Below are 61,873 nucleotides of genomic sequence, written 5' to 3' on the forward strand. Positions count from 1 at the left end.
CTAAATTGCCTGTCATGCTTCTTGGATGTACATATTTGTAGCCTGACCAAATATAGTAAATGCAGCTGTTGGGTCTTTTTAATAGTCATTAGCATTATGAAGATGGTCGACAGCTTGAGAAAAGTCGTACTGTAGACCAGAAGGAGGAAAATGTTTAAGGCAAGTTTTTTAGATACCTCCACCTTCAGTACAAAAAATGCTTCCAAAAACTATTTCTGCTTTTGGTAACATCAAACATTTGGTGCAGTAGAAGTTCCACTACACACCGTGTCATTTCCGTAATCAAAAAGATAGATCCAGAGTTGACCTTTGCTGTTTTGCCATGTATTCTTTAGCTCTTTAGAACCTTGGCTATTTGGCTTTTTCTGGACTGTTCTGGTGCTAAGAAACGTAGAATAATCATGCCCCACTCTTCTCTAGAATAAGAAATAATTTAAAAATGCACAATGCTTTTTTAGTATTTTTTTTCTTTCTTAAAAGAACAGGCCTCGCTGAGATAAAAGACATTTTTCATTTGTGTTTACTATTACATCTTTGAAATAATAGCACTGTTGCACGTAAAGAAAAAGTCATCACATATTCAGTGTTTATTGGGTTAACACGGAAACGTCAGAGAACTTCTTTATCACTTTTGTTGTAGTATTTGTGAAGTCCAAGTGCATAATCATGTGACAGAAAATAATAGGCCTACCTGGAAGGATAAGAAATAGAAAAATGATGTGCAGGATGAGAGAGGTGAGTATTCTTGTCGCTGTGGTGCAGGTTGTATCAGTACAGTGAATGTACTATTCTCTTCTAGCATTTTCAGTAATATGCTCTAGGAACAACAAAGTGAGCTAAACCTCATTAGATTAGGTCAAACAAGCACAATCTCCACAAGGAGATTAAGGTGGCGGAACGGACATCAAATTATTTTTTCATTTTTCCTTAGGACTTTCTATTGCATGTCTGTGATGAAGGGTCTCATCTCTGCCTTCTATTACATAGCTTTTTAACTGTATGTGTGATCTGACTTGGACTGATTCCAGCTTTGTTATTGAAAATCTCTTTCAAATGCAAAAATAAAAACACCAAAGTAATGGCTATTACTTTTTGTGCTACAAAAGCATTAAATGAATGCCATTATTAGATTATTTCATTTTATTATTTTAAAATATTTTACTCTATATCCAGCACAAAATTCCTCACTACCACCACTTAGTCACATTACTATAGTCTGTCCCACACGTGTATTTCATTCAGTGATCTTCTTTGCTTTGAAGGAAGTAAAGGGAATTGAGATTGAAAAATGCTCCTGTCATTGTTGCCTGGAGAGGAGAAATGCCTTCACTTCCCAATTATGGTACTCCAGTTTCCCAATCAGGTAATGAAGTATTGACAGCTCTCATCTACTTACGCGCTGCAAATCAACACATCCAAAAAAATAAACTGGGATATTATGGTAGCCTCCCCACCACATAAAACAGGTCACCACTTCTCTTTAGTCATTGCCTTACCCTTCTGCTTTAGTAGAAATAGGAAATAAAGACAGCTATGCTGGGGGAAGTAACAATAATAGACTGCATTCTAGTTTGAAGGGGCTGGTGAGCACTGATGATCTCTGTCCCCACACCTGCCCGCTTTCTCCAGTTTTGATCATGTGATATAACTTGGGGGGGAACAGTGATCCAGGAGCTGCAGTGATCAGCACTGGGCAGAACTGAAGATGGACTGAGAGCTCTGCACTGCACTGTGCCGTGTTCCTTTATCAAAAAGGGATGTGTTACTTAAGACATATATTGGCTCTTTGGACAAACTAAGAGTGCCATCCAACCACTTTCACCAGAGCAAGTTCCTATCTGCTGTGGTTTCTGCATCTGGCTCTGGGCTCTGCTCTGCCCCTTTTGGAAAAGCAGCCCATGCAGAGGAGAAAGGATGCATAACAGGCCCCTGTCTTCCATCTGTGAGGCACTGAGAGCAAAAGGTAGAAAAGCTCAGCTGCTGTGGAGAGGAGAAAGGTTGCAGGGGAATGAACCCTGAGGCTGAATAAAAGAGGTTAAGCAGAAATGAGCAATTTAGCCAAAGCACAGAGGCAAAAGGGGGAAGAGAAAGAATTGCACTTCCAGAGAGGATGGGGCCATGAGTTTTGCTGATGATGGTTAAAAACAAGTGCTTGAGTTTCAATGTCACATAGAGCGAAACTGAGCAATGGTGTAATGTGAAGTATCCCCAAAGCTCACACAAAAAGGTCCAAAGTAACCAAGAAATAACCTTCAAATGGTGGGAGGGAAGGAAATTTAATCTAAATATTCCTTGACTATAGTTTGTAAAACCTTTGAAAAAGGCAGAAGATACCAGTGAATAGTATCCCGGTAGGTGTTGTATTGCTGGAACAAATTGCAATTTACTGAGAAGATGCAAGTGAAGCAAGAACTGGCTGAACATGAAATCCTTCCCCAGAATTTCAAAGATAACTGTGTCATTAATGACATGCCAGTGAATATAAAAATGGCCTTCCAAACCAAGAGGTGCTGTCAGATGATGTGCCTCAACAACCAGAGAATCAGTTCATTACGAGCTGTAGAAAATGAACATGTTTTTTCCTCTCCAGCTCAACACCCAGGACAGACATAATTCAACTGGCAATTTTTGTGCTCAGGAGGTTTGAACACAAAGGCAGCTATTTCACTGACACCACCGATGAAGAAGAGTGTGAGATGAACAGGTATCTTTAATGAGTTCAAGAAGTAGGTCATTAACAAGAAAGTAACTATGATAGAATTGGTTTCTGCAACAACAGATGGAAGCACAGGTATAACTGGATCCAAAGCTTCATTGCTCCTAATCATCACTGAGCACTCTGTTGAAACGTGCATGACTTTGAACATTACGGAGCGATGGAAAAAAAAATTCTCTTAACTCTATTTGAGTCAGAGGCCTTTGTGTTTCAAAGACTGCCAGATTAGGCTGCTGCAGCTTGTAATGATCTAATTTTGCACACTGAGATGAATGAGATGTATGAGCAAATGTATGGTTTTGCTGGGCTTTTTCAGCTATTTAAGATCAGAAGTCTTCAAATCAGGAAATGAGAACTGTCTTATGATCCTTCTGAAAGGCTGAGTTTACTCTTCACTTCTCGTTTCTGAGTGACTTAGCTACAGGGCAAATGAATGTAAAAGTTGCTTGAAAATGGGGGAATATTACTGTGCGGTGAGTTCAGTCAAAGCTGGCTGAGGGAATAACTTAGAAAACATTACAACATACCACGGCTAGGAGAGGAACCCTGGAGAACTGTGAAGGCAAAAGTAAATGGAAGCACCAAGAGGAATCACTCATTTTCCAGGGATGTGCTGAGTTTCGCCTGGTGTCCTGGCCACCACAAACTATGTAACCATCTAACTTACCCTATTCAAGGGAGGTAGGGGCTTGTGTGTGCGACCCATCTCTGCAGTTTCAGACAGCTGAGCCTAGGCTTTTGTGTTCTGCGCATTCCATTGCTGAGACACTTGAGACATTTCCCTGCATGAGCTTGGCCTGGGAGCAAGGACCTTCAGTGCTGTAGGAGACACACTATTGACACCAGTGCTAGAACCTTCCTGAGGCCCATGAGCATGCAAGAAATACTACTGTCATCACTGTGAGGTCTCTGAGTAATTGCAATAATTAATTTCACCTCCAAGAACAAGTGAAGCTTTGCCAGGACCAGTTCAGAAGATCGTTCAGAGGCCAAAGATAACTAGGTGATCAACTCTGGTGGCTCACAGTGCAATGTTATCACCTGAGGTTTTGGGAGGTTTTAAGCTTCTACTCCATGGAAAGTTAAGCCAGAATACTCTGATTTGTGTTTAATAGAAAAGCTGGGGTAGATACTTAAGAAGGGTGTTCCAAGTGTCATTATGGTGCAGAGAAGAGACCTGTAAATCTCGGTGTCTTCTTGTGTTTTGCTTTCCTGTGCACTCCCAGTTAGAGCGGTGGAAGCTTTCAGGACCAAAAACCTTTGGTCATTTTGCCTGACAGCTTTGCTGCAAACAAGTCTTCTCACCTTCACAGCGTGGTAATCTGTTGCAGGTGGAGGCACAGCAACAAGCCCCTCCTGCTTCAGCACTGCTTGCCGTGCTGACTTCCTGACTCCTGCTTTGTCCTCCTGTGCTGGAGGGCTGACTTTCTCTCCAGGAAACCCTTCTGGGGAATAACTCAGCATATTTCAGCCACATCGAGGTTACTCATTTTGCTTTGCTGCCGTTCTACTGTAAATACCTTTTCAACTGCACCACTTTTCATTTTCTTCCTTCCAGGAGATAGTGAATTCTTAAAATATGGATGCTATCTGTGGAAGTAATGTTTGAAGCAGTCTGTAAAATAGCTCTAAAATGAATTAGAATTGTAGATGTTAAAATATTTTTTTCTGGGAAAGCCCTGCACCATTTAAAAGAACCTTTCCTATATCTGCTGCCTTCACATGTTGTATTGCATGCAGTGGTCTACTATCTCCCAGAAGAAAAGCTTCATTTGTCCACACCTAGAAACCCATATGTAGAGAAGAAAAGTGGGATAAGTTCCTCTCTGTGTTGTGTTGAAAACCAGAAAACTACAGAATTACTGTAACAAAACGTAATCTAACAAGCAAACCAGCCATTTTTAATTTGATGAAAGCATTTACATCTGCTAATGTGCCATTTAACATGCTGTATAACACAATTCTCCATTCCTAATTGAAGCAAACTTTACTGGCGCTTTCTCAAATGTCTCACTGGTTGCATTTCAAATGTCTCCCTGAGTCTTTAATTATATTCCTGTGCCAGTATAAAAGAAAAAGAAATTAGAACTAATTCCTATTAACTTGTCTAAAGTGAAATAACCATGACTGTAGGCAAGATCTGAAATCTCTGGAACTTGAAAGAAAAACTCCTGCTGAGTTCAGTGGGCATTGGCTCAGATCTCGTGTAAACACAGTTGCAACCGTACCTGCGCTCAACAAGCATTGTAAAAACAGGTGGAGGGAGTCCAACCTATTTTGGAATGCATTGGACTGAAGGCAATATTACAAATGCCACAAACATCTGATATTCCCTTCATGGATGTCCCTGGCTTCATGACAAATGAACTCAGCCTTTGAGCAAGCAGGGAGAAAAAACATAGACAGCATGCTTGCAAAATATATTAAACCTATTTAGATGAAAAACTCAAGTAACTGAGCTGTTCATAGCTGTGAGCAAGATGATTAGATACTGTCAGTTTTAGCAGGAATTTTTTCTCACCATTTTCTAGCATGCAGCATTCACAGTGAAGCTGCTTTCAAGCAGTAGGACTTTTGGAAGGCTTCTGCTGAATGCAGCGTGTTGCATTTTGACTTTGAAACAAGTTGTATTAGTTCATATAGATTTGCATTTGGTGCATTGAGATGCTCCAGTTGTCAGCAAAAGTGAGTAGGAATTCTTTATCTGTTCTCTGGTGGCAGATTACATTTGTGCTGTACCTTGCAAGTACCTCTGATGATGGATATCAAAATAGTGCCTAAGACATTATGTGAATTAGTAAAGCGTAGATCAGCTTATCTGTATTAAGAAGCATCCAAATAGAGAAGGAAAGCTTATGGAGGCATTTATTTCTCCATAAAGAAAGGGCCATGCTCAAGTCAGTCTTAATTTCATTCAGCACATCCACTTGCAGGAATTCTAACCATAAAGGGGAGCTCCTGTCCTCGTGGGCAGTTTGCTGAAACAGAAATCCTGCACTGTAGACCCTTCTCTTCTTTTGACCTTCTGTGGCAGGAAATTTGTCAGCTGTAGGAGCGCTTATTTATCTTCAACAATGGTGATTTTAAAGCAGTTGTTTTCCCAAACAATTCTGAATCCCAGCTTCTACATACTGCGAAAATAAATGCATCGTGACAGCAGCAACATGAAAGACTTTGTACATGGTCTTGATACATTCTTGGGTAAAAAAAGGGAGTCCCAGTCTTCTGCTGAAGAATGAGTCTCATTGTCCATAAACAAGAACCCGTTCCAAGGAAGGAACGGAAACTAACAGTGGTTAAATTGAGGGAGAAGCTGTAACCTTCACAGAGGCTTTCTTTCCCGCTGTGTTCAAAGACACTGTAATGACATCAGAGAACTGCACTGACTCATTTCAGATGATGACTACATAACTGTTCATTTACACTTAATGAGTTTATTCCACCAGGTACAGGACAAATTCTAAACAACTAATGCCACTGAATCATACGCGTCAATAAATTTGAGCACTAACCTGATTCTGGATAACAAAAATAATGATAAAGAGAGAGGAAGAAAAGCTGCCTCCAATTAATGAAAATGCCCTTTGTATTTTCTAATAGCTCAAACATTAATTTGAAAATGGCTTTCTCTGCAGTAATTTACAGACAAGCACTTCATAATGGGGAAACAATTCAAATTTATGTGCACTGGAACGATGATGATCTGATTAACTTATTAAATTCTTGTTGATTCTAAAGTCCAGGTGAAGTGTACCATTCTTCATGAGTTTCATACCTTGCAGTTTTAAGCTTTCACATTATCAGACTTCAGGCTTCAGTTGCTACCAAAGGTCTTTTCTCTGGGATGTCCTCCAGTACAGAGTAGTCAGAACCAAGATCCCAGGGATTGATTTCATTTGTCTCTTTCCATTAGTTCTGAAGATACATTCTCTTCCATCTTGGAGGAGCACTTGATTAAATTTAGCACTAGAATTCACATAGACCTCGGCTGCTGTGGAGTGTAATTGAAACTGTGAAATATTAGAGAGACACAATTCAAGTTAAAGCTGATTCAGTCAGAGGATAGCCCTGCTGGATTTAAGTTCAAGAAGCTTAGCTTTTCAAGCTTACTGCCCTTCAAAAGGAGAGAGGTGGCCTTCGAAGGAAGAGGAGATAAAAGTTATCCATGGGAAAAGACAAAAGAACACAGTCAAATCAGTCTGCCAAACAATAAATAGCTATCCCAACTTATCTGTGACATATTTGTCAGCTAGCACTACCTCAGCTTTCATCACAATCCCCTTGTAGTTTTTGCGCACTCTAGATAATTTCCAGGGACAGTAAGAAAGTATTTAAATCCTCAGATGCTGTGCAGAAGAGGCTGCTGAGATACCTCGCAGTAGCATAAATTGCTATACTTGTAAATGTAGTTGTCTCCAGCATCCCTCCCACAAGAGAGAAGTTCCCTATGGTTATACAGTGTGTCACGTTACACAGTACAACCTGATACCATCGGTATTGAGTAAGCATGAACCATAAACCAATGAGCCCTTCATTTACTGCTTTGCTTCACGACTTACTTGATCACTCACACTTTTCTCCTATTTTGAGCTTCCACCTCTCCAGCCTGTTTGGGTCGGGTCAGCCAAGTCCACCCTTGTGGAAATAAATCTTTCTCTTTTTTGAATACTTTCTTTCTAAGTGCATCATTCCAGCTTTTAAAATTGATTTTATTTAACAGGTAGCACCCCAATATTTATATCCATCATCTAATTTCCTACTTCTAATCATTCCTATAGCCACTGATCAAGAGATTCCAGGAATCCTTGCCCCAGAAACCCACTCATTCTGGAGACCAGAATCTGAAGTCAGGACCAATCCTCCCTTAAAACTCAGTGGAAATTTTGCCTCGGTATAAAGTCTGAGTCTCTACCCAAGTATGGTTGAAAAATGTATCAGTTTGTGGTGGAAATACCATCAGAGATCCAGAGTAACTTATAAGAGAAGAGTCGCTAGCTATCTTCCCCAGGGCTCATCTGCACGGGGACACCCAGAGGAGGTTTTGTGCATGAACTGAATTTGTAAAGTCAGCACTTATATGCTGAATCACTTCTAGAATTAAGCCACGGCAAGTTAAGGGCTGAGTGAAAGCAGCCACATGGTGGTTTAATGTGCTGCAGTTTACGTATGTATGTTGACTTCACACCTTCCTGTGATCCACTTTCCTGACTATTTGTCTCTTGTCAGCTTGCCCACATTTCCTTGAAAAATAGGGCCTTTGTGAATGAGCCAGAAGAGGATTTCGGCTTTCTTCAGTACCACTCTTGCCATAGCAAAAGTAAAAAGCCTGCCTGAGTCATTCCAAGATTTACTACACACTTCAGGCAGGGCGATTTGTCTAGGTGCACCCTGCAAAGTACAGCTAGAGGCTGTTTGCATGACAGAATGAAGCAAAGCCATGTCAGGTGTCATGGACACAGACAACATTGATGGCTCACAAAACCTACAAAAGACCATGATCCTGGCTATTTAAACATCACCACCACAAATTCCTTCGACCTGGGCATGGTGGCTCAGCTTTTACTTCCGTGCACAATGTCATCCACATGGCCCCAGCTGCTGGGAAGCCTGGGGATGCAAAGCAAAGCACCAACATTTCATATGGATTGCATTGCTTCACACTAGGATCCTCCTTCTGTATAGATCTCATTTCAGAGCTGGAATAGGGATTTTAGCTTCATGTGTCTGCCTTTTCTCACTTCTCAACAAGCTTGTTGTTATTGAAAGGTGGGTTTTTACGTGTTTTCCTGGCTGTAAAGAAAGGCAGACATCTTACTTCAGTGAATGCATGCATGCTCCCTGCATTGTTGTGAACTCTTGATCAGAGCTAGTCCAGCAAAATTGTTCCCTGTCAGAAGAACATGTTTGTGTTTTGCATATGTAGAATTAAAAAAAAACAACAACACAACTACTATTTGGGATATGGAGGCTTAATTTGATCAAATGAGTCTGAGTTCTTGGCTTAAATCTTGTAATACAGGTTGCAGCCCAAAGCACATTTTTATGGCCACATTACAGTGCTGAAAAAGATCCCATGGCCTCTGGAAAATGCAGTAGGTATGGCAGAAGTGCAGTTGTAGTCTTAACTAAAGCAGTATAAATGCATAAATAGAAGGGACAAGGTAGAGGCCTTCAGGGCATTCCCCTAAAATTGTAACAGGTCTCTAATGAGGTATTTAAAGGGATTTTTTCCCTATTGGGAAACCATATCAGCAAAACTAGTTCTCATTCCAGCCATGAGACAAAAAGGCAATATCACATCACCAGCTGAATGAAAGTATCCCAGTTTTTGTGCTTTTAAACCAGATTGCAAGCATAAATCTCCGTTTTCTCAGAAAACTTTCCATGTGCCTCTGTTCACTTCTTTCCTTGGTAGTTCCTGCTGATTTTTATTTCTAATGCTCAGCACAGGCACATACCATACTTCCCCTGAGCTCAGCACAGCAGCCACAAGGACAGACATCAGCAGTCAATAAAGCAATATAACACTCTGGCATGGCTAAGTGCAGACCACTAATCTTGTCCCAGTAACTGTAACAGTTAATTATTAGAAGAATAGCTGTAAATACGATATAAAAAATTAGACAGTGCTACAGGTCCCTAATTATCATTACTGCACTCCACTATTGCATTAATTCTAATGCTCTGATCGGGATTTGATTAGGTAGATTGCTCAGCCTCCATTACGCAGCAGTGCTGAGGGCTGTGAAACTGCCTCTCACACAAGGCAGTGTCACCTGCACACAGCCTGGGCGTCAGCAGGAGCTAACGTTGTGTCTGCAGGGCATAAATTAACGTTTGCAGCAGCCTGAACCACTTATTTAGTACTTCAGGAGCCATATGTCAACGTACATCAAAATAGCAATATATCAACAACTGTCTGAGGCGAAGGACATGAGATAAAAAAGAAAATGGGATCATTTTTTACAAAAATAAGGTGGCTATCAGGTTGCTGATGAGCAGCTTGAGAGGCTGTTTGTGAGCCAACATTCGCTACCATCAGCCCTGGTTGATGGGTGTGCGGTGGGAGGTGGGCAAGGGCACCGGACCTGGGTGCAGTACCATCACACTGTGCCACCCCTCAGCCGTGTCACTGGGAGGTGCTTAGGTCAGCGTCAATGGAAATGTGCTCGTTGGACCAAATGCGATGCATTCCTCACCAAAACAAGGGGGATTTACATCAGCCTTGTGTTTGTATTGAGGTTAACTCTGGCTGTAGTGGGAACTCTGTATGTACACCTGCCCCCAAAAAGGTTCGCTCTGTCATGTACTGCCTGGTAAACAGGGGAATGGGATTTTGATACTGCATGAAAAGAAGAAAGAGGGAAAAGAGAGGAGAAATGTCACTTGATGGACACTGATACGTATTTATTCACCATGACCTAATTCACTGCTTGTTTTTGGAGCCCAGGGCAATGAATAACATATTAAGTGATATTAATGTGAAATATGGTTTCTGCTCCAACAGCAATCTTAGGAAATAAACTACCATTATATGTAAAAAACATCCGCAACCCTTCCTTTTTTTTTCCCAGAACCCTTTCCTCAGTTGCAGGTGGTAGCAATATGTTTAGTTACATTAATTCTAATGCTATTACCAACCCCAAAGCTCAGGACTTTTCTGGTTATCCTGCCAAGCAGCTCTAATTCCATTTCCTTCTGTTCCTGAGAACCCCTCAGCCCCTTTTTGATGTATGAATGAAATAGGAACACAGCTCACATTTTTGTATCTCTCAGCACTTTTAAATATATTAACCAAAGCTGTTCATCCCCTCTCTTTGTAGCACACCAAAAGCTTGGGAGCGTCTCTTTGTTTCCTAAAATCCAGGAAAGAGGAATGCATATTCACAGGTGTATTTGATGTAACATTCTGCATCAATAAGTTCATTTTTTTCATGAGGAAAGCAGTAGGCATATGAAACTGGTAAGCACAAGGAAGAGCCCACAGAAAAATATGCATAAAATCTGATACGAAATTGCAGTAATAGTATTTATGTTCTTTTATGTACGTACCCATAAAGCATAAATCAAAATAAGGCTGAGATTATACTCCTGCTCCTCTTTAGTGGGGGAAGAAATGCAAATGTTCTGTGCATTAAAATTCATTTCTGGGCACTCTTGGAAACATCTGCATCATACAGAGAATATTTTTATTAATGATATAACTGACTTTTATCTTGTAGCAGAAAATAAAAATATTTGTACTAAAATATAGGAAACTGTGTGCATTAACAAAGGAAAACTTGATGTGTGCAAACAAATAAATTACCACACATGGTTTAATGCCTGTTAAGTAAGAAGGCAGCATTCACTGTAGTGTTTTGCTAAGTGCAAGACAAAATCTGTTCTTGAGCTGTCAAAAGGCTGCAAAACACCTGATTTTAAGTAAAATCTCACTATGTTTCTTAATGAATGTTTGGGGTTTTTTGACAAGCTTTGTTAACCCAGCAGGCTGAGTTCAACTTGGTTGTATCCTGTACCTGCCCCACCAAAGGGCAGCGTGCAGATAAAGGTTGTTTGAATTCATCCCACCTGACTGCTGAGTTTTAGGATAGGACCCAAAGGTCATTGAACCGTCAGTGGAAAGAAAGAAGCTCTTCTCAAGGGTAATCAGGTTCTACCCACCAGCTGCAAGGTCTGTGCTAGGATGCTGGCCCCTTGCCCGCACAGCAGGGGCAGCTCCCCAGAGGCAGCTACAAGGGGGCCCGGATGGAGGAGTGAGGCCTCTCCTAGGGCCTGCCTTCCTCTGGAGGACATCTTGGCTTCTGGGGGAGGAAGAGAGCTACACTGTGCTCCCATAGAGACTGCGTGAATTGTGGGGTGCACCACAAAGCTTGGCGGATGTTTTGGTGGTGGGATGTAGTTCATAGAAATCAGCGTAATGGTTCCTAAGACCCTTTTTAGCTCCAGACCCATCTACCAGCATCTGCAATTGCAAAGCGTGTTCCTGCTGAGCACCAGAGAATCCTTGGGACAAGGAGCTATGAGCATCTCACACTGATGCCTGCCCAGGAGAGGGATCCCACTGCTGGTCAGGAAAAATGCAGTGGTGGTGACATTTGTCCTTTGCACAGTGACTTACTGAGTAGAAAGAAAAACATAGATGTCAACCTAGACATAAGGACATTGGATATGGCCATGATGTCATTCTGACCCAGGCTAGATAATCATGCCCAAAAGTGTGAGATATGGGCAAAGGTAACTGAAATGCTACCTAAAGTCAATACTACATATCAATGAGAATACATAAAAGGTTTACTTTTGAGGCTTGAAAATAGAAAATGCTAGAAGCGAACCAATTTAGAATAGCATTTTTTTACATCGATAGAAAATACAAAGAAGTTTTTGCAAATAATTAAGCACATTATCTTTACTGCATGAAGAGAAAGGTTAGGCATCACCAAAGCTTTGGAAGATTGTTCTGTCATTATGTCACAATTGATTAATATTTAATTGTTTTGCTTGAGGATTTTTTGCCTCCTCTCTACATGATGATATCCTTTTGGCACGCAAATCAAAACTATTTATCAGGAAAAGTTACTAATTTCTCTCAAAGAGATTCCTTCAGAGTTTTCATGCTGAGCCACTGGTCTTGATTAACTTTCTTCTGTAATCTATAGAGCTTCCGATGGCTGATTTAAGCATTAAATTTATCCAGCTTAAGTCCTGATTACTGCAGACTAAAAGCTTCATCCATATCAAAGGCTTATACCGCCACCCCCCACCACCTCACAAAATAAATTTAAAAGCACTTTAAAATGCCCTTCCTTATTCCAAGGAAGTTACCGAGGTAACTCAGTGCTAAGAATACATGACGTCTCTGTTTAGCTAAAATCTGAAAGCCGAAACTGAGATAGATGCCCCTAGATAGTTCTAAAAATCTTCAACTTGATATTCAGGTTTGGAATCAGCTGCAATCCAAATGCCACCACAGCCTGGGGCACTGACGTTCATCATTCTAGTTCTAATGAGCACAAAGGGAGAAGGGAGTCATCTGTATTGGATCTTAATCCAAATTCTCCTGACGTGTCTTTGAATTTTTGGGGGAGATGGGATAGAAAGGATAGTGATAAAGTGGTAGTGAAGTGGCAAGTAGACACAAGTAAGTAAAAGACTAAGATACCAAGGTATAGTGACAACAGTAAAGCTGGAGGTATGGAAATAATAGTTTTCATTTTTGGTACTTTCCCTGTAAAATGACTTTTTCTAGTTTACTATCACATTTTCTATGTTTTCATTGTTAACATGTATCATCTGGCTACAGAAGTACATAAAGTGATTGGAACTACTGGATTTATTTTATGTATGTGACAGGACCAAAAATGCCCATGAGGCTCTCCAAGGAGGTTTAGAAGCCCTCACAACAACAAAAGCCTTTCTGAAGACTGCAGCAGAACTGGAGGGCCTTCTGCCACGCTGCATCAAGTGTAGTGGAGAGTACTGTACTTCCAGCCACTGAGGTTGGACTTAGAAGTCTAAAGCTCCAGGTTACCAGCCAGGTGAAAAGATAGTTAAGTACATAATACCACAGAGGGACCCTCACTGCACTCTAAGTTGTTCAAGTTTCCAGCTCTGGTATGGGAGATGTTTTGAGAAAAGGATTGTATTTGAAACAACAAATCTTGGAGCGGAGGGAGGCTCGGCTGTGCAACTGTTTTCATCTGGCCATACAGCAAAGTATGTGTTCAGAAAAAAAAAAATCATAAACTAAAAAAAAAAAAAAAAAAAAATACAAAACATGCTTCTCAAAGATAGATATCTGGCTCAAAGGGTAATGAAACAGAGCTTTGAAAATAGTTTCAAAATGCTAAAACAGCAAAGAGCATATCTTCATAGCTTTCTCGGAGTGTATAGCTTTCTCGGAGTTAGGATTCCGAAACATGTAAATATCAATAGCTTTTCCTGTATTTGAGTACTTTCACTAAAGTCTGTGTGTGCATGTAGTATGTATAATGTATGCTTTAATTTACATTTTCCTTAAAATGCGTCACTGCACATCAGAATTTGATGCAAAATACGAGACCATACAGAAACCTCTATACTTGCTTGAGAAGAAATAGAGTTACCTTTGTTTTCTTGCATTTCATTTTCTTCCATTGCTTCATGCTTCTTAGGATAACACAAACCCAGAATTTCTCCTGTGCTTGCCAGCTGATAGCCAGCCACGAGAGCTGATGTAAGTAGTTAGCAAAGTCCCCAGACTGATATCTGGACTTCGAGTGTATGTCCTGCACATTAGAACAGCTGAGCCTCCAGCTGAGACCATCACAGCATTTCCACCAGGTGAGCCAAAATACTCAGCCAGTAGGAGCTTTACTAAGCTTGTCTCAGCTGGAAGCTAGTTTCTGCAATATTTATCAGAATTATTAAATTAGTTCATTCATAGATTCAGATGCTATTTTAGAACAGTTTAACTGTTCACTAATTTATCAAGTATTCCTGATTTGGCATCACACCTTTGTTTTCCTCACTCAGATTTTGTGTTGTTCCCTGAAAGTATGACTCCCAGGGACTGTAGCACCTATATTTATAAGTTAAAGGTTTTTGAAGGATGCAGCACTTTTTTTTTTTTCCATAAATTATCTTATTGCTGGCTCTGAAATATTTTCCCTGTCTGAAGAGGGATGCTGATAGTATCTATCATAAATGCATGAAATGTCCATTTGGATCACCAGACTAGCTCCAACCTCTTCTCTTTACTCTCAGTGCAGCCTATATTCAGACACTTATATTACATGTTGGACTAATTCCTCCCACCTGATTTTAGAAAGAAAAGAAGCTTTAGAGTCTTATTTAAAAATATTGTCAGTGGGACTGGTTAAGCCCTCCTCATTTAAGCTTGAGCTTTCTTTGTTAACTCCTGCCAAAAGCTTCTGAACCCACTGCTAGTTTTAAGCCAAATCAAGGGACAGTTACATACCTGAGGGATTCGAGTTGATGGCTGTGGTGAGGAAAGGAATTCTCTAAGCCAACCACTGAGGGGAGGCAGTGAGATTTCACCCCTAGATGGTTGTAGTTGGTCTACCTAGCAGCCAAAAGGCTGCCAGCTATCCATACACGAGGCCAGCCACAGCCTGGACCAGGGCGTGGTGCTTTCCAGTCTCTGCCTCACCATCAGGAAAGCGCATTTGGTAGGAGACATGGGAGATCTCAGCCTCTGCTGGCAGGTTCAAGACATGGATTTGGGGTTAGGAGTACTCCGAGCTGAAGCCACACTGTGTTCAGCACTGGGGGACATATTGGGGTCACAGATGAAGCTAGATATTGAATGGTTAATTCCACTTAAAAACAAGAAAATTTTTCACTATGACAGTGGTCAAACACTGGCATGTATCTTTCAGAGTGGCTGTGGGGTCTCCACACCTGGAGATTTTCAAAACTCATATGGGGTTTTGACATGGCCCTGAGCAGCCTGCATGGGCAGGGAGATTGGACCAGGGACATCCAGAAGTCCTTCTGATCTCAACTATTCTCTGACTCTGTGAAGCAGAGGGGATGTGGGACTGAGAAGGACTCATTCAAGTGAGGATGCCAGGAATGTGGTACTTACTGGAGGGTACCACTGAAGAGTGCAAGTGACATGGAATTTAGCTGGGTAGATGTTGGTGAGTATTATCAGGGTGCTGTTACTGTACTGTGGGGATGTAAGAGGAGAGGAAGGACAATAAAAATACCAAGTGACTGCAGTGCGGACAGGACTTGAAATACAGCAAAGGGAATGTAACAGATGTTGGCACTAGGATTCATAATAATCTGAGGAACTAGATTTATTACTGGGAAAGATAAGGAATATAAAGAATCCCTAGGAAACCTGGCTTGATTAGTTCAACAGCTCATGGGAGGGTTGCTATGCTTCATCATATTTTCAGTTCTTCAGATGTTTTCAGCTCTTTTATGCAGAATCTTGGCTGCTGTTTTGTTTTCCACTTTTTTTTCCCTCTATAATTTTTACTTTAATGTCATGCATCTCAGTGAGAATATTTTTCACTTTCTTAACTGTAGGCAAGAGGTGGAACCTGCTTTCCATGTGTTACTTTATTATGTATTCTTTCTTTCTGTGTGCTACTCTTTGATACGAATTACTTTGTTGGGCTCTTTATTGTGGTTACAGGGTGCTAATGCACTTCTAGCATGCCATAGGAGTCGCTCATATCAGAAGAGTCTAGCTTTGATCATGTTTTCCCTGTTATCCTTGTTGATTACTGCTATTTGCATATTACTTGATTCCCCAGGTTTGTGATCTCTCATTTGGTCTGCTTCCATCTTCTCACGTCTCTCCAGGTTCCTTGTTTGCTTTGCTTTCCTGCTTTGCTCTTCTTGGTATAGGAGATGTTTTGAAACTTGTTAGTTTCAAAGGCAAAGGTTTGTTTTACACATAGCCTTTTTTAACTTTTGGCAGTTTTAATTCATTTCGTTACAAATGAGACTTTGGTATTCACTGAAGATCATGTGGTGGATTGTTTACTATTAAATGCCTGGCAGAAATAATGAGTATAACAAAATGTCAGTGCTTTAAAGAGTCAGTCCTGAGAAAATAAGCACATTGGTTACTCTAGCAACAAGATTTGGACAGGGCCAAGTATGTTTCCACATGCTTTTTCTAGACAGAGGTCTGTATGAAAGTTTGCAGTCAGCTTTCTGCAATTGTGTAGAGAGAATGGCCTAGAATGAATGTCATTTCAGCAAGCTGTCTGTATCTCCTGTGTAAAGACTTACACTCACTGAACTGTTTTATAATTTCTGTGATGTTATTCATTTTAATAAATGCACATTGTGTAAATGAGAGGTCCATATATGGAAGGTAAAGACATTCAAAGATGAACTAAAATGTAGTCTTTGTTTCTGGTTGCTGTCTTTCTTCAGTCTATTTCTTACTGCAGAGTTGGATGGATATTAAAGATCGTTAACAATTCTCAGATTTACTTCTCACTCTGCTGCCATCTACATGGCCTCAGACTCATATCTCCCTCTCTTTGATGTTTCATCTTCGGTTGGCTGCAATCATAACCCCCAAATCAAACTCAGTATCTCCAGAACTGAGTTTCCAAGGCTGTCCCTGAAGCTCTCTGCTTCTCTCACCTCCAGCATCATCAGTGACATCACTTTCTCTCGCTTGTGGGAGGTGACTTGTCAGGCTCACTGATGTCTCTTCTTCCAGGGTCTCTTCCTTGGGTCCCGAAAATATATTGAATTCAAAATCCTTTGAGTTTCTACATAAAGTTTCCACATCTATATTTGCACAGAAATACCTCTCACCATTTCCTCCTTCTAAGATTCATTCTCAGTATAATTGATGTATAAGTGATTCTGCTTAGAGGCATGGATGGATTAGGTATCCCACTCCAACTCAGATCATCCATGTTATGATTAGGTGAAGCCAGAAACATAGATTCTCTCTATAACTGTGAAGTATGTTCAGGCTCTCCCCTTCCAGAAAGTCATGGACTGATGTCTGTACAACCATTATAGATTTGCTTACAGTCTGTGCAGGTGGTAAGTCACATCTCCCTCAATATTTTCCTCCACAAGATTCACTGTTGTGTGATCTTTGCAGAATTGCTGTCTCAGACCTTCACATTCATCCTACTTAGGATTTATCTAAAAGTTTATATCCAAAGCAAAAAATACTGAGGGCATGCATGGTGCTTTAATTTTGAACGCATTTAAGCTGCTGTACTACTAGCTGACTTAAACTCAATAATTCTGTAGTGCACGTTGTCCCTCTCCCACCTTGCAAATCTTCCTGTGTTCTGTGAGTGATGCAGATCTCCATGTTCTTCCCAAGCTGTTAGCATGTAGGTGCCTATCATTTCTACTTATGGTTGATCAAGAGATTTTACACAATGGTCCCATGTTATTAAACATCTTGAATCACTCTCCACAAGTGTCAGACCATAGATACTACTGCCTTCTCTATATCAGTGATTGAGATAGTGAAGGCTGCAATTTGCCATATTCCCTTTGTGTGTGCATAAAGTCTCCCCCTTTTTGTGACTGATCAGCATTTTACATATCATGTTGTTTGTGATGGCTGGATTTAAGCATAGCTTTCTAGCTCCTTATGGCTAAATAAAAAAAAAAGAAAGAACGAGAGAGAGAGAGAATAGTGATGCATTCCACAAAACTAGGGCTGGGAAAAATGTGTATTTACATATATATATATATGAAAACATTCGCATATTTAAATGTATGCACATACACAGACACACACTCAAACACACAAGCCAAGAATTTATGCAAGAGTTTATGCAAGAATCCTCTATTGTGGATGCAAAATGGCTCTTTGAGGCACAAAATGCCAGTGTATATGTTCAGGAATAAAGCATGCAGATGTAAATATTATTCAAGAGTTTTGCTCTGCCTTTTTATTTCTGTAATTTTTGAGGCTTTTTTCAGAGAGAGAAGAATATCATTCAGTGATGGAACAATATCTTTCCTCAAGCATGAAATACATTACGTTCACTTTTGCAACTGGAATCAGGTAGAATAAGGTACCCAGTGTGTTTCTCTTTAGAAAATGCTCACAGTGCACACAGCGAAGCTCAGCATTTTTGGAAGCAATGAGAAATCCTTCAAGTAATCTATGCGGGCATTATCTTTCCTGGTGTGAAAGTTTGACTTTTTCTGGGAAGGAAAAACAGTCTTTCTCTGGAGTGAGAGACTAGGCCTGAAAGTGCAATCTCAGCACCAAGCAGATCTGAACAAGTGATTTACAACTTTTGGCTCACTTATATTACTAACACTTGAATAAAACATGCCTAATTACATCTGGAATGGAAGACATCTATGCACATTTTTCACAGCTTGGATAACTTCTACACATCATCAAATATTTCAAAAAATCAAAATAGGATTTCTTTATACGTAGGTTGCTCCAAAAGTAATGCATTCTGTTTATTTCCATATAAACTACAACAGATAAAAAAGAGCACAATAACACTATTTGATAGAGCAAATTCTCATTTATGTTCTCATTATTTTTCAACATGGTCACCACTATTAGCCAATTTGCACTGATGAGCTGATCAAGACACTCTTCATTTTGTGGTTTGAAAGCTGCGCATGTCTACCTGGAATGTGGATTTTCTTTGCTGTAACCACTGCTGAAATGTACCACCCACCACCTCACTGTGCTCACATCCACTGGTTGAACTCCATAAACATTCAGCAAGCGTCAATGAATATCAATGGATGCAATTTTTTCCACATGGAGGAATTCAATGACACATCTTTGTTTCATACACACTTCCATGTGAGATGCTAATTTGTCAGACTGTCCCTCTGCTGCCATCTGTCACATGGCAAGAAAATGTTATGGACTATTGGTGTGAAGGATCAACCTCTACTGGCAAACCACCAACATCTGCCTCTGACATCGTGGACTGACAATTAAATAGTAGGCATTACTTTTGGACCCACCCTGATATATTAAAATTGTTATATAGATAATTATTATAATTGAGATGTGGTCATAAAAATGAAACAAAATTTTCAAAATAATTTACTAGCTTATAAAAAGTGTTTACTAGTATTATAAGTCGGGAAATTTCCATGTATGATGAATATTGTTTCTTTTCTGCACAGTTTTACAACATAAATTTTGAAGTTACACTTATCAAACAAGCTACCATGAGCCAAACACTTTCAAAGAGAATTAAATGTACAGGGACCTTGGAGAACCTGGTATCATCTCCATCTTCTCTTTTGGATAATTCTTTGGAGATTTTTGGAGATTTTTTTTTGGAAATTTTTTGGGGAGATTTTTAACAAATAGGTTGCAGGGGTAATGGAAATATTTTGAAGGAATAATGAGAAAATAAAAAGAAAAAAGGGAGAAAAGGAAAGTGGCGTGAGGAGGCAGGTTGGAGACTCCTACTGAATGGGGATTTAAATTTGCTGTACAATGTCTGCATTTCCACATGAAGCTTATTAGAATTTTCTGAGATAAGGCTGAATATTGGTGCTTTCTGGTCTTGAGTCTTTCCCATTATGTGATATTGTGCAACAGAAACCATCACCATCTTCATGCTTATCATCCCACTTTCTTTTTGAAAATTGCAGCATCAGCAGTTCACAAGATTGGGGCATAAGATGTGAAAATTTGTGCTTCATTTCAACAATTTTACTACCTTTTTGTATAATGTAATAGTCTTTTACAGCCATAGCATTCTCTGTTGAGTAAGCACAAAAGTTTGTCATTTGCCTCCTTTCTATATTTTTCTGTACCTGGTAAGCAAGCAAATCCGTGAATTTTACTGGTTCTCAATAAATACTCAGTAGTGATATGAAACTGCAGGGGAGATGCAATAGGAATAATAATTCTATTAAATGAAAAAGAGTAGGATTAAACCAGTTCATTTGTGTTCAGGAAGGAGAGGGAATATGCTTACATATGATGAAAATAAACTGATTAAATTTCTGATAACTATAGAAGGTTTCTCCAGAGTCATATTGATGTGAATAACAAATTGCTTTTACTCTTCCCATCTGTATCAGGCTCACCTCAAGCCTGAACTCTCACTCTGCTTCTTTTGTGGGGCTACCTCCCACAGACAGGGAGAGCAGGCAAGGAATCAAGGGCTTTTCTACCCTAGTAGCTGATAAGGAGTCAGTACAAGCGATGTACTCTCCAGTTTCATTGAGTATATATTTGGAGCTACAGTAGGGAAGCATTTCTCCTAAGAATCCTGCCTTATAGGAGAGCTACATGTTGCCAGCCCCACTGAGTATGAGGACCAGAAAACTATGGCACTCCTTGAACGGCCATATAGGTGAAACACCAAACACCTCACTCAGAGTACTGTTCACATGAGAAGCACTGCATGACTACACCAAAGAACTACATAAGACAATGGAAAAGCTTCACATTTCCTCCCATAAGGGTGAACATCCCACTCCCTGTCACATTGAACCATTTACCAGTGGTTCCAATACAGTTATTGTTAGAACCTGTGGAGAATCTCAGCAAATGTATATGGTGAGGTTGGATATTCTGGATTCACCACTTGTGTTGTAGTCATTCTTCTCTCTCTTGTCATAATGTCGGATGCTGACGGTTGAATAATAGCTACCCTCTCTGTACCAACCATAAAAATTGTCATTTTGCACGATGCTTTCCTCCAAATTTTTCCTCTACTGTTTCACCTACCAATGATCAACTGTTATTTCAATAGAAAAAGGGTACCAATAGGTGCTTGGCCAAATTTTAACTCAAACGTCGGCATTTCGTTTTGATTAACAAGCATTTCAGTGATGACTGAAATCGAGCACACAGGAGAAGCCACTTCCTGCCCCAGTACCAGCTGGCCTGGTGTAGGGGAGCTGTTAGATCACAGCTTGAACTGGTGATTGAGCACCTGGTGAAGGGGTGTGTCTGGCCCAGGGAGCACAGGCGAATTGTTTGCTCCTGTGCTCCCCACGTGACTAGAAGGGACGGACCCAGGGTGGAGCCACCCTGGGCTCACATAAGGGCCAGCCACAGGAAGGAGAGCTGCTCTTGGACCTAGGCTGCTTCCTGAGAAGGAGTGCTGCACAGTTAGAGAGTCCCTTCACCAGCTGAGTGAGTTCCCTTCTCATTTCAGTATATGAATATGACTATTGGCCTATGTATGAATGCTTTACCTGCTATTGCCAAGAACCTGTCAGAAGCAATTTTGCTTCTTCATAAGCAGAACACCTGGCTATGCTTCTCCTTTCCTTACTGTGCATAGCTCGCACCTATTCAGAGCATTTGCCCCTGCAGACCCATCTCCTTCACTCAACAAGTTTTTTCTATTGCATCTTTTCCCTGCTAACAGCCTAGGCACATGCAAAACCTGATCTTGATGGGTCCTCTGGCAAACGTGGATGCTTCCTAATGCCTACTTTCACACTTCTCATTATTTTTGCTTGTTGTATTGTTGATATTGCTGAGAGCATAAAGGAATTGTTGTCATCATAGATTCCCCACTGTTGACCTGACAATCAGAATTACTCCCTCACCAATGCACCATAAAGGATAGTTTGGAGACAGACCTGTGCAGGTGAGTAGGTGGTACTGCAAGAGGAAAAAACAGGGAAGAATGGGAGACAAGAGTGGAGGAGAAGAAGACGGAAAAGGACAATAATAAGCAATTCTAGCGGAGGGCTAGAGGTGTGCTTGGTGAAACTTACAGAGCAGCTAGGAGGCTGTAAGGTGTCACAACCAGTCCTCCCATTGCACTACAACTCTGCAGATAGTGACAGAACACCTCTGCCTCAGGGAAACTTGGTCCACAGAGTCACCTTCCAGACTATGTCTCTGCGAAAATTCTTTGAAGTTGCATATGAAATGCCCTGGAAGATGATGTTCGGTGGGATTATTCTCTAGTTTATAAATTAAGAGCGTTGTTTGGCGCTCAGAAAAATCAGTGCACCTTGGAGACAATAAAGGTCAGCTTGGACCAGGCTTTGAGCACCATAATGGAGCTGTAGGAGTCCCTGTTTCATGCAGGATAGTTGGATTAGATGACCTTTAAGGGCCCCTTCTAACTCAGATGTTTCTGTATTCAAGTCTATACTGGACAGTCCATCACAGCTTGCTACCTGGGCAAAACTGTACTGTCCTTACAGGGGAGGTAGTGCCAGGTGTGTGAAATCTGAGGCTGCTGTAAATGGAGGCAATATGTTAAACTGATCTTTCAGCATATGACAAATACAATCCTGAGAAGTGTAGTCACTGACACATCCCTGTGCTCAGCTCTGATGCACTCAGCTTGTTTCAGCTTTTAGTCTCACAGTGAGTGTCCCTTTGTGTCTTGGGGTGTGTAGATGTAATGTGCCTCACTTTAGCTTCCTTAATTCTGCATCGCTGTTGGTCTCTTCCAGCAACAAAAGGATGCAAATTACTCTTTTTTTTTTTGTTTAATTACTTGAAGATAACAAGAGAAATAGCTGTCCTGCAACCTGAGAGTTTACATTTGTATACAGTTATGTTATCACTGGTTATTTTTAGGTGATATTTTGCACCTCTCTCATTGTTTTCTCATGGCTTCTCATTTGCACATTCTCCCCCTGCAAATAGCTGGGCAAACAGAAGGGCATGGTCCTCGTCTTCCTACACCTGAAACTGCCAAGGCTGCTCGGGGAGATTCGTGGCAAGGGCAATCTGCTCTTCCTTTCAGGGAGGAGGGAGACAAAACGCAGAACACAGCATGCTGCATATTTACACTGCTAGAATGCATAATTTGTCAAAAGCATGTTCTTTTTAATACCTGATTAGGCTTCCTTGCCAGCCTGAGGCACCAGTACTTCTTATGGTAATTGGGATGCCTGGTGCGGGTTGGCTTCTGCTGTCCAGCAGCCCCATGCTGCTGCTTAAATGTAGAGTGGAAAAAGCAGCCTGATATTAAGTTAATTATTTTTACAGGATGTCCCCACTACCTTCTGGTAAAGTAGCGTGTGTGTTGTGCTATGATTACAGAGATTATTTAGACATTGTATGGGGATGTCTTTCAGTAAATGAGTAAATAATGTATATAAGGAGGAGATCTAAATTTGAGTGAGGGTGTGAGGAAGAGCTGAGGAAGAGAGTGAAGCAACATAAAACTTTGGTTCCATTTTCTGTGGTCAAACAAAAGCACCATTTTAGATCCAGATTTGGTAATTTAAGTCTGCTGACATTTAATTTTCAAGTTGAATCTATAAAACAATGTGAAATCCATATTTCAGGTAAATATGTGACCTTGAGCCAGATTGAAATTGGTAAACTGGAGACCAAGAGGATGTGGCAATGGATAGTCTATTAAATAAAGGTATGGTATGAAATATTTCACCTCTTGATATTTACTGTGGCTATGAAATCCTTCTCTTTGTGCATAGACTTATTTGGTGTTCACGTTTTCATTTTTCTGTGTGCTCCTATTAAAATTCACGTCACACTGTAGTACAGTTCTACTGGAAGAAAAAAAGAATGATATTCTTTATCTGATACATTCCTGTGCTCAGTTTTGGTAGTGCTTATCTCACCTCCATTGATATTGTTAAAGTTTCATACCAAGCCTTCACACTGTTCCGCTTTTGTGTAATCTTTATAGTAATAGGGCTAATTCAATAATATTCACTCTGCCAAGTGAAGAAGCCCATAAGGTAAAACTCAATTACCTTTTCTATTCCTCTTCTCAGTTGCTCTTCTGCTGTGCTTAGTCTTTTATCTTTTCTCACTGTAAACAGGTAGCTTATTTAAATTTAATAGACACCACTGCCTTCCTTGTTTCCTTTCTTCCCTTGAACCTTCCAGACACTCTCATGAGATGTTCATTCACCTTTGTGTAATACCATAGTAATAGTAATACAGGAAAAAAAAATGTAATGATTGCATGCAAGCTACAGTAAAGGCCTAATGAACACTGTGGTTATGAAGAATATCGCTCAGATTCCTAACTGCATTTCGGTAAATTATACAAATTAAATATTCATTACTTTGTACTTCATTAGTTCACATTTTGAACACTTTTTCTTCATTATAATAGCCTGGGGTAAAGGGTTTTTAATATGTTTTATTCTGTTATTTTTCAGAAACTGTTTAGTTACAATGTTAGAGTAAAGTTGTATTTATTTCACTGCAGCCCAGAACACCCATATATTCCAGAGACTGAGTATTTTCCCCCACAAGATTATGACATAGGCTCCCTAATTGTTCAGAGTTCTTGTTTCAATAACCAAAGTAACTAAATGTTTAAACTGATTTTTACAGTAAGTTTACTTACTGGTCCTATCCCTACTCAGAATGAATTGCAATTTCATTAGCATGAGCAATATTTGACGAATGGCAAGGCATAAAGCATGTGTTCTGCACTGTTGTCTTGCTTTGTTCAATGCTGGTGTTGGTCAAGACACCCCCAAGCAGGCTTCCTTGGTGCAGAAGCTGGATGCTGCTCTCTGTCCTTGAGAAGGTGGAAGGAGTTACACTGGTGGTGGCAATGGGCCCAGCAGCTGTTCTTCCTCTCAGGAAAGGTGGCCATGGGATTGCCTCTGCCTCTCACAGCCTTGTCCATCACAGGGGAGTTCTTGCTGCTATAGGAAACATTGGAAGGGTGCAACTGAATGAAATCTCTTGGAAGATTTCACGTCTCTGATTTGCTTCCCTCAAGTGTTCCCTCAGACATAGCATCTGGGGATGCAGCCCATCCCCAGACGGATATTGAAAGCCCAGTAGCACTTTAAGGCAGAAAAAGGTTTTCTGATTGTGTAGGGAGAATAAGCAGTGCCAAACCTTGTTACTCATATTTGAAACTAGGGAAGCTGGCAATTTCAGCTGAATTTCAGTCACGCTGCAGGGAGGGAGGGTCATTAAGACATAATCTCAAAAGACTTTGGTTTTGGCTTGTTGCTTTCCAGTGAGCTCACAGTGATAGATATAAAGGAGAGCTCTCTGATCTGATGATTAGTAACTGCACAAAACAGGAAAAAAATGCTATTGTAGTAAGCTGTCGTACTGATTCTTGACGGAAGTAGTCTTTTAATTCTTTTTCCCCAGTAGGATGTGTATGGGTGATGGGTTGGGGAACATTTGCTAGCCTATCTGTACAAAATCAGCAGGACTGGAAAGTACTTGGCTACATGTGTAGGATGCTTAAGACCCAGTGTAAAAGAGGTAGAAGGTGGAGCTGGTGGTGGTTTGGGGATATCTTCATGAGCCCAGAGTTGAAAACCATAGTCTCTGCAACTTCTTGAGGCTGCACAGGGAAACCAAGGAAGAGCCATAAAGAACTAGTGTCTCGTCATAGAAACACTTAAGTTGTAAGGAACCCTTCTAAGGCTCATCCACTCCAGCTCCTCCGCAATGAACAGTCATCTACAGTTAGATCTGGTTGCTCAGAGCCTGGTCCAGCCTGACATTGAATGTCTCCAGGGTCAGGACATCCACCAAATCTCTGGGCAAACTGTTCCAATGCCTCACCACCCTTACTGTAAAAAAATTTCTTCCTTATATCCAATCTAAATCTTCTCTCTTTTAGTTTGAAACCATTTCCCCTTGTTCTATCACAACAGATCCTGCTAAAGAGTCTGTCCCCTTCTTATAGCCCCCTTTAGATACTGAAAGGCTGCCATCGGATCTCTCTGGAGCCTTCTCTTTTCCAGGCTGAACAGCCCCAGCTCTCTCAGCCTGTCATCAGAGGGTAGATGTTCCATCCCTTGAATCATTTTTGTGGCCTTCCTCTGGACATACTCCAACAAGTCTATGTCTTTCCTTTATGGAAGACTCCATGTCTAGATGCAGTACTCCAGGAGAGATCTCACCAGCGCAGGGTAGAGGGGCAGGATCACCTCCCCCAGCCTGCTGACCATGCTTCTTTTGATGTAGCCCAGGATACAGTTGGCTTTCTGGGCTGAGGACACATTGCTGGCTCATGTCCAGTTTACCATCCACCTGTACCCCTAAGTCCCCAGAGATGTGCTCAATCCTTACATCCTCCATCTTGTATTGATAGTGGATGTTCCTGTGACCCAGATGCAAGACCTTGCACTTGGATTTGTTAAATCTCATTAGGTTCTCCTAGGCCTACTGCTTGAGCCTTTTAAGATCTCTGTGAATGGCATCTTGTTCCTTAGGCTTGTCAACCTCACTCTACAGCTTGGTGTTATCTGCAAACATGCTGAGGGTGCACTCAATCCCACTGTCAGTGTCACTGATGAAAATGTCACTGATCTCCATTCAGACACTGAACTACTGACTACCACTCTCTGAGCATGATCATACAACCAGTTCCTCATCCATCAATCAGTCCACTCATCAAATCCATATCTTTCCAATTTGGAGAGAAGGATGTTATGGGGGACTTACTGAAGTCCAGATAGATGACATCATTGGCTCTTCTCTTGTCTGCTGATGCAGTTACACTATCATAAAAAGCAACCAAGTTGGTCAGGCAGGACCTGCCCTTGGTGAAGCATGCTGGTTATCCCATATCACCTCCCCCTCATCTGTGTACCTCAGCACAGCATCCAGCAAGATCTGTTCCACGATCTTCCCTGGCACAGAGGTGAGGCTAACAGTTTGGTAGTTCCTTGTGTTGTCCTTACAACCGTTTTTAAAAATGGTTGTGACACTGCCTTTTTTCCAGTCTCCAGGGGCTTCACCTGACAATTATGACTTTTCAAATACCATTGAGAGTGCTCTTCTAAGAGCAGTTATGACTTCTTGTTTGTTGCCTCAGTTACAAGGTTTAGATTCTTCTGTCTGAACATTACCACTATCATAAAATGCAACGTTCTTATATCTTCACTTCTATGGAGTGCAGGGATACATGTGCTTTTAGGCAAGGTTATGACTGCCTTAGGTCCTAAACTTCCCCCAGCCAACAGGTTCTGTGTCTCTTTGTGCCTCTGGCAGCCCAAGTGGAATACTGTGGAGATAACAGGACTTTTCTGAAAATAAACAGGTGCATCTGTACTGGATTAATAAATTAGAAACAGAGAAACACTAAATCTGAACAGTGTCCAGCTCCCTGTGTGCCTGCGTTTTGCTGCATGCTAATTCTCTCTTTTGTGAGAGCCACATCAAAGGCAGATCAAGTTCCATCTCAGAGACTGCATGAAAATCAAATCACATGTAGATATTGTCTGTTTTCTGATACCAGTCATTTCCAGAAAGAAGTACAAATCACAGGAAGGATCCTGGTTACCAGTTGCTGTTTCTTATATGAGTAGTTGAAATAGAAGCAATCAACAAGCACTACTTAACCAATTTAAAGGAATGGCCCAATATGGATCAGGAGAAATTCAGGCTTGTCCTGGCTTATTTTATTAAGAAGTTAGGTGGACTAATGAATTTTTTTTCCGATTTATCTGTCCACATTGCTTTGTAAAGACCAAGCTCAATAGATCCATGTAGTCCAATACTACTTTAGCTTTAGCAAAATGCTTCTTTTAGAAGATATGTAGAAGATGCACTTAGCTGGCACCATTTCAAACTACAAGCACATGTGCAAACCCACAGTCTTGGCAGATCTTCATCGCCAGTCATGAAATTCAGTTCCTTACCCTCTGTAAAGCAAGCGGAGTAATACTTTACTTCCACTGGTGCCACAGGACTGATAAGTGTTGTAGTATGTTGAACACAGACAAATTTTGTGAAACAAAAAGCAGTGGGTAGTTCGGAACTTAGTCTGAATAAATATGATCAAATGCCTCTTATGAAGATGGTTTCACAAATGTAAGTAGGAAGGTGTATGTTTAATGCAACAAACACACATAGAAACTATGCTTCTAAGCACAGTGTGCAAATTAGAAGAGTCCCAATGTGTAAATAAGAACATTTGATGACATAAAGATCAACACATAAAATTAATATCTTCTGCAAGGAACTTACACAGCTTGAGGCAAAACTTGGGATGGTTAACGAACCCCCTTGTGTGTATTATCCATCAAGAAGACCTGTGTCATCAAATATTTGTATTATTAGCTAAGATTGCCTCCACTTTAGAATGCAACTTGATAGCTCGAGTTATGATTCCACCAAGCCCAAGATCCATGCGCTGTAAGCTGGAAGGGTTTTTATTAGATGTCCATGCATTGCCAACCATCAAATAAATATCATCAATAGTGAACAGACGTTTCAGGATGCAACAACTTAAAAATAGTGCTATGGTTTATAGCTATCTCACTGATGACAGCTCATTTTACTGAAAAACTGCAGAGCATCCTGGCTTCCTGCATTTAATTTGTCCTTGAATGTTAATGGTTTCTTTTTGTGTTTGGGTTGGTTTTGAGATTACTAAGTAACTAGGAGTAAGACTAGAGACACAGAGTTCACTTGCACAAACAGGGCAGATGTTATTCAGGAAAGATACAACACCAAAGGGAAAAGACTGTAAGAAAATATGTGCACGTGATTAAATAGTGCAAAAATGGTCTAAAATAGCCTAGAAATGGCATATGGTTTTTGGAGGTGCAGGAAGATTGGAAGATGGAGACCAGGAACATGCAGGTGAGTCTTACCAGCATTCATGGCGCTTAAAGCTCTGCATGGAGACTTGGATAACCTCCGCATTCCAAAGAAAGGGTGACTATTACCACTGGCCTTCTCTGAGATGCAGGTGCTTCAGGGTGGGCATCAGGAAAATGCCTCTGGGCTCTTCTGAGTCTTCTCTGTGCACAGGTACCTGTGCCAGTCTTGTCCTACTAAATCCAAGTGAAAAAAAAGTGGTCTCTTTTCCTTATACAAAATTTCAGTTCTTGGATCCACCCAGAGGAAATGTGAAATCTGGTTTAAATTATTATTCTGCTGCCCAAATTTTTCCGTTGCGCGAGCCATATACTTTTACCTTGCTGTAGGAGGTGCAGCCAGTTCCTCCATCTCAGCGAGAAGGGGACATTACGAGACTGCAAATGTCATTTATAAAGAAGAGTTTAAGGAATGGAATACAAGGTTACAGCTCTCTCAGTGTATCATACAGATCTCTAACAAATGCAAAATGGAAATATAGCTTATTTACAAATTTAGAAAGGTGTAAACACTGTATTGCAGTTACTATGTCTTTCTGGAGTCATAGATCTCATGAAAAGACCCCTGTGCTTTAGGATTAATTTTATCTTTTTCCTGATTCTATGACACCCACTTATGATACTGATTAAAATAACACTTTGGTTATACTATTTCAAATAAAATAAAGCACAATAGTTATTCTTCTGTTTTTGCAGATAACTCTGACTTGAATTACTGTAATTTAGTGATGGGTATCCTTATTTATTTTTTTTAATTTCTCTTCACTCCTAGAAAACATTTCAAAGGACTAAATTAGATGAAGCCAGAGACAGATTTGTGATATCTCATCCTTCTCCCATAAACAATAAGAAGTCAGGTAAGTCCCTCAAGCAGAGTGCATTGAAGGTGACAGAACAGAGATCTTGCAGAGACCTCATCAAACGCAGACAGTATTCAGTATTAATTCAGTGTCCATTTTGATTATTTGCAGTCAGGTGGGAAATGAAGCTTGAATGACGACTTTATTTAGTAAGTCATAGGCTACTGAAAATGTTATGAAATTATACAACCCACATGGAGAACAGTGGGGATTTTTATTAGCAATGCTTGATAAGATACAGTGGAAATGTGAGTAATTCTCATTAGCTATTTGTCAATAAAAGACATGAAAAATAAATTGGATGGGAACCTCACTCTGCATAATACTCTTATTTGTGTTTGCAGAAGAAACCTTATCACAATACCTTTTAATAATACAGAGGATCTATTGCACTGTTTGTTGTTTTACTCCATTATGCCAGGAATACTAATTGTTTGCTTCATTTTGTCTTCAGCCGGAGCTCCCTTTTGTGATTTAGAGCATTATCCTTTCCAATAGTCTTATATCAGTGGTGCTTACGAGACACCTGGCAGTTTCATTGCTGTGGATGCTGTTTGACCAAAGGGGCATTTTCCTATATAGACTCTCAATTTCTTCCAGAGAAGCCGATGTGTGTGCAATGGCTTGTGTCCTGTGCAAGGACACTCACATTGTACCTAACACTGAATTAAAACCAGTGGAGAGAGTCAGCGATAAAGCAGGTGAGGAGAGTGCACAGCCCCAGGGCACTATAATGAATATTCTGGATGGTGTCATTATTGTTGGCATTTGAGGAAGTAGGAAAAGATATGTTAAAGCTCTCTCATAATAATAGTAATAGTAATCCTTCAGAATAATTTTAAAATTAACCTTATTTGTAAACTCATCTAGGTTTAGTTCTCTCAATGATTCCCAGCAGAGGAATCCTTCAGGGAGCTGACACTAGCCGTGTGCTTTCTCCTCTCCTGACAGCTTTCCTTGAATCCCATGTGGAAGTCAGTTTACCTCCTCATTCCTTGTACTGGTGGCAGCTTCTGCACAGAAATACATTTTTAAGCAGGGGCCAGTTAAGGGCTAGAAAGCTGTTTTCAGAAATGAAAGGTGCCCATTCCAAAGCACAGAGCACCAGAGCCAACTACTACAGAGAAAAAAACACCAATTTTCTTTTTCCAGTTTAAAAGCAAATCTATCCCAGTGCAAGATACTTCCAAATGACATGGGGCAAAAGGAAGACACCATAGTTAAATATAGAATAATAATAATTTTCCTTGGCTTTCTGTTGCAGCACACAAATATCTGTGAGTAATGCCCCAATGCTACCAGTGAGCGGGGCACTTAATAAAACCCAAACAACTGTCACACGTAGGTTATAAGGTCATTTCTCACACATGAGATAAACTAGAAATCCATCCAAACGATGGAACCTGAAAGAGCATTATGAAGTTTACTGGAAAATAAAAAATGAGTTTCACATGTAATTTTATTTCTCAAGGGCATTTTAATATAAATATACATATATTGTTAATGCATCACTTGTCCAAGAAAAAAGGAAGAAATCAGTAGGATAGGAATGTACAGCATCCTGTAATGGCATGTTGTATTGCTGTCGGTTATACAAACAATAAAAATGTGCAGGTATGTAATGATGCAGCTCACAGTGTGTTTCAGAGCTCTTCCTGATTACCTTTGAAATACTGTAGGTGAGTGTTATTGCTGCTTCATGGAAGGCAAAACTGAAACACAGAGTTCAAGGTTAAAGGCCATATTGATTTAACTCTGGTTCCCTAAATGAAGCATCAACACCCAAGCCCACTGCAGTGAGGAGGTGGCTGGGTTTCAAGGCTGATGTGCTCCTGCTGCTCTCCAGTAGCTACTGCCCTTTGAGACCAAGTGGTGGCTGCAGCTGCCCAGCATCCCTGAAAATCAACATTCCCTGAATCACCCTTTAGGCAATGAGAGTCAAGTCTCTTGTTTTAAATCAGAGGCTCTTTGATTTTAATGGGACAGCTGAAGAAGCTGGGAACAGGAGGCCCACTGTTTAATTGTCACCAGACAGACACGGCAGCTTCCATCTTGAGCCCCCCCCTCAACATGCGGTTTCCCAGGGGCTGTTTTTGTCTTCCAGTGACCTCAGTAGTAATGGCACTGCCCTGCTAGTAACAGCTACCATCCAGCTGCACATATGAAGTCAATTTTTCACTGAACACATTGGCTTCCTATTTTCTCCAGGATGCACTGGGAAGTGCTGCCCCTGCACATGACAATGGCAAATATCGCTTAGGGCCTGGATGCCTGGGATCCCACCTCCCAGCCCATGATCTTCTGTGCCAGCTGGGGTCAGGTGAAGTGCTGGTGGTCACCGCCCTCATATTTCAGTGGCAGCAGAGCTCTCTGCAGCAAGAGGCCTCAGTGCGTGAGGTGGCAGCCTGGCCTCAGTTGCTTCTAAGCACAGTGCAGGATGTCACCTTCGTCCAAGGCACGGCAAGGGACTTACTGGGGATCTCCATTCCAATCATCTCTCTGTCTTGTGCATTTGAAAAGAGAGAGATTTGTGTGCATTTTATTAAATTGCACTAAGTCAATAGAGCACCTTTTTATGAAGCTAAAAATAAATAAAACAAAAATTGCTTTTGAGAAGGCTATCACAATTCCAGCCATGTGCTTATCCATCCTAATACTCCGCATGATGCTGTGCAGCACTAATCTGAATCCTCTCAGAGGTGGGAGAAGACGACTCCCTCAGCATACCTCCCTCATTCTGCAGAGATGTGTGGGTCTGCTGGGCTCTCCTCATCTCCCCTGCTCTCCTGAGTGAAGATCTCTGTAGGCTCTGCTGCTGTAATACCTCAGCTTTTCCTCACAAAGCTGCACAGTAATTAATTACTACAAAGCACAGAGTTCAATAAGCCAAAAGGTACTGGTGGAGGAAGACTGACAGAACCACTAAAAAAAAGTTGATTCTGTCCATGACATGCATGGAAGGGAGAGCTCCACCACCAGATGCATACAAAGGCAGACGTCCTCGGGAAAGCTGAAGAGAAAGCACAGAACTTTTGTGACAAAACTTTTGAAGCATCAATTCAGCATGGAAAGCGTATCTTTAGGAGAGCAAGCAACAGAGAGACAAAGCAGGAAATATGACAGATACAAGCAGTGCTCACTGCCCAAGAGGTTTACAGGGGCTTCCCCACGTGGTCAGGCCTGAACTTGCAGAGAGGCTTGGTGAGAAGAGGCAGAGGTGGATTTCTGCTAGATCCCAGGCCCTGCACCTTGACACAGCAGTCCTGCACCACTGGTACTTGTAAATCCCTGGAGTGGAAATCAAAGGATGAGTGATTAGGGTTTTTTCAGTCCTCTCTCTTTTCAGAGACCTGCAGAAAATACATGTGAATTTTTACCTGAATGTGCAAAAAGACCTCGCTGAGGTCTTCACTACCAGTGGGGCAGAATGGGAAGTTCCCCTGCCCTTGGGAGCTTCTGTTTCGATTAAACATCTGAGAAATTTCCCCAAAGACTGTTATGCTCAATCAATATGACATTGCTTCAGCTAACGAAATTCTTTTAACATCCAACATCCTTTGAATCACGGATTAGAGAGGGCAGGTTAGTTCAGATTCTGAACTACATTTTAAATTACATAATTATCTAGGAACATCACTGTATGTATTAGAACATTTACTTTCAATAGAAAACCCCAGTGTTCCTGATTTTCTATTTTTAAAAGCTGTAAGAACTCAGTATTTAAATATTTTGAAATATTTTGAAAGCTTGAACAAGCTTTCAGGCTTATTAGTGTCATTCAAAGTCCACTGTGTACACTTTAACACAGAAAAATAAATGAATACGCCGTATTATTATTGCTGACATCTAAAAATCTTGAAGTTAAGATAGTCAAAAGCATAACTACTTTCATAACTACTTATTGCTGGATTGTGGATATTTCATTATCAGTAAAAATGTGAGTAGAAAGTGGCAATATATTTTTCTATTATACAATGCACATATTTCATTATACAGAACATATTTCTAAAAGAAACTTCATTAAGGTAATTATTCTTCTTGTTCTGCTAATTAATACATGATCCAGTCTTGATTTTCCTTGTTTATATTACCAAAAATGCTTACCTAGGATTTTTTTATTGTACTAACTGTTCACATACTTAATGCTTTTATTCCTGTGTGACAATCGAAATCTTGTGGCTTAATAGGATGTCTTATATATTATCTTGTTAGAACATTGTCAGAATGCCCACAGAAAGTCTCAAGCAAATCTCTGATACATTAAATACTTTTTATATTGTAGCCTACTGTAGTCATATTTACAAATGCGTTTCATTACAAGTCCCCCAAACTAATCTTTCCTTCAAAACTTGTAGATAGTGTCATTGGTTGTGATAGTATTTCTGTACAAAACTGAAACTTTTGGGACTAGATTTGTTTGAATTAAAAACTTGAAAGGTCTCAGGGATATGGGATTGGGTTTCTTTTGGGGAGTGTTGCTCTTTATAAAGGGAAACAGAGTGAAAGCAATGAAGTTGATCTCAGTTTTGCAGGTGCAGTGGGTAAAGGCATAGCAAGCCCATTTTCCATCACAGCGGTTATGTTGTCTCACAATTTCCTTGCAGTCCCTTTCCATTGTAACCACCTGCCTCATTCCTGGGCAACAGAGATGACCCATCAGTTTGTCATAAGGCAGTATGGAATCTGGCCCAGGAAAAGGCCAAAGCTGTGAACAACTCATTACGTCTTTCAAGCATGCGTTAGAATTCCCATCTCTTACAAAAACACTTTCCCTGAACTGGAGTGAATGCAACAAAAAATAATTCTACTGTCAGATGAAAAACACCTAGGTATTTATTTTTAAGTATCTTTTGCTTTAGATTCAGACAACAAATGGTGTGCTGATAGCTAATGAGAATGCCACAGGAAAAAAAAAGATACTTTATCCCAAAATTCTGAGATGTGTATTTAAACATCAGGAACATTTCAGATGGTATTCACAAACAAGCTTATTTGGTGCTTTTCAGCTGTGTTCATTCAGGACAGTGAGTTTTATCTTTTTTTTTTAATGTATATTTTAAGATGTTACAAAAAAAAAAAGACAAATATTTTCTAAATCTACATTGCACGGTGTAACTTATGGACTCCCAGCATCTTGTGCTATAGCTTCACTCACTAAACTTGTTCTGAGTTTAAATCAGATTGGGATCAGAGTCTACTTTACATATTTGGAAGAACTGTAGAGAAAATGCAAGGAATTGAGGGGCTTATCTGACAACACTTTTGGGAAAGCTCCCTGAAGAGGTGGAGGAAAAAGAAGGGAAGAAGTCTTAGATGTTTAAATCAAAGGGATTGTGCAGCCTGAAAAAAAATAAACGTGAGCATGCAGATTATTTTCATGATTTAAAATAATTAGAATTTTCAGTGCAGTCAGACCTCACTTGATCATGAGATCATCGAATTCAGGCTCTTTGGTCCTTATATTGAGTGAACCACAGAGAAGAGTCTCTTTTCCCTAAAAGAGAAGACAGTTGTAGCTACATCACAGTTTGATCATTATTTTTTGTAGCTTAGCGTCACACATAACTTACCAGAGAACATTTCACTGAAGAAATAGTGCAAGTCTGTATGAGGGAATTGTATGGATCACAATTTGGCTGCCCGCCTAGACAGAATCTATGATATATTCAATGCATCTCCTGGGAAAGCATTTTACATCACGTCACATTTTGGCTGGCCTTGTACAAGAGAGAAAGTACAGTGCAGGAAGCTGTATACAGCCTCATTTCTCTCACTGAGCTACGAGGACTAGTTCCCCAATAAACAGCGCTTCCAGGGTGGCTAGGACCCTACAGGACCACTGTTGATCTAACAGTTTGGTCCAGTGTCTCTCAGAGTCCTTGGAAAGTGCAGTGAGCACAAATCAGGAATGTTTATTTTAACAAAGAAAAGCCCTGGGGCAGGGGAAGGAGAGGAGAGGACAACGGAATCATCAGAACAATAAGCTGATGAAGACATGGTAAAAAGGATACAAAAAAAGGAGATCTGTAACGGGCAAATTCTCACCCTAAACCTTTTCAGCATAATCAGTAGTAGAATGATCTCAGCACAGGAAAAGTTGTGAAGCCTTCATAGGGCACTGACCAAGCTGAAATTCAAGAGGCAGCTCATCTCTGGGTCAGCTCAACAAGGTGGATTTCACTGGCAACTCTAAGGTGAACACCATCCATACACACTCATGCTCATGCACACAAACAAACCCCCTCCTTTCCTGTACCCAAATTGCCAGTTTCCAAGTCACTTCTCTAAGACGACGATCAAGAGGTGTTTGAGAAATCTTTTCTGTGGGGCAGAACTGGTGCAGCAGAAACACAAAGTCTCACCAGTCTCAGAGGTGTTGCAGCTCTTCTTTTTAAAAAGCTGTATTGCCTTAATTCTGATCTCTTTCTTATTGATGTTCCCTTTCAAATGTCTCTGATCAATGCCTTTTTTTACAACAGTGGGGCAGAAGCCCTCAGGACTGAGAAAATTACTGGGATACTAAATGACTGAGGACATCTATTGCTCACTGTTGACTTTACTGGAAGGCTGATGCTTGAAGATTGTAGTCATGAGCTCAAGATACACCTTAATACAGATGGTAATAGGCATGAGAGAAACTACACGAGGACATGTACAAATATGCTGCTTTGCTGCATAGCTGAGGAAGAAGTTTCCAGATGAAAACAAATTTCTTCATAAAACACTGCAGTTTTCCATTAGGAAACAACTTCCTCAGTGACTCAGTTTCCCCCTATGCTATATGCAGACTTTCAGTTTTCAAGTGAAACAGGCGCAGCAAATACACCTGAAAGAAAAACATCTCTGGAGCACCAAAAAGCTTATCAGGTCACCACTGTGCTTAATTCTCATTTGTTTCATCTTTTTCTCAGAATTTCATTTTAAAAATTTCTATCAGCTGACTGTATTTTTTTTCAGTATTATCACTTAATTTATTTAATGTTTATAGTCATTAAGGCTTTTAGTGGGATCATTTTAAAATATGCTTTCGGGGTCACTTTGGCTCTATTAAGCTTTTAAAGTAGATTAAATCCAGGGTCTCTGCTTTCTGAATACAAAAGCAGATCTTGCCTGTGAAGCCAAAAACAATTTAAAACATATGAAATGCAGGAGAATTAATCTGTCCAGAACCAAAAGGAAGACTGTATTTATAGCAGCTGATTTATTTGTTTGATATACAGTATGTGCTCTGGTTTATAATTTTTAAGATGTGTGAATAGGGTCACATTATATATTACAAAAATAGTAAGGCAGTGATTTACAAGACTTCATATTGTGCCTATTGACCTTCTCAATAAGAAAGGTTGGTGGTTGTAACAGCACTGAAAAATTAAACCCATGGGAGTCAATTTAATGTAGGATAAACTCTTTAACAACCGGCAAAATAGCCATATCAGCTGTTCCATCTGCAGATTATGTTTCAGTTGTAAAATGTGGGTTTTTTTAAAATAAAAAGTGCAGAAGCTTTCTTTATTCTGCAAAACGTGTTTCTCCCTCCATAGAAGCAACTGCTCCCAACCTTTCGTATATTAAGAATGGAAGTATTGTTATAACTGGTTTCTTCAGTAGGAGAAGAAAGAAAAAGAAGAAAAGAAACTGCCTCGTAGTAATAAGAGCTTTTTTTTTCCAGTTTCCATTTGAAAATTAATCTCTGAGCTCTGAAGAAAAGATGTACATGTTTGTCCTTTGTTGTGGACAAAAGCATTAGTCTGTCCACAAGGGAAACAATATTAGCCCATGTACAGCTTGAAATAATCAATATCTGGACTCAACAATTGGGTAATGCTTCATGTTAACACAGTCACTGTGAAAATGAGAGGTTAAGGGCAAGATATCTCTTTTAATTATCAGAGCTGTGTGTCATGGGCATTCCAGAAATAATGGTATCTGAACACATTTTAAGCATTGTCAGATAAATGAAAGACAAAAAACATTCAAACTGTGATCTTCTTTATGATCTATCTCATTGTTTTTGTAGGATTATCTGACTACCACAGTATCTCACAGAGATGGAAGCTTCCAAGGAAGATAGAGACCTTTTGCATCTCTGGTTTATTATCTCTAGGACACTCACCTCGTCTACTTCTTGCAAGGAATCAGAGAAAAAGTAGCCTAAAGGGACATGTGGATTGCTAAAGCTAAGTATTAATGACCTCCATCCTCTAAAACAACAGACACACAAAAAAAACCTAACAAAACAAAGCTGCTAACATCTCAAGAATTCTGATTTTGGCTTGTAGCTTAGTCTTCCACAGAGAAATTCAATGGCAGATAACCTTTTCCTCTTACAGATTGACAACATTGGAGATATAACTAGAATCTTTTGGTTGCCAGCAAACTGTTTTGGTGTATTTCGTTTTCTTGATAATATACGTATAGCTGCCAATGTAATGATTTGGGGAGATGGAAAAACTCACTGAAGATTCATCCTTCACACTAGAATCTATCTTCCAGACCAAGGAAGTAAATGGCAAGACAGTTGAGGGCAAGAAGATTGGTGTTTGTGCAGAAGCATACGAGTGATATGGAGAAGGAGATTAGCATAATGCATTTTGGTGGGAGTTCTTTTCCAATTTAGCTCATCTATGTGGGAAGTTCATTACAATATTTCTTTTATGTCTCTTTCAGGGTAACAGAATAAAACAGTTGATGGTGGAGCAGTAGCTCTTTTCTGTGTCACTGTGAAAGATCACTAAGCACTCTATCTCTAATTCTCATTCCAGTTATTATATATTAAAAGAATGAGTCTCTTCAGAGCTTGTTTTAAGTCATAGGTTCATGTGCCAAATATTGTAGCGATCTCCACATGTACATTTTAAGTCCTTCTCAATCAATTATATGATTATAATGCCCTGGAGAGACAAAATGGGTAAATATTTCAACATCATGAATATTAATGGTTAACAATTTCATCAGAACATGATATTCCCATATTGAAAGTAGGTGAGCTGAAAGAATGTGGTTGATTGTATTAGCTTGCCAGACAGATATAGGCAGTTACAGAAGCTTTTATAACAGTTAGAATTAAGGAAGAAACATAAAATTATAGATATCTCTTGTGCTTTCCCTGATTCCAAAATATTTGTCGGTTCAGAGAAGACCCTGTGGAAGACCAGTGAAATCATCTGTTATAACCAGTCAGGATAGCAGGATAGCAGCAGGAGAGCAGGCTGTGCTATTTCTGGGAAATGAGGAAAGCAAATCTAATTTTAAAAAACCCCAATTACTAATGATGTTTTTCAAAATCACACATACACTTGTATTCCAAGGCCCCTGCTTTGCTCTTTTATGGAAACCCTTGCAAAGCAAACCAACTTTAAGATGCTATCAGTGTGGACAATGCGCTCAGCACCCACTTTGCATACATGTACATGGCCGTCTCAGAGAAAAGCAGAGGAGAAGCAGATTCTCATGTTCTTCATCAGCAGGTCCAATAATGTTTTAAGACATGATTATTAAAGAAAGATTCTCCTCCTTCCTTTCCTGCTGTTTACTTGGAATTTTCAAAGAAATGTTCAAGGCATTTAATATGCAATCTGAATCATTGAAAAGTAGAATCAAGCAGTAAATTGGCAGCATTTCCCAGACTCGAGTGGACAATGAAAGAGACCCTATTTCTCATGTGATCTGAAAGGAGTATCTGAATATACCCAATGTCCCCAAATGCAGGTTTATAACCCTTGGCACCTGAGTTCCCCAGATAGCACGCACTTAAATATAACTCTTAAAAACCTATCATGAAGGCATCCTAAGCACTCAGTCTGAGCCGCTCAGATCAAAGATTAAGGAGGAAAACAAGGGTGAAAAAAGCTCTAGAAAGAAGTCATATTAGGGATCCTTGTACTGCCTACCATATGTCTTGAAGAGATAGAGGATTTCTAATCATTTACTGTCCTGTCACCACTGGAAGATCATGCTGAACCCTCTGAAGTATCGCAGACCACTGCAGACTAGTAATCTGGTGGAAGGTCACATCAGAGAACTGCAATAATAAAGTGACTGGGACAGTAGCCTGACATTTGTGTTAATAAACATTATCAACAACATCAGCAAGACTTCAGAGAAATTCCTGAATTTCACTTGTCAGACTTGTTAGCAAGAAGTTTTGGGACATATTTTAGACAGACGTGTTCCTGGGAGAGGTGATCAGCTCCAGGAATCCTTATGCCTCAGGCATAATTCAATACCATCTACATCCTTCATCTTCCTGATCACAGAAATTAGAGCTTGAAGAGGACTCCCCTGGTCACCAGACTGCTGTACATTCTCAAGACCTTCCCAGTGCTCATTTAAAGAGAGAAAGTTCGGGCAATGACACTTGTACTGCTTCTTTCAGGAAACCATTTCTCCTTTATAAGGAAATAAAACCCCCTTGTACAATTCTTCAGTAGCTCCTTATAGCAGTGTCTGCGATTGTGAAGTGCTGTTGCACTGAGCAGGAAGCAAATTATCTCCCCTTTACAATTTCCACTGGTGTAACTAAGTGTAACTAAGTGCAGAGTGATGTAGAATCTGACCCCTAAGATTACATTTAAGAAATGTGCTCTAAGAGTTCAGTGTCTCCATATCTTTACTTTCTCCTTTTTCTTCTGTTACAGATCCTGTCCATTTGTGAAGTCTAAAACACTCGCAGGAGCTGTGGTCATACACCACATTGGCCATTGTGCACAAGGACAAACAATTTGAGTCTGAGTAGACTAAGACATTTCCAAAGAACATAGAAACAGTTTCTTCAAATATTTTGCTAACCAATAAACTGAAATTTTAAACATGCAGGAGTGGAAAGTAAAATAGAAAAGCCACATTAGGTCTCCTAACAGCTTTCCTCTGGTCTACAGCAGCAAACCTTTTCCTATGGCCAAAATAAACAGCTCGACAAAAGGAAAAAAAATAAAAAAGTCGATGCTTGTTGTTGTAGCACATATACTAAGTGGATTGAGCTGAATAAGTAATGCCATGCATGGCATGTACATACACAATTCAGATTATGGATATAGGCATTCTGTTCAAACTCATCAAAGGCTTCAGTTCTCATTTCAAAGCCTACCTGTTTCTTGTGGCTTTGACACATGCTAAACCAAATATCAGGCTTGGGCAGATAATCACAAACAGTTGAGTTTCCATAGCTTAGTAGGTTGTCACTGAGTTGCAGTGTCTGGCTGTGTGTGGATATGTCACCTAACACATAGGTAGGACAAAAAGGCATTAGCTTAAATCACTGCAAAGGTCACATTTGCTATTTCGTATAAGTAACATCAAGATGAGGCTCAGTGAAATAAAATATTTATTTCTAATACAAACCGCTTTCATAATTTCTACTAACACGTTTTACTTTTCACTTGTAACAGACAGTCATGTAATTAGCTAACATGGCTGTCTGTCAGATGAGGTAAATGGTCATGCCTCAGTAGCTTGGTTGCTAGCAATAGTCCTGTTGTATCTGTAGCTTGGAAGAGGCAGGAAACAGACTACCCACCAAACAAATGCTATGAAAACTTACTGAAAAGATAGCACAGAGAAAGAATTACTCCTCTTTACTCTGACAAATCCTCCCAGCATAGCACTCAGTTAGGGTTTTGAATCACACCCCGAGCAAGAGGGGACAGCAGACACCTGCATGGCTTGTTCTCACCTAGCTGTACACTGTGACCACTGAGGCATGTCTGTTTTATTTATTCATACATTGCTGAGGGTATGTCAGGTAAGTTATTGGAGCTAAATAAAGCCTGCCTGTTTCACAAATTGGGAGTGCTGGCTGAAGCTTTATCATATCACCTCTAACCACTGAAGTCTCAGGATAGCTTCAGTGATGATTACTGGGCTATAATACAAGCTGTCAAAGCTGTTATAATGAGGGGTTAAAATAATATACGCGCTGTATTGAATAATTGCTATAAATGCCCAGAGGCGTAAAAATACTGTTTGAGATGTTGTAAATAATGCGGCTGGATTTAACTGGAATTTGAAATGCCCATTCTGTTGGTTTTCTTTCTTGTGTCCTGGCCCTAACTGTCTTTTCGGGCCTGCTGCTCAGCCAGTGTTAGCCACAAAAGTAACAGTACCTCAGCATACAGTATATATCTGGGTCAATCTGAGGTCAAAGCTCAAAAGGAGGCAGCATACAGTAAATATAAATGAAAGATATCACTACAATAAACAAAACTGATCTACATTAACATGAACAAGCTTGTCTGATAGTGAATACATTTCCAAGACACAGGGTTAAGTTTGGTGCATCAGCCAGGCTGAAGGTCTGAATGAGATGCACTGCTGCAAGCAGCTCTTGGGCAAAAACCCTCAAATATCTATGATCTCACAGAACAGACTTATCAGTTATGGTGAAAATGTCATCCTGAGAGTAGACTCTGTTACCCTTTTCAAATATTTTCTATCACAGTCAAAGGAAGTGCTGTTTCCTTCTTTGTTATAACTTTTTTCCTCAAGATTAATACTTCAGTTTACTTCCATCAGTGAGGCTTGCTCTCCCATTTTATCCTTTCCTTCCTAATTTTTTTTACTGTCAAGCAGATGTTCTTTAACAGGATATACGAGTTTCTTTATCTATAGTATAGCAGTAGTAGAAGTTTGTGTTTAGAGGGCACATCCTCAGGAAAAATACAGCAGGAGGTATTCCTGATGGGAGCTTGCCTTCTTATTACATTTTTAATGTAGATTTCCTTTTAATTTTAAGCCCAGTGGTGGGCCAAGATTGTAGAGAGTTCTGACAAGCACTAACTCTGTACAGCTTACCTCTAGGCAGACAGGGAGCAGTTGCTCCATGAGCCTACCTGCAAGACAGGTTGTCAGTGTAGCTCCCTGGGGTGCTGTAGAAATGGAGCCACTGTAAAAAAACATGGGCACAAGGGTTGAGTCTTAGTACTCAGCATCTCACTGCAGGACTCAGCACTAAGCTTAGCAGCCAGATTTTCAGGGAAGCACGCTGGAAAAGTACCTCATCATTAGACAATAATAATAATAACAAAACAAAACAGGGACAGTCAAAAGAGTCTGGATAAAAAATTACCAAAAGGAGTGGGAGGCAGAAGTTGTACCATATCTGATTTCATTTCCCATCAGTTAACGGAGGTCTGGAGAATGAGGAAGGTGTGATGAAATATTAAACAGCAACACACAAGTCTTATGTAGTTGGAGTGCAAATGACTAGTGACATAAGACGTTCCATTAAATGATGTCCATGAAAAGCAAGCACATAGTGAATCATCCATCCACATAGGCTTGCAATAAGAATGTTGCAGAACTCATCTCTGGACTGATATTGCTGCTATTTAATGTAGTTTCTAGCAAGTCATTTATCATATTTATGGCTACATCTACCCCTTTTTACTATGTTCTTTTTTCACGAGTTCTCCTAGAGAAAGGCTATTCCACAGCTTTATGAAGCCATGAACTGGGGAATAATGCATGACCTAAAGCAAATGGAGGTGAATGATGCCCACATTATACTGGTTTTCCAGACCTGTCAAAGAACTGCCAATACATCAAGTAGCGCTGACCAACTTTTCTTTGCCTATGGTCTCCAGAACAGGTAACAAATGGAATCAAGGGTATGTTTACAAAGCTTCATTATGTTATTCTACCTCATGATTTGCAGCAAATGTGAATATTTGCATCATTTCTTGTATCTGGAATTGTCATCCTTATCTGCACACTACCAATTCCAGGCTTTTCAACAGCAGATTTGAAACACTGCCTAACGCTTCTGAATAATCATTTCCTCCAAGGCCACACTTAAAAAAAAATGCAGAATTTATTTAAAATGTAGCTGGCTTTCTGACTACTTAGCGCCTTCAAATAATTTGGGTTTCTGAAAAAATACAACTGCTAAGCAGCAGCTGCTGGACCACACACCACGTGAAAGAAAGAAAGCCGTGGTACTGTTGAGAGGTTTCTCAGGATCTTCATGCCATGCAAATCCTTCTGCTTCAGCTAAATCCCTGGAGTATGTAATCCTGATACAGTTAAACTGTTCCTGGATCATTTATTTCCCTAGAAGATTATTTTGCTGCATGCTTGGTGTACAATTATTTATAGAGAAAGCCCTGTCCCTTTGCAAGGCAGAAAACAGCTTGAGGTAACTCAGTAGACACTCAATCTGCATTTTTTTTTCCCTTTTTTTCCCAGAAATTCATTGAAATGTTGCATAGATTCTCTGAGGAGGTACAGAGCATAATAAGAGCATAAGAACTGTTGTACTGGGTCAGACAGAAGTTTTCTTAATCCCCAATATCCTGGATAAGCAGGGAAATATAAGAGCGGAGGAAGAAATATATTGATGCTTTCTCATCTTCTTAAATTTCCTGAACCTGAGCCACATCTCTATGGTTAATTAATAGTCTTTCTTTCCTTAATGTTTTCAATTGCTTTTTGAACCCGTTAATATTTTGGCACTGACAATGTTTTGTGGCAATTAATTTCAGCAAAGAAATGAGCATCTTCAGTTTCCTTTAATGGCTGCAAACTTGGAGAAAACTAAAACTTTTCTGGATTGGATCTTTAGGCTTCCTTCAGTTTTATTTTCCTCTACTTCAAAATTTGGATAATGATACTTTGTCATCTGTCTTGCTGTCGTTAATCATTCTACCAGTTATTTCACTAACATTTGTTAGTGAGACCTGTTGATTCAAGAAAATGTGTTAATCTGCACTGAAGACATTTAGGAAAGGAGTTACTCATTTCTTGATTTTCTTTTTAATTGGAGCTTCATCATGACAGTTAAAGTTGTTCAAACTTCTAATGCATTTAACTACATACAAAGTATTTATTCATGCTGGCCAGTTTCCAAACCTTAGTTCAGTTGATGAGTCCTACATATTAGTGGAGAAAGTTAGTGGAGTGTGATATCTTTAAAAGTTATTATTGCACTACACATATAATTTATTACAAGCAAGCTTGTTGAAATGCTACTCTACCATCTATATTTTTCTGATTTTCTGATATCTTTAATGTACTTTTAATATTAAAGAGTCTTGCAAGAGTATTGTATTCATTATACCTCTCGTCTAATTTTATAAATGTATATATGTTTCATACAGGTTAGTCAACGATCCCACTGGAATCAGAACTACAGTCACAAAAAATGTTCTGAATGATGGAGTACAAACAGTGAGATAAAATAATGAAATTACAAGAACATGCTGAGAAAGAAAAAATGGTAGTTCATTTCCCCCAAAGAATATGATGCTAACAGAAGTAAAACAGGAAGGCTATTTTTACTACAGTTTTGTTTTACTTCCTCTCTCTCCCAGAGTATGTACAATCTGAAGATTAGATAGAATCGTACTAACTTAAGAGCTTGTTCTTTAAGTTTAGCAGATGATCCTAAATAGAGGTCTTTTTCCAGAAGTCCCTTAGCAGCATCCCCTCATTTAGGTCAAGAGGTGGTGGAGTGGAGTCAGAGTTAAGTACTGAGAAGTGTTAGCTTTGTCCACAGAGCTGTCTTGATCCTAACAGTAGGAAAATCCTGAGAACAATGCAGACTAAATCTGACATTTGTACTATGTAGGGTGCTCCAAAAGTAATACCTCCTTTAAATGAAAAAAACTAAGTCACAATGTTGAGATACCTCTAACTCTCTTTAAATCTATGATGAGTATTTTGTTCCTATTTTTTCGATAACACTTTAATTTATTTCAGTGGGATTCAGCTTGGTGGGTGATCTACATTTGTCTGTCCAACTACCCTTCCACCAACTTGCATGCCATTCTGGAAATCATTATTCTAGTAAGCATTTTATTAGAGGTGATATTTTGTTTGCTTCTGTACCATCGACTGCCATTCTGCAATGATCAACTTAAGAAATACATGTTTTCAGAGATGATTGCTGGCACTGACTTTCACAGATATCTATTAACCAGGCTTTAATCCATTTAATGCATGCTTCACTGGTATTATGTTGTGCTATCTTTAATCAGAAAGCCTGGCAGTAAAAAGTCAGTTGCCTTACAAAGGGCTGTTTCACCAGAATGGATGTATCAACCAAACTGGTAATTCCCACACATATAATTGAGGTTATTATGGAGCCATATTTATTGTTGTAATTAGCTGAACCCCATGTAGTGTTATTTTGTCTGGGACTGATTGTCCTAGAGACTGTACTACAGAGGCCTGTATAACCTCACGACTCTTTAAGATTAGCTTGTTATTCTCCTGGGCAAAAAATCTCTTCAAAGTAATTATTTGGCATTTTTAGGTATGTTATCTGAGCCTGCTGGTTTTAAATGATTTAAACAATGTACAAGGTCTTTTTAAAATTACTTTCTCAACTCCTAACTGTGAAAGAAGTACTCCTCTTGCTTTGTTTTCAAAATAGAACAGGGAATTATTTACTCTATGTTTCCTCTGAATTGTAATGACTCTATCTTCTGTATCTAGTAATTACCTCGTATTATTTCTTGGATTTCATTTATTCCTAATATACTTTTTAAAAGCTCCTTATTTTATGTAGCCCAGAGACAAATCAATGATGTCATTAACCTTCATAAATTGTATTGATTGTTATCCAGTTCTTTCTTTTCTCATGTGTTACCTTTAGTTGGATTTTCCCCATTTGTGAAAGCTTTCACTTTATTCCTACAGAGCCAGTTACCCTCTTTTTGGATTATGGAATCACAGCTTTCTTGTGACATTACAAACCTTCTGGAAGCTTTTTAAATTGATGTTTACAAGCAAAGGTTTTTTTCTTTCAGTTAGTTCTAATCTCTTTGAAAATTTGACTCCTTCAAAAACACCAACTGTTCATGTCCCATGTTGGATCTGCCCTACTTTTTGACACAGTAATCGTCATCATTTTGGTCTCCATACAACAAGAATCTTCCAGTACAGTGATTAATTCACCTTCACCTACAATTAAGCCAAAAATAAATTCACTTCATAAAGGCTTCCGAATTAGAATATTTTAATTTTCTTTTTTTTTTTTTTTTTAATTTAATGGTCTTGTACTACTGTGGAAGGAAGCCCTTAGAGCATATACCCCCACAGTAGGAGTCTCTACTACTTACCAGTCTTCCTTATCATTCTGTCTTAGTTTAATGCTCTTCTGGCTGCTCTAGTAGTGTTTATGCAAAAAAAAAAAAAAAAATCAGGTATAAGTTCCAGACTGCTACATCAGTCTCAGGCAGCAATAGTAAACTGTGTATAATGAGGTCTGGATGGGGGAACGAACAATGCTCCATCCAGTGTCACTTTAGTGTGGCAGCAATGTGCTGCCCTTTTCTTTCCCCCTCTCCCTACCCGACTGTGCTCCTGGGAGGGCAATAGTGTGTGGAGTCATCTGCTAGGGGGGAGAGAGAAGAAAAGGGGAGCTTCATTATTTCCCATGTGCTTATGTGATGATCTTTGTAAATATCAGGCTCTCTTAATTAGTAAATAAAGTAATCAGCATAAAATCATTCAAAAATTAAGAGGTCTTATCTATTGCAAGACCTGGGGACTCAATTATCTGTGGTTGATCCACCTTTAGTTGAGGTCACACTGTGTAGCCTCATGTGGATACTTTAGAGGGCTTTCTAATGTCAGTATAATACCAAGTTTTGTTTTAAGCGTGTGAGAGTTTATTTACTGCATATAATCAGGAAATAAATGCCATCCTGTCATATTTACTTGTTTTATACCAGGCCTTTGAGCAAAACTTATTAGTGATTTGGAACCAAACATTCTACTTTGTCTTCAGCCTGAAAGAGGGTAAGAACATGATCCTGAAGTCCAAAATTACATTACTGTCATTGAGATCAGAACTGGGATAATGGTAAGTAAACAAATTACAGCATTAAGTTAGAATTAGCATGTGACAGTATTGGCAGCATGATGGAAACACAGCCCAGCCATTTATCTCTGTAGCTCTAGTTGCGTAAAAAATATATTGTACGCAGAGATTCAGCTGGCTCTAATAGCTGCTCTAATATTTAACACTGCCCTGTATTTTCTAAGTGCTGCTTGTTGTTACGAGTACCTTAATTTCAACTGGAAGCGTAGAGAACAGGATCCCATTCCTGTCAGAGCAGTAGGAAAAAGCATTCAGCCTCTGTTATTTTAGCAGCTCTTTGTGGATACTGGGCCCTGATTACAGCAAGCTGAGGATGGGCGTGCTTTTTGAATGTGTTAAACTAGTTGCTGATCCAGATACTACAGAATGAATGAAAATATTTCTGTAAATCTCAGTAGCGTTAGGTCAATCATATGGTCAAACTGTTTGAGTCAAGCCTTTCATCCCTTTTCTACCTGTGGCAAAATGTCAGAAGATTATTGTCTTAAATTGAGCAATAGTCTGTAATTGTTACAGACTATTGTATCTCACATAACAATATTATACCAAAACAAATAAAAGATGATATTTTGTAGTAGCCGTGAGCAAAGAGAGGGGATGGAGGTCTCTAATGATGATTCTTGCTGGATTTTTTTTCTGCTCCTTCTTCACATTATAACCTCAAAAGTCCTCTCATCTGTATCAGTACCATTCAGTTTTGTAATCCCTGGTTATTGCATTAATCACTACGTTGCATTAATTACTACCTTAACTAAGAGCCTTCTCCTATATCCACATATGGATAGAATGTAATTGTCTGTTGGCTTCTGGAAATCACCAGCACTGAATAAAACTGATCCATTAATTCATCAGAATTTCAGTCGGCAAACCAGGTTTGTGAGATGCAAATTAGTTCAAAAGATATTTGTTAATGCTGGAAGATTCATGTACAATTAAGTGCCTTCTTTATTCAACAACTGTCTTCTTTTGTGCAGAATATAGTCCATTATCATTTATAGAGTTATTTTATGTAGCTATATAGTTACACGGAAGTATAGGACTCCCTCCCTCTTGCCCAGCCTGACGGTGACATCCCTTGTTTAAAATATTTTTGAATGTTAATTAGGTTTTCACTGCCCCTGTCTTTAGTGTCTGCTAGAAGGCAGCTCCCATCCAGTAACCACCTTGAAGTTACCATAGATCTTGCTAATTATCTGTTTCCCCATAACTCCAATGGATAAGACCCTGTGCAATCTGTGGCAAACGAGACCTCAATTATGTAGCAAGTGCCCCTGGATTCTCTTGCTTTCTAGTGCAGTAAATTGGTGATACTGCAGCTTCAGGTAAATTTTAGAAATTGAGGTTATTATTGCATTAAATATTAAATGAATAATCCATGAAAGAAATTCTTTGTATTATTTGTCACAGTAAATTAAACTTGTTTTACCCTAGACCTGAATTTCTTCTCTGCTTCTGAAGTGTACGTGAAATAAGGAACTGAAGGGCAAGAACTTATCAGAGCAACTGACAGCAGCTTCACTAGCCACAAGACAATTTGGGATTTGGGGCACTAAGGAAGCCTCGAGAAATGATTTGAGACTTGGGATTCAGAACTCAGCACACATGTTCCTGCTTAGCAGACAAGCTTGCAAAAACCCTCTCTGGTTAACATTTAAATGGCATTGAGAGAAGTGCAATTTCAGTTTGCCTACACATGGGAAAAGAGTGCTGAGCTGCATGTAGCTGTTCTAAAGGACATTTAGCAGAATATCTGTGTCCAGAAAGGAACAGCTTTGTGGCTACATCCACACAAGGACTTTACATGCTGCATTGCCTAAGTTTTAGAATGGAAGAATGCATGATTTGAGGCAATGTTGCTTCATTTTCTGCCTGTTTTGGTGAACCCACTATTTCAGACAGCAGGCAGGAAACATGCTGCTCTTCCCCCACATGTGCTCATTTGGTGGATTCAGCTGTGAGATGAGCCCCTGGCTGGCTGGCAGCTGGCTGCCCCGTTGGTGACAGTTTCCACAAGGTCACATTTACCACAGGATTTCTGAAGGCTGAAACTTGAGAAGCCTTCAGGGCATCTCTTTGCGGGTTAATCACTTAGACCTTGACTCTAATCCTGACCTATGCCTCTGCAGAGCCTGTATGGAATAACTGCTGGTAAGGCATGAACCTATAGAGAGGAATCCACTTGTGACTGGGGAGTGCATTCATTTGTTTCTTGAATGAAAACAAATTCAGCTGCTGGAGTTTGATTCTGCAGTGCAGACTGCAAAGGCTATGGGCATTAAATGATTCTTTCTCTGAAGTGCAGGTTATTCTGGTGCAGCCGGTAAGAGCTTTTGATACCAGAGCTGCAGCTTTGATGTTGCTTCTGTGAGCGATGTCTGCAAGTGAGCTGCTTGGTTTGTCTTTTGCTCCAGGGGCTCTGTGCTGGACTGGAATTCAGAGTCCATGCTCTGCCTAAGGACAGGTGGGCAGAGTCCTTAGATAGGACTACTAAGATGCAGAGAAACAACAAAGTTCTTGGTTGAAAATGGGAGTTTTTCAGATCTATCGCTAAAACTGCCTGTCAAGCATCCCTCAAATGATGTGTGAGATGCATTATCCATAGGTGAGAAGAGCATTTCACAACTTCCAGATGTGAAGATGATCCATGCTCTCTAAACACATTTGTATCTTTGCAATTTAAAGCAGGTTAGACATTTTCAAGATTCGTTTTTCCCTGTATTGGAAGCATTACCCAAATTTCACCCTGGTCTGTGACTTTCCTAGCTTCTTAGCTATCACCTTAGAAGTCAAACAGTACAGAAAAACAGTATGAGAGAACAAGGATATTTCCACCCACTGCCTCTCGACAAGTGTTTGGCAGGCTGCTCTAAAGGTCTCCTCAGAGACCCTGAGGTCTCTGAGGCTGGCCCAGTAGGCTGGTGAACACCTAGACTCATAGAATTGAAGAGTCATAGAATGGCTTGGGTTGGAAGAAACCCTTAAGATCATCTAGTTCCAACTCCCCTGCTATAGGCAAGGACACCTCCCTCTAGACCAGGTTGCTCATCCAGCCTAGCCTTGAATGCTTCCAGGGAGGGGGCATCCACAGCCTCACTGGGCAACCTGTTCCAGTGTCTCATCACTCTCATAGTAAAGAATTTCTTCCTAATATCTAGTCTAAATCTACCCTCTTCTAGTTTAAAGCCATTTCCCCTCATCCTGTCACTACTTGCACTTATAAAAAGTCCCTCCCCAGCTTTCCTGTAGGCCTCCTTCAGGTACTGGAAGGCTGCTATAAGGTTTCCCCAGGGCCTTCTCTTCTCCAGGCTGAAGAGCTCCAGCTCTCTCAGCCTGTCCCCATAGGGGAGGTGCTCCAGCCCTCTGATCATCTTTGCGGCCCTCCTCTGGACCTGCTCCAAGAGCTTGATCTCCTTCTTGTGCTGGGGACCCCAGAACAAGATGTAGTGCTCCAGGTGGGGTCTCATGAGAGCAGAGGGGCAGAATCACCTCCCTTGACCTGCTGGTCATGCTTCTCTTGATGCAGCCCTGCAATTGTACATTGCCAGCTCATGCTGAGTCTTTCATCAGCCAGCACTCCTAAACCCTTCTCCTCAGGGCTGCTCCCAAGCCATTCTCCACACAACCTGTATTTGTGCTTGGGATCGCCCCAGGCCCAGGTACAGGACCTTGCACTTGGCCTAGTTGAACTTCATGAGATTGGTATGGGCCCACCTCTCAAGCCTGTCCAGGTCCCTCTGGATAGCATTCCTTCTGCACCATTCAGCTTGGCGTCATCTGCAAACTTGCTGAGGGTGCACTCGATCCTACTCTCCATGTGGAACTCCTGCAATGTTGTATTCCCCAGCAAAAAGTCTGATGTGCAGTGGGAATCCTTGGGAATCACATGGCTGATGCCTTACAATAGGCTGCTTCTGGCTGGCTGTCGCCCTGTCTCCCAGCCAGCTGGCTCCTTGCTGGCCTCTGTCCTGGCAGGAAGCTGCCTGCATGCACTACTTGGCTCTTTGTCCATCTGCCTGGCAGATTGCAAAGGAGCATGTTGCATTTTGGAGATTCTGCACTGTCTCTGCTTAAAAAGAACATTCCTCTGTTTCCAAAATAAAAGAATTGAAGATGTTTTGCTTCTACAAAGACTGTTAAATATTTGCCTTTTTTAATTTTTTTTCATGATTACATGCAAAATACTCCAACCATTTCAATTCTGTGCTTGACCAGCCCTCCAGGATCCAGTGGGGAGTTGTCTAGGGCCCAGCTACATCCATAGCTTAATCAAACTCTTCTGGCATCAAGTACATAGATGAGAAAAAGGATTGCTTTGTTTCAAATTTTCTTTCAGTGTTCTTTCATTGCTGGAGCATTAGCTGATAGAGGAGCAGATGTATAAATCACCTGGGCTGAGTACTGGGGGGCTTTTCCAAAGGAATGCATTATGTTTTGTCATCACTCACAGTCGGTGAGGATTAGGACTCCAAATACCTTTTGTTCTCCTCAGTTCTGCCCAATATTAGTTATTCAAACTGAGGATGACTTACTCTTCTGCCTAAATGATAACTAAAATGGAGGACTACTGTTCCTCTTCAAGGGAATAAGGAGAGTTGGTGAAAGTGTCTGAAGTAATAATCGCTGTGAGAAGATTCACTTTTGCCATTCAGCAGTTCTGAGTATTATTAGCTTGATCCTTTATATAAAGTCTCCTCCCCCCTCCCTTTTTTTTGGCAATAGAAATATGATTTGCATCATATCTTTTTCCCAAGAGGGAGATACTGGAGACCCCTCAGGATTTGATTAAGATTTCTCTCACTGAGTTCACATTTGTCTTGTAATGATTTGTGAGTAGCTTAACTTGTTTGAAATACTAATGCTAGAAGTTTGATATAATTGACTCAGTCCTGGATCTTTCATAAACTTCACAAATTCTTTCCTAATTTCTTTCATTACAATGGTCTGTGTAAGAAGAGGATCAGTAATCATCATTAAAATGTAATTTACATTTTGTATGACATTATTCTCCAGGCTTCCTACAATTTATACCTGCAATATGTGATTTTTTTTGGTAATTTCTGCAAGAGTTAGAAGACTGCTGCAAAAAGGAGGTATATGCTGAAGATATAAAGAGCTGTGGTTAACTTTGACTCTGAACAAAGGGATTTTGTAATGGAACCATATCTATTGATCTAGCATATAACATCATCCCATTATCCACAAAATCCAGGATTCCTTAAATTACTTAATTCAGCTCCTTTTAAAACTTCCTTTGCATCACATGATAGTGGCATATATTCTATATTTTTATACCTCTTTATACTCTATCTGCTAATTAACACCCTTGAAAACAATTTCTCTGGTCTCCACTAACTAATCAGGCAGCAGAGTCCAACCCATTAGACAACACATTGGTGAGTGTCTTAACATCAATACTGAACAAGTAGACACACCTGTGAGATGGAAAATCAAATTTGTCTTAGTTAAGTTCCAAGTCAATTAAAGATAGGTTTCTATTGATTTTGAAATTTGCTGAGATTCCCGGAAACTGACTTAACAGGTTTGCAAGCCAAACCCTTATTGTATGTAGTGTCTCGGTAAGACTTTTTTCCTGGCTTTTTTTTTTAGTCTTCTACCATTTCCTCACAAATTCCTTCACATTTATTTCTGCTAAGCTTTTCTAGCTGTTTTTCACCCAGGATTTTAATTACTGTGTTGTCAGCTGTTAACCTCAGCATAGAAGTTTGATCTTTTAAAACTTCTTTATCCATCCTATCAGTTTTGCCTAAATGGCAATAACCACTTGCAAATGAAGCACATTTTGTGATTATGCCTCTAAGGCATCCCTGTTTCACACCCCTCACGATATCCCTTCAATTCTAGGGAATGGCAATTCTTTCTGCTTTGCTGGAGACAAATGGTGGTAATGAACTGATTAGAGTCAAAGGATTTTAAACAACTAAGGAAGATTTAAGAAAAAAAAACTGCGGTGCTAACAATCTCTGTGTAGGTATTGCTTCAGTCAACTAAACTTTCTCTTTTTTTTCCTTATTTACATTAGAGCTAAGCTTCGTCCTTCTTTACAGGACTGAGTAGCTAGTCTATAAACTTGGTGGCCCTCTGCCCAGCCTCTCAGGTGCATGACGTTGTAGATATTTGCAGGCCATGCCTAACACGCTGACAGAATTGCATTTTTCACAAAATAAGATGGCCAGTCTTCTGAGGATGGGCAATCTTAGGACTGACTGCTTTCTCTTTGTAGTTTTGCTGGTGCCCAGGGGAAAAGAAAATCAAGATTTACTGGGCTATAGAAAAGAAGTAAGAAGGAATGCACCTTCCTTTCATATTTGCATGGGTACTTCTTCATGGTTTTAAACCATGACTTTTGAATAGAAAATTGAAAAGCAGTGTTGGAAATAGGCCTTCCAAGGTCAGAAAACTGGACCTGAAAATCCTCATGTCTTTGCATTTTGTGGGCCAGTGCTGGAGGATGTGTTTGCACATGGTCATCTCCTCTTCTTGTACTCTAAGCTGTCATATTTTTACAAGGAGCAAAAGGCATGCTTGCTGCTGTTCAAAAAAAAAGATGTTGTAAGTCCTTCTAACTCCAGGGCAGCACAAAGGCAGGGAACTCATGCCCCACTATGGCCACGTGACGCTCAGCTCCCTTACCTTCAGTGAGTACCACTGCCTCATTCCAGAAAGCTTCTAGCTCAGTGTCTTATCTGTTTGGGCTTGTCATTTTGGGGCACCTCTGTCCACAAATACTGAGCATCAAGCTAGATTTATTTAGGACTCTCCCCTCAGTTCTGGGCACCCTTTCTCTTTGATCAGTAATTCATATTCTGCTGAACTCATTGCTCATTTCTCATAGAAACTATGAGATATGAGATATATAGAAACTACTTTTCAGTTTAAGAACTGTCTCTTAACTAGTAGAGCATGGCATGCGGGACTGCAGAAAAGCCACGACACCAGAGTGAAAACTCATAATTCTTTGCAATGTGTATGGTGTGCTTCATTTACGTATATCCAGGAAGTTATCTCTCCCCCTCTCAAGAGCTCCTTTTGTAGGAGTTTAACATTTTTTTAAGAGTTCCTCATTCTTCATGTCAGGCTGGTCTGGGATTTCTTTCAATCCAATGTTATTTCTTCTCTCTCAATTCTCCAAATTATCTATTTTTCAGGTTCTTGCTTTCAAGCTCCTGAAGTCTCTTATCTGTATCAGTAACTGTATCTGAATGCTTGTTTAAGCCTGCCTCAACTTCAGTCACTCTACCTTTTATTGCAATTCCCTGAAAGAGGCATGCATCAAAGCTTTCATTGATGTTAGCTCAGACAGTAATTCTCTAATGTCTGCCAATCTTCCTCTGTTGTACTTTGTTCACAGAACAACGTTATGCCTCTGGGACCTCCTGGGGTCCCAGTGCTTCTCTCTGGCCACTTGCAAAACTATTGTTAATGTCAGAAGTGCACCTCTACACAAATGCACTGGCAGTGGGGATCACCGCATATACTTAGGTGTGGCTTTGGGGTGTCCTACCTCTCTGGAAATCATTAAAATTGGCATACTGATGACTTTTTAAAAACATTCCCCCTGCTCTGTACAGCTGTTTCTATCCATTTTTTTTTCTTTTATATCTCTGAACCTTTCACACTGTAATAGGAGGAATTCAGCCTCTCTGGTCCAGTTTGGGATGCATCACTCATGGCTACATCTTCATGGTTCTACTTCATGCAGATGATATAGAAGTATCGACGAACAGGTATCTCCATTCCCCACCTCCGTGCCCTCTAAAGGTGGTCACCCAAATGCAGGTCTAATTGCTCAAGCTTCTCCTTTTGCCAAGAAGTAAAATCCCATAGTTGAGCTTATTTCTCATTTCCAACTTTCCTGTCGTATGGATATGAAAAAAAAATGATTTACAGCATTCTGCATTTCTCTGAAGTTGGTCTGTGCCTTCATCCTTCCCTCTTGTTCTCAATAGAAGAAACACCTTTTTTTGCTCCCCTGCCTTTTCTCCACAGCATTCTATCTGGCACCACAGAAAGTTATTCATTAGATCCATGAAGCAGCTGCCCTCAGTCTGACATTGCTTTCTGCTCAGTTTATTTTGAAGCCAGTCTCTGATGAAACTAAAACTAAATGCCCCGTCTTGTGATGAGATTGCCTGATATGGTTTCCCTGGCTATTGTGAAAATGTATGCAGAGTCTGGCTATGTCAAAATGGTCAGGAAGGGATGATGTAAACATGCGCTTTCATGAAATTCTGAGGATATAGGTGAATCCTGAATCCCAGCTCTCTCTTGGTTTTGCATGTCTTTAAGTGAATGACACAAAGCTCACAAAGCTCACTGACTGTTTCCCAGAGCAGTCATCGGAGATAGATAACCGCCGCCTCCAAGAGTCCACCACTGAACCTGCTTTGCCAACTCTGCCAAGAACATCACAGTTGTCATCTGCTATATCCACTATCTACTGCAGTGAAACAATTCTGGCACTAAGGATGGGGAAGGCTCCCACTTACGGCACAGATGCTCATAGCATGAGGAGCATGTCTCACTCTGCAATCTGCTGGACAGCCCAGATTCACGCTCAGTTTGAGCACACAATGCTTTTTGGAAGACTTGATAACACAGCCATGCACTTCAGATACACAGAAAGGCAAATGGAAAATCCAAGTAGGGTATGCTGTAGCAGCCCATTTCAACCTGGCGGAAATATGATGTTTCGTGACAGCTCTGATGTTTATTGCTGCAAAGGCCCTGGCTTTCCCCAAGCTTGGGTTTGTGACAGTACTGCAATGAATCCTACAGCTCCCAGGTTCCCTGTCACAGGAACTGCAGAGGCAGCCTAAAAGAGACAATTCATCGCCAGTGATATTGTTCCCATCTAAATTAAAGCATGGAAACCTCTGTCACTGTCTCTGGAGATGAAGAAATCAATCAGCAATTCTTGCCCTCCAAGAACAGAAATCTATGAAACAGTTTCCTTTGCTTTAATCTACGGGGATATCTGTACATTCTGCTCTTGCTTTCTGTTCAGTTCTCTGCAGGATTTCAAAACTCTGATTTAGGTGCTAATATGCTGCACTGAGTTCCCATCCCCAGGCAGCTTCATCATCTCCAGGCTGTGTCGGCTTAAACTCTTAACCTGTCATAATACCATGATTAAGACCCATCACACAGCTGAACAGTTCAAAAGCCCATCTCTTCTTCACCACTGGACGCTCCCTCTTGCACAGTAGAAGGCAAAATCAATTGCCCCCTACATGAAACAGAAGGAAGCCAAGTGGGCAGTTTCCATGGCAGTTTCCAGAACTATAGTGGAGCTCCCTCGCCATGTTTATGCTATATCTTCAGTTCTGCTGTTTCTTTGTGTGGACGAAACAGAATAATCTCCTGTTTGTTTTTTTTGTTGTTTTAAATGTCTATGCATACGCTGCAATATTACACAGGTCTGTATGAGTTTTAGATCACATCGCACCAATTTAAATTACTTGTGTTAAAATCCATAAGTCACAGGTGTTCTCAATACCTTATGTGTCATATGGGTATTGCTAAGATTGCCCCATTTCTAGCAGTAATCACGAAGACTGAAGAAATGCACATGGTCATGTTTAAGAAGATAAATTAGGGTGAGTCTTAAGACCATGAGAGCTTAGTACAATATTGCAGATAGCACAGGGCCTGCCTGCCTGCAGAAAGGATTTCTTGCTTTGTGCTGTGCAGTCTCTGAGGGTGTGTGTGTGTTAGTTATTTCTGACATCCCCGTACAGTAGAATAAAAGCAGTTGAACAGTGGTAAGCCTGGATGCTTACTGCCAGACAACAGCTTAAATCAAAACAAAAGAGGAAAGCCATGGTTCCGAACTAAGCACAGACAGTGGATATGCTAAACCAGAATATTTGCAGGAGTCAAGCAAAAATAACTGTGCATGTGAAAAGCCTCTTTTTTTTTTTTGGAGTTCATATCAGTCCGATTCCTATCTTGCCTTCAGTGATCAGGAAGAAAAGAGCTCCATTGTTTAGTGACATTTCCGAATATTTATAGTTCTCTAGTGGTAACCTTTTGTTTGGTAGATAGTGGGGTTTGCACAGCATGCTGAGTATGTCATTAAACATTTGCCTGAAGATCTGAGTGTTAGCATCAATGACAGAGTTTCCTAAACATGTCACATTTTCTTTGGCTGTCATGAAAAATTATAGCTACTGTGACTCACACTTTAATAGCAGCTATTTGTGATATTTTAACCTAATGTACAGCCCCAGAGGAGAAACAACAGACACAATAAAGCATCTGCCAGTGACTTGCTCCAACGAAGGGACTCTGAGCATTATTAGGATGCCAAATTAAAGAGAAAAGGCTCTTGTGTCAAATGCCAAAGGGTCTCAGTGTTTGTTAACTTCACTGTAATTTATGTCTTATCTCTGAAAGCTTATGAAAAGAAAGAGAAGAAATATTCCTTTCCTCTCTGTTGTCTCTTTCTTTGTACCAAGTGGCATAGTTTTTGTGATAGAAAGGGTTAAATACTTTTAAATACTAATGCGTCATTAAGCGTTTTATTTTTAACAAATAAAATACTTTGTGGGCAATGTTACCTTCCAGTAGATCGTAATATAATTTTGGTTTTCTTCAGCATAAATTTTAAGAAGAAACACAGACACGGAATGATGCAGGTATTATGAATATCATGTGAAAAAAAAACAAATTGTATTACATTTCCCCATCTTTTCTCCCAGACATCTTGTTTGGATTTTTCTGTAAGAGAACATCAAGAAGTGAATATTTCAGATAACTGTAAAGGAAAACTATTCTGTCCCTATTCATCCAGATTCTTTCGTAGTTTTTGCCAGAACCTCATATGTCATCATTACATAGATCAGGAAATTCATCCACACCTTAATATGTCCATCTGTAAAATAAGAATAGAAATATTTGCCTCCTTTGTAGTTAAATTCAGCCTTGCTTGGAAGTATTTAAAGAACTTGGAGGGAAGATGAAATAATTGACACAAGTTCAGAATTGTATCGCATATGTTTGGGATGACAATCCCAAAAGCTGAGCTCCAAAGGAAATGCAAACAACTGCCACTAACTGCATCCAGTGATGGAGGTCCTAAGTCTACCTTAAAAGCATAGATGAATACATCATTCTGGGGCAATATCATCCGCCACCTAGACCTCTTCACCTTGGAGTAAAGGAGCCACTGCAGGATTTATAACAAAGGACCAAGCTCTGCAGTCCCATGTGTGACTTCACTATATATCATTTTCTTTTAAGTGTTTGTTTCCCCACAGGAAAAAAAAGTCCATGAAATCTGATGTTGCTTTTGCTTGTCAGTGTGGACATTCTGTAAATCAGACCATATTACGGCAGCTATGCTCACATTTCAACATGAAACTGTGATAGCACCTAAGCAGCTTTGTGAAATATGTTCTCAATAAATAGAACTGAAAACTAAAGTTGCTCACAGAATTAAGAAACAAAATAACCTTAAGTGAACTTAGTTGTCCCTTTCAGACCTTAATGTCCAATGGATTGTATCTGTTAGGCTGACAACCACAAATTTAGAAGTTATTATTGAAAATTTGTAGATTGCACTCCTTAAGCACACCACCTAAGCAAGATTTGCAGGAAAGGAATTCTACCTGAGATCATCTCCTCATTACACACAGATTGCATTTTCTATTTTCATTGACTATGTCCTCAGCTCTGAAATAAGCCTCACTGTGTTTCTAGCAGATGTGTTAGCACAAGTACATAGATCATTATGTGCTTTAGTTTTGCCTTGTAATGCAACACTTGATTCTTTCTCTCAGAAACACCAGTGTTTATTTCTACCTGATTAGATTATGGTATATCTGGATGAGCACTATCGTACTTTTCCCAAGGGGACTATCAAGACAGAACTGAAGTTTCTTACTATCATTTGATCGAAAGGAGCATGTGTGAATTTTGCATTTCTCTTCACAACATTTAAATGGAATTGGTTACTAGGACTAAAAGATTGCAGCTGTCAAGTGTTGCCGTAAGATCATTTAGAGACAGAGCCTAAGAATTGGGATCCTACTAAGATTATCCTTTCAAATAGCGATTGCAGAAGAGGAAGGAATGCTATTTCAATGGCAGATCTTTTCAAAACAAGTGTTTCAACACTTGATTTAAAAAATGAGCAGGAATTTGGCACTTAAATCTAATGGATACAAAAAGAAAAATACAGTCAAGCAAAGCAGAATACGTCCTGGCATAGTACTCTTCTTTTTGTCTCAGTGCCGGGACAAATAATCAATTACATCAACAATGTAATCTCTCACTGGTAATGGCTTGGGCTGGGATGATGTCCACTTCAAGGACTGCAAATATTGTTCAGAAGACATCATCGGTATGGTCTTGCACTGTGCAGAGTCACTGGAATTCAGATGTTTTAGAAACAAAGTTTGGCAAGCTGTAGTGCATAGCTCAGCAGCAAAGTGCTTATCCAATGTGAGCAGGTATTGTTTCAGAACTTTCTGTGACATTGTCCTGTCAAGGCAAGAATGAAAATAGATGTAACAGAACATTCAGCCCATCCTATAAACTATGCCTTTCCTTTTTGAAGGCATTCAAATGGTGTGGGAAGGGATATGTGGATGTAAGCTGAGTTACTAGTGAAGGACAAGGGAAGGGGGAGAAGGTGGGAGGGAGGTTACGGAAGGAAAAGCAATCAACAACAAGGTGGAAGAAAGCATAAAACATCCTGATTTATACTTTTTCTCCACCCCTTCTGTTGATTGCTTTTCCTTCTAGAGACACATCTTTTCTCTTCTTCTACAAGGTGTGATGGGAGCTGATTTACACTGCCTTTCCAACAGATAGTTAACCCACCCTCCTATTCAAGAAAAAAACATTAAAAAATTAATAAACTTTGCCTTGTTCAGCTAGTTTAATTTGTCTTTATTGGCTTTTTTATTTCATGCCAATCAACTGTATTGGCAATACATAAAACATGGTTGAATTTGTTGCCATAACAAGCAATAATAATAAGTATGCCTGTATTGCCTTAAAGGAACCATGCTGCAGTAGGTACTCGGACAGAAGGGAGCCCTGGGTTGTTCTGCAGATAGTGGTGTTGTATAGGACTGCGTGTCAGTTGTATAATTGGTAGAGCAGTATAACAGATAAAGCCCATTTTTTCCTTGTTTATCAACTCTGATGGTACACATTGCTAATCCTTTTTGCAGGAGCTTCTTAGTGAGTGGTGTCAAGAAGGGGCAAACAGATCACATAGGTCCAGGCAGCCTTGCCCCCCGCTTAGCACTGAGCAAGAGTACAAAGGGGAAAAACACATCCTTTCAGACAACATCCTCACAGCAACCCTGCCCTAAAGAGATGAAATCAGCCCTGTGATCCACTGTGGGACCAGGGGGGCGGGGCAGTAAGGAGGAGCAAGAACAGCCACAGCCTGGGCCTCGAACAAACCAAGTCCTGTAGGATCTCATTCTTGGTATGGTGAGGTTGATTCATTTGCACATTGGAAACATCTTGTTTATTTGTAACAGACAGTTTACATAACACTGCATATAAACTCTTCAGAGATGTAAGGAGGAGTAACTGCTTGTGGCATATGTGAGAAGTAAATTTCCAAAATTAAAGACAAAACATCAGATCTATTGCCAAATAAATTTGCACAGATGACATCAGGGAAATGTTACAAAGTAGAGGAAAAAAAAACTTTTATATTTTCAATCAAACATTTTGGAGAAATTCTTCAGTTGTATCATAACATTTTAGTATAGTATAAACATTTGAGAAGCCCATATATCATGAAATGCAATCACTGTTATCACTGTTTCCAGTAGCGAATTCCAACCAGGACTAGATTCTACCGAAAAATGATTCCCCTTATGGGTGCTCATTGTGCTGAAGAGGCCAGTGGGCTTCCTGCTTTCCTGCACATCACCTTCCCCACGTAAGCAACTACTTCCTATTCCCCACCAGCCCCTCTCATGTTTCAGATCTCACAGCAGAAGTGAAGAGTAGGACAGCAACCTGCAGTTCTCATTTTCAGGGCTATCAGAGCAGCGGTTTCCCATGTACATGGATTTGGCTGGCAGGCTGAGGTTCCTTTCAGAAGCAACATGCCACCCTACAGCTCTAGGCAGCGATTCTGTGGCTTTCCTGACTTCTTGCTATCTCTATCCAAGTTGATGGCTGTTGTGAAGCGCCGCAGCAGTCTTCTTCATTCTTGCAGGAAACCTCAATGCCTTCAGCTTGCTTGCATATGCAGACTTTGGACTTGGCTTTTTTTGGGCCCACTGAGGCCTCACATCATTATATCAGAGCCTCTGCTTTTAGCTGGTGCTGGAAGAAAGGACCTGGATGGCACTTGCTTCAGTCCCAGTAAGAACAGCAGCATTTTCCACATCCCCTGCTGCGTCCTGATGCCCTTTTAATGTGAAGTCCTTTGGAGTAGTAACTCTGTGACAAAGATTTAGTAGAGCACCCAGCTGA

The 61,873-nt window shown here is 40.1% G+C and overlaps 1 long non-coding RNA gene across 18 annotated transcripts; it reads left to right on the forward strand.

The window, feature by feature from the left end:
• LOC110392676 lies at positions 21,186 to 58,845 on the forward strand. 18 transcript variants are annotated; one of them, XR_002434562.1, is made up of 8 exons: positions 21,186 to 21,314; positions 23,444 to 23,526; positions 29,493 to 29,577; positions 37,598 to 45,360; positions 47,253 to 47,383; positions 53,264 to 53,386; positions 55,047 to 55,146; positions 55,709 to 58,845. It is a non-coding gene; the product is annotated as an uncharacterized LOC110392676 (long non-coding RNA). The 18 variants fall into 18 exon arrangements; XR_002434558.1 differs by having other exon boundaries at positions 55,751 to 58,845; XR_002434557.1 differs by lacking the exon at positions 53,264 to 53,386 and having other exon boundaries at positions 47,253 to 49,549; positions 55,751 to 58,845.

Source organism: Numida meleagris, chromosome 1 (assembly GCF_002078875.1).
Source record: "Numida meleagris isolate 19003 breed g44 Domestic line chromosome 1, NumMel1.0, whole genome shotgun sequence".
NCBI lineage: Eukaryota > Metazoa > Chordata > Aves > Galliformes > Numididae > Numida > Numida meleagris.